This window comes from Mus musculus, chromosome 18, assembly GCF_000001635.26.
Source record: "Mus musculus strain C57BL/6J chromosome 18, GRCm38.p6 C57BL/6J".
NCBI classification, from domain to species: Eukaryota; Metazoa; Chordata; class Mammalia; order Rodentia; family Muridae; genus Mus; species Mus musculus.
In genome coordinates, this window is record NC_000084.6 from 21048937 (window position 1) to 21114426 (window position 65490).

Sequence of the window (65490 nt, forward strand, 5' to 3'; positions counted from 1 at the left end):
TCCTAAAGCTAGCCATAAAAATCTACTTCCCTTATTTGCCCACTTCCTCTTCCTGAGGCTGGCTACCAAGGTCCAGCTATCAAAGTATCGAAGTCCAGCAATCAAAAGCCCCCCTTTAGCTCACTCAATTAACATGCCCAAGTGAAATTAAACACCTCATCTCAACACTCCCCATTTTACCTCTAAAAACTGCCATTTTCTTATGTGCCACGCCTGTCTCGTCTCCTCTCTATCCAGTTCTAGCCGCCAGCGGCAGGCGTTTCTCCAGGGCTGGTTCTACAGTGGCCCAGGGACTATGCTAAAGTGAGCCACCCAGAAAGCTGGCAGTTCTTGTCTCTTAAAGAAAGGGTGTCTCTGTCCCTTGGCCCTGCTGGTCAGCCCTCCCTGGCAGCCACACCTGTTTTGTTCTTCTCCCTGCGGCCAGCCAGATGTCTCTCTCCCAGAGTGTTCTCTATCTCCTGTGTTCCCTTCCACTTCTCCCTAGTCCTCTGTCTCCTGTCTTTGTTTCTTATTCTTGTCCTCTGTCCCTCTAGGGTACACAAATTCCTTTGTGCTGAGAACTTGGTTCTTGGGGCTACTGGGCTGATAATGATCTTTTTACCATCAATATATTTGAAGTGGAAACTTAAAAAAATATTTATTTATTTATTTATTTATTTATTTATTTATTTATTTATTTATTATATGTAAGTATGCTGTAGCTGTCTTCAGATACTCCAGAAGAGGGCATCAGATTTCGTTAGGGATGGTTGTGAGACACCATGTGGTTGCTGGGATTTGAACTCAGGACCTTTGGAAGAGCAGTCGGCACTCTTAACCACTGAGACATCTCACCAGCTCTAAAGATTATATATATATATATGACAAGTACACTGTAGCTGTCTTCAGAGACACCAGAAGAAGGCATCAGATCCCATTACAGATGGTTGTGAGCCACCATGTGGTTGCTGGGAATTGAACTCAGGACCTCTAGAAGAGCAGTCAATGCTCTTAACCACTGAGCCATCTCTCCAGCCCTTGAAGTGGATACTTAAGGTTTCTTTGGGAAGTTGGTTGGATGGTGTTTTGCTGGGGCAAACAGGTGAAGGAACGTTTCGCTGAAGCAGACACGGGAGAGAGGATGCTCTGCTAGAGCATCACGTGAAAGGACACGTGATGGAGTCCTTGCTAAGGACCTGCATGTATTGGTCTGCCTTACATTGTGTAGTTGAGCTGCATTTGTCAGGGTGCCATAGAGAGAAATGAACCAAAAAGCTTCTGCAGGTATGCTGCAGTTTCTTGCTGCGTCCTTGGGCTGATTGGATGTACATGCTGAGACAAGAGCTGTGGAGGACACATGACATTTGGAGGGTATACATAGGATTCCACGGAGTGACAGAGACAGAGCTTTGGCTTGCTGGTATAGCTAGTTGTGCGATGCTTGTGGGTCTGGAGTCTTCACCGATCTTCACTTCCCTGAGGCATAGCTGAGAACTTCTGATGTCCCTCTGGGCCCCTCCTGCTGACTTGAGCTGAGGCTGAGGCCTGACTGTCTGCTAGGTTGTGTCACTGCTGTTGCTAACCTGACTCTACTGAACTGGGTTGGTGATATTTCTAGGAAATGTTTACAGATGGATCAAGCTGTCACTGCTAACCTGTGAACTGAACTGCTGATTTCCAGACAACATACATGGAAGTTGCTCCAAAAAACCTTTCTAAACAGGTCCACCCCTCCATCCTTTCTTTTCCACTACCTCTGGTGGGTAGTGGGCTACAAGTGAGGTTAAAGTGCTTAAGAGCCATCATTAAACATAAGGCGTGAAAAAATTAAAGTTACACATATTTTTAAGGCACCTTGACTTATGACTGTCTTTGTTCCTTTACTTTAAGAATTTCATGACACTGTTACCAGGATGAAACCTATGTTCCTGGGCCATAGCCATTCCTACTTGGCTCCAAAGAAATTCTTTTTTATCCCCTCCCAGTTGCATCAAAGGCCCCACCCTGCCCCCCTTATATATCCCTGCCTACCCACCTTGCTGACTTCAAGCACCAGAAGAAACCGTAAGGAAAGAGCCTTGTGTGTACTGCTTTATTTATGAAGTCTCTAGAACTTCATAAATTCCTGGTGTGTGTGTGTGTGTGTGTGTGTGTGTGTGTGTGTGTGTGTGTGTGTGTGTGTATTGTGTGTAAGATGCAGTCTTAGGATGGGGAAGAGCCCTGGTTGATAATCTTTGTTAGTTTCCTGGTACAGATGTTCTAATTGTAAAACCCAACCAACCCCATTTTTTGAAGAAACTACATTTTGTGTATGACCAGGGGCTAAACTCCAATTCCAGGAAGAAAATCACACTCAGGCAAACACCCTATGATACCCCCTCCCCTTTAGCAGCAGCCAGGATACAGTAGCAGGACCAAGGTACATGGAGATAACCTAAGACACTCTGCAGAGAATAGATAACTTGACCATCTTGTTTGCCAGGTGATTCTGCCCTCCAGTTTCTGCAGATTACAACAGAAATACAGTTTTTAAAAATATTAACTAGCTGACCTGTATGTGATTTCCCCATTTGCTGTAACCACAATAAAAACCTTGAACCCCTAAGACTCAAGCTCTCACCCTGACCCCCTGCAACAGTAAGAGTCTGAGAGACCTTGCTCGAAAAACTCATAATAAAGACCCTTATGTGTTTTGCATCAGAATTGGCTCCTCAGTGGTCTTTGGGTACCTGCAACTTGGGCATAACACCATCACAGTCAATTTCAAACCATTTATATGATACCGCTGAAGAGGTAGTGGAGAGAAAAGTTAAATAAGCCTCAGCCACTGTAAGCTGGCACCAGCACAGCTCTGTGCACACCAATGGGCTTGTTTTAAATGCACTCCATGTTTTAGTTACCCCATCTCTTGCCCTTAGAATGGCACTTGAGAGCTGACCCAACAGAATTAATGAACCAGAGTTAAGTGGAGAGCAACTGCACCCGGCTGAGGAGGAGGAGGAAGAACTTGGTCACCTGGTTTTGTTGAACAAGTACTTGTAGAATACCTCTCACAGGCTAGGGATTCTGTTAGCAGCTAAGGCGCATGAAAAGAACAAGGCTTGTTTTCCAGTCTGGCAGAATGCAGCAAGATATTAGAAAAACCAGTTTCAGGAAAAACAGGGGTAACAAAGATTTTTCAAGATTAGGAAAACATCCCATGGTTTGTACTAAAGCCAGTGTAAGAGTCCATGATTCCCCAAAGAATAATACCCTGGACTCAACAGTATATAAATGCAAAGAGTGATTAATTCTGCAGTAGTCCAGCATGCGGAGGTCTCCCGTTACCAGAATAGAAAGACCAAGTGATCTTGCAAGCCTCATCCAAAGCACATTAGGGAATTCGGGAGTAGGTGACCTCTTTGTTAATTTGTTAGGTCCATCTATATGGACATTCCATTACTGAGATGTAGGGGCTGGAAACTTGCTGGGGAAATCTGGAAACTTGCTGAGGAAGTAGCTGAGGAGGTCGGGAAACTGCCGATGACCCATTGTCCTTGCCTCAGGCCAGGTGGCAGTGCAGGTTCTGAGGCCTGAACTTTCCTGGAATCTCCCAGTCCTTGGAAATAGATTTAGGCCTGGTTTTGTTTTGTTTTGTTTTGTTTTTGTTTTTCGAGACAGGGTTTCTCTGTGTAGCCCTGGCTGTCCTGGAACTCACTCTGTAGACCAGGCTGGTCTCGAACTCAGAAATCTGCCTGCTTCTGCCTCCCAAGTGCTGGGATTAAAGGCGTGCGCCACCACTGCCCAGCAGATTTAGGCCTGGTCTTATCTGTCAATTTGAAGCCTCTCATAGAATCAGCCTAGCCTTCGCTTCAGCAATAATGTATGTCTCCAAGAGGACTGAAAAGAGTCCTCTTTACCAAACAGATAGATTTTATATACATGTATATATATGTATACACACACACACACACACACACACACACACATGTATATATATTTGTCTGAACACTTTGCTGTGCTGGTTGTTACACTGCCAAAGCATGATGACCATTGAGCATTGAACATGCTCTTCTGGGGCCATGTAATGCAATTCATTTGTTTTCATCACACCGACCCCATCCCACTACCCTTTTGAGTCAGATATCTCTATGTCCAGTCTGCCTTTAACATCACCATCTTCCTGCCTCAGCCTCCTCTTGCTGGGATTTCACGTATGTGCCACCATGACTGGCAACAGTCATTCTTCTGTTGGTAAAAATAGAGAAGACAGGGCTGTTGTTGATACCCCTGTTCCTTTTGGAAAATATTTGTGTATCATATACATGAAATGGGCTAATGTAAAAATATATATGGTCCCTGAACAGCTCAGTAGCAAGAAAATAGTCAAAGGATAAGCAAAGTCTCTGGTAGACATTGTTTGAAAGAAGCTATCTGGGACTGGAGAGATGGCTCAGTGGTTAAGAGCACTGACTGCTCTTCTGAAGGTCCTGAGTTCAAATCCCAGCAGCCACATGGTGGCTCACAACCAATGCTTTTTGGAAGCATTTCCAGAAGCCCAGTGTGGTGGCTCACACTTGTATAATCCTGCGTTTGGGAGGCTGAGGCCAGAAGATCACTGCAAGTTTAGGGCCATCTTGGGATACATAATGAGTTCTGTCTGAACTACAGAGTAAGCCTCTGTCTCAATATCCCACTGCACTTTTAAAAGAAAGAAAATGAAGAAAGGGGAAGGTTGCAAAAACTGATAAAGACAAAAATACAAGAGCTAAGGCTGAGGACTGTAAGGCAGAGTGTTGCAGGACTTTCCCTGTCCAATTACATTAAAATATTAGTGCAGCAGGAGGCCTGTCATCGGACAGGGAAAGGGAGCTAGGGGTTGCAGGAACAGTGAAGGACAGAGGAAAGGGGAAAAAGCAAGATGGAGGACAGACAGGAAGAAGATCCTGAACCAGTGTGGCTTTAAATAGCCACAGGTAGATATGAGACCATAAAGGATAGAATAATTGGGATAACTTGTCTAATCTAGGTGGTCAGCTTGTACCCATTATCAATTGGCCCTGAAATTATTGTGTGGGCATCTTGTGAATTGAGAATTTACTGATATATAATTCTGAATTGTTAATTATAGGCTTCCAGAGTTTTGTTTCTACCGGGTTGCTGGGTGTTGTGGTGGCTGACCATGGGGGTGGACAGTCGCTGAGTGGGGCCATGTGGCAGTGAAGGGAACTTGGGAGCACCAGCCCCACCAGGAAGTTGGTGGGCTGAGAGTAGCTGGATGGAGCATAGGAACTTGGTGGTTCTATTTAAATTTTCCTGAAACAGCAGAGAGAGCATCTACTGTCCTCCAGTGACCAGATTATACCATTTCTATACATAGAGGTGAATGTTGGCACTGAAGAGATGGCTTATTGGTTAAGAGCCCTTATACTATATTGTGAAGACTGAAGTCTGATTTCAGCTTCCCATGCCAGGAAGCTAATAAATGCTTGTAACTCCAGCTCCAAGAGTCTGACACCCTATCCTGGCCTCTGTGGGTACCTTCACACACATATGCACAAATTCACACATAGATACACAGACAAAAAAAAATTACAAAAGAGGGGCTGGAGAGATAATTCAGAAGTTAAGAGCACTGGCTGCTCTTCCAGAGGTCCTGAGTTCAATTCCCAGCAACCACATGGTGGCTCATAACCATCAATAATGTAATTGGTGTGCTTTCCTGGTGTGCAGACATATATGCATACAGAACATTGTACATTAAATAAATACAATTTTAAAAATATTACAAAAGAAAGAAATTGCTGTTAGAGTATTATCTGAGCTTTCCCTTCTCCACTTTTCTACATTCTTCCCAGGCCTTCTCTTTTCCCCTCTCCATCATACAGTTCTAGTAATATCTATCTACCAACAGTCCTCCAACCAGGCCCCACTTGTTAATAGCCAGTGGAGCTATGCACTCACTATAGCAGACTTATCCGTCCTCTTGGTGAGCACTTGTGATGCAATGAACTCTCAATAGCGCCAACAGCTGGGAGCCAAGCCTTCATCACACTACTGGGGGCATCCATATTCTAGCTCACCCTTGGCAGGAACATTTTATTAATGCTACACAGAGAGATGTGAGAGCAGGCAGGGAGACAGCTGGGAACAAGCAAGTGGAGGAGAGACAGGCACAGCCATTTGTCCCTTCAGTGGAACTTGTCACTGTGGGAGGTGACTGACTGTGATGGATTTGTTTGGAGTTGTTAGGGAACAAACAAACAGCATTTCTGATAGAAAAAGCCCAAAAGGGAGGACACAGAAGAATCCCAACTTGCAGAGGGCAGGGTGCTCTCCACAGAAGGGTCAGCAGTCTGAGCAGTGAGTTCTTACTGTTGTGGGGTGTCTACCAAAGAAGACTCCTGAGACATGGGCTTAAGCCAATAGAAAGTCTTAATTAGGCCCCCCCCCCCAAATATCCTGTGTTGACATACTTCAGTTATCAAGAACAGTTAGCCAGAAGCAGAACTACAGAAGCCAAAAGGCAAGGTTAGCACATTTAGAGACTTTCCCAGGTCTGTGGACTTTGATGGGTTAGGTCTTTGTTTTTATTTTGGCTGGTGGTGCTGTGAAAATGCTAAGTTTATTTATTGGCTTACATCTAGGTTTAACCCGTCTTCTCTGGTGGACAACCCATAACAGCTCTGGAGGTCCTACTAAGATCCCCAGAGACTAGACCTAGAGACACTGGGAGTCTCAGAGCCCCTTGAAGCGAGGAAGAATCTGGTGGCCAGGGGATTTCTAGGGGGTGCGCAACCTGAGATGTTCCAGGTTCCCAGGACTCCCTTTGATCAACCGCTGTCTAACAAAAGAAAACATTAAAAAGACACCTTAAGGGCATCTCTAGGACATGACAGAGACCTGGGAATGGGGAGGCTCCCAAGGAATTAATGGGAGTGACTAGCTGAGACTCACAGCAGTGGGGATATGGAACCTAAAAAGTCCACCTTCTGTAGGCAGGCAGAAACCTCATCGGAATGATAGAAACACCAACCCACCCACAAAACTTTCAACCCAAAATTTATCCTGTCTACAAGAAATGCAGGGATAAGGATGAAGCAAAGATTGACATAACAGCCAGCCAGTGACTGGCCTAGCTTGAGATCCATTCCACGGGTAAGCACCAATCTCCAACACTATTAATGATACTCTGTCATGCTTTCAGGCAGGAGCCTAAAACAGATGCAGGTACCCATAGCCAAACATTGGATGGAGGTCAGGAACTTTTATGGAAGAGTTGGGGGACGAATTGAGGACCTCAAAGGGGATAGGAACTCTACAGGAAGACCAGCAGAGTCTGGTCAACCTGGACCCTTGGGGGCTCTCGGAGACAGAACCACCAACCAAATAGCATACACAGGGGGGCTGGACCTAGGCACCCCTGCATGTATGTAGAAGATGTGCAGTTTGGTCTTCATGTGGCTCCCCCAACAACTGAAGTGGGGTGGGGGTTATCCCTAAAGCTGTTGTGTGTGGAATATGCTCCTCTAATTGCTCTGACTCGTCTGGCCTCAGTGGGAGATGTGCCTAGCCCTGCAGAGACTTGATATGCCATGGTGGGGGGACACCCAGGGGGGAGTTTCCACCCTCTCAGAGGAGAAGGAGATGGAAGATGGGGAAGAACTATATGATGAGTGGACCAGGAGAGGGGACAGCAATCAGGATGTAAAGTGAATTTTAAAAAAAAGTCACCTGGTCTGTCACCTCTGGATAGGTCTGGTTCAGCTATCTTCTGTTTGGGCAGGTAAGAAAGGTCAGACATGGCGTGAAATGTCACCGGATTCCACCTGCCTGTTTCAGGTGTATGAATGTGTGGTGGCCACCCCTGGTTGTCTTTACTATGTGTTTCTGGCAGTTCTGTTTTTCTGTGTTGACAGTGGCTTTCTCTGATGAGAGCCCCCACCCCCACCCTAGCTTATGAACTGTGACTCTTGGGGTGGACTTAAATCTTTTTGGCTCTCCCAGGTCACCCAGAGAAGCCTACAAACCCTCTGCCTGTCCCATTCTAGAGCACTTGCATGTATTTGTTGCTTGACTTCTGCTCATGATCCTGGTAGGTCTGGGTCCCTGTGTGGTGGGGGCGGGGCTGGGGGGGGGAACTAATATGTTAATTCTGGTCAAGATCTTATACTCATAGTACCCCATTCCATTGAGGCCCTCCTCTAAGGAACACCAGAATGCTGGCTGGCTAAGGCCTGTGTGATCCAGTATCTGTCTCTACTCTTTGACTACCCTTGAGTCCAGCTTAAGAAACCTACCACCATTAATCTTGCTACACTCTTGCCTTAAGAGGACCTATAGATGCTCATCTATGACTGTCATAAGATGAAACCAGTTATGTGGGAGATACAGTAGTTACTTTAACCAAAAAGATTAGGACCCAAGCCAGGTACCTCAGTCCAGAGAGCAGAACTGACTCTCAGATGGGAAAGAGCCAAGTCCACCACCATATACACAGACCATCAGTTGGTATGATTTTACTACTGCGCATGTCTATGGTATGAGCAAAAAGGGTGTTTCCTCACTGGGGAACAAACATTAAAAACAAAGAGAACGGCATTTAACTATTATAAATTTTTTGATGACTTAAAAAAATGTCAATACTGAGTTGTATATTTTAAAATAAAATTTTTTAGTTTGATTTAAAAAAAAACCCTGAAAACAAAAGCGAACAAAACAAAAAACAAACAAACAAACAAATCCCCAAAACAAGGAGAACATTTTGCTCTTCCTCTCAATAGGCTTCCCCTGTGAATTGTTATCCTCTACTGCTCCACTTTGAGGACATAAAAATGATAACTTCACTGAGGGAAGAGATAGCTGGAGTGCTGATCTGGCTGCCCAACTGATAGCCCGAAGACCAATGAGGACATACCCTGACCCGGAATTGCCTGAGACTCCATGTTATAAGAAGAAATAGGGGATGACAAAAGAAAATGTGGACAGTTCAAATTCCAGGTTGGTGGAGATTCCAGAGGGAAAGGTCATTCTCCCAGAAACAGCAGTCAGGACTCTGGTAATGAACATTTACCGGGTTGCTCATCTGGGGTCCACAGAACTTTCTTAGTTGCTCAGACCAAGGTATGCTATACCTAGATTAGACAGCCTAAAGTGGGATATCTCAGCCAGATGCCAGGTTTGTGCTCAAGTGAATCTAAAACAGAGAGCCCTTATCTAGGAAGGGATTTGAATGAGACACCAACACCCCAGTGATCTCTGGGAAACTGACTTCATTGAGATTGGCCTGCTAGGGGAGGATACAGTACTTGCTAGTTTTTATTGATACCATTTCTAAAAGGATATTCTTCATCTATTTCAAACAGTAGCTAAAAACCTCCTCTGTGGACTGATCCCCTGATTTGGCCTCCCCCTAGCAATGAAGTCTGACAGTGGCCTTCATGGATAAGACCTCCTCAATTAATAGCTAAAGTTTTAGACACAAATAGAAAACTTCATTGTGCAGACACACCTCCGAGTCCTGGACAGGTTAAACAACAACAACAACAACCACCACCACCTAATGAAACTCTTAGTAGAGTCCAATGAAGGGTGCATAGGCCTCCTTCCTTTGTTTTGCTTTGGCCTGCTGTACCTCATGTAAGGAGGGATTAACCCCTCTATGAAATTATGTTTGGATCCTCTACTGTTATCTGCCTCAGAGGCCTAAAGTTGACAAAAAGCTAACCGTTTTTTTCTCAAGTCACTACAGAACCTTCAGTCCTCTATACAGGCTATTAATTTAATTGAGAGACCCAGCCATCCTCTGAGTCCACCGCATGTTTCCCCTTATTTGAGTATGGTGATACTGCCTGGGTCAAGCAGGTAGCCAAAGGAGCACTAGAACCAACTTGAAAAGGAGTCAGCATGGTGAGTCTCTCCATCCCTACAACCATGAAGGTAGCTGGCACTGCACCATGCATCCACCACAACTAGGTCAAGAAAGTGGAAGCCACAGATGTTGCTGCCAAATTGACTGCTTCTAGACTATGAGTCCATTAAAATTAAAGTTCCTTTGGTCTCCTAGGGTCTTCCAGGCCTTGCCCTTCTGCTTCCTCTTGAGTCTTGTTTTTGCACTATGGGTATGAATAGAGGGTTATGGTCCAATCCCCACTGTCCTCAGGCTGGGAAGATATTAGCTAGTGCGACTACAGACTAGCAAGCTACACTCCATCCTGACCTTTGCTTATGGATGCTCACTTTAAGTGTCTGGATGCATTGAAATAAGGAAAAATATTAGAGTTTATCTTTTGAGATAGGGATACAGAGTTTACAATTCTATGTGTGCCCTGTGGCTGGGCCTTCAGGTTACCAGAAACAAGTGAGTTTCCATTGTAAAAATTGGGGTTGTGAAACTGATGCTTCCTGGAAAACTCCTTAAGAAAGATTCTAGCCTTTGAGAAACAGGGAGAAACATGGGAATCAGGCTTTATGTCACAGCAAGGGATAGATTTAAACCATCTTTCAAGGTCTCCAGACCTTTAGGTCCTAACAAAGATCTCCTAATTATGCCAAGGCCCTGACAAATTCTCTCCTCCAAGTCACCTAACACACCCAGGGCCAGAGTCCTATCTTTCACCGTCCAGGAAACAGAGGTGTCCCCATCCCTATTTTTCATTCCTGACATGGTCCACCACGTAGTTAATCATCCCCAGTCAGAAACCAGCTAGGACTGCTCTAAATGCTTAGACCTGAATCCCCATACTACACAGGGATAGGAACTAACCAGACAGTTAGCCATTGACAGACCAATCTTATTGTAACTGGGGGTTGGGGGACAGCCTCAAATAACAAGGGGTTGAAAATTGTATAATATCCAAAATCTTTTACTTAGGAATCTCCCCTTATTCTCTTGCCTGCTATTGTGCCTTATAGGTTAACTCATCTGGGCAATAGCAATATTCCTGGGCCTCTGAAACTACTTGATGGGCATATATTAGTAGATTAACGACAAAGTGTCTCTACTAATGCTTTCCAAACTGAGAAACTTCTTTACTGAGAAACTTCTTTTGTGCTTCTTAGTACACATTCTGCCCCAGGTATACCTATATAACATGGACTCTGAGATATATATATATATATATATATATATATATATATATATATATATAAATATATATATATGAGAGAGAGAGAGGGAGAGAGCTGTTTATCTTCATCCCATTCATGCTTGGAGCTGGCAACAACCATAGACACACTAGCCTTTATCATGGGAGTTAAAAACCTTTTATTTAATCACTAAAGCTTTAGACTGAGATTAAAAACGTTGTTGTGTACATAGACCTCAGAATTCTGGTCAGGTTTAAAAAAGAAGCCACTAAACTCTTCATTAGATTCTACAAAAGGATGGATAGGTCTCCTTTCTTTGCTTTGCTTTAGCCTGCTGCACCTCATGTAGGGAGGGATTTACCTCCATAAGATTATGTTTCAAACACCTGCTGTCTTAGTTAGGGTTTAACTGCTGTGAAGAGGTACCATGACCAAGGCAAGTCTTATAAATTTAATTGGGGTTGGCTTACAGGTCAGAGGTTCAGTTCATTATCATCAAGGCAGGAATATGGCAACATCCAGGCAGGCATGGTGCAGGAGAAGCTAAGAGTTCTACATCTTCATCTGAAGGCTTCTATTAGAATACTGGCTTCCAGGCAGTTAGGATGAGGGTCTTAAAGCCCACACCCACAGTGACACACCTAATCCAACAGAGCCACATCTTCTAATAGTGCCACTCCCTGGGCAGACCATATACAAACTATCATACCTGCCCTTCTGCTTACCTGCCTCAGAAACCTGGAGTTGGCAAAAATCTCTAACCTTTCCTTTCTCATGTTACTATGGACCCTCCAGTTCTCTATTCAGGCTATTTCATTGGACTATCTGAGAGACTCAGCTAACATATGAGTTCATCACGTTTCCCCTTGTTCAAGTCTAGTGATACCATCTGGGTCAAGTGAATATCCGAAGGGATGCTGAAATTAGCCTGGAACAGACCCTACACAGTGATTTTCTCTTTAATCCCGTGACTATGAAAGTAGCTGGCATTGCACAATTCTCTGGTGAATCCACAGATGCTGCCGCCAAGTGAACCGTCTCTAGACTACGAATCCATTGAAATTAAGTTTTCATTGGCCCTGGCCCTTCCACTCTCTGCCCGTCTATGTCCTCCTGACTCTTGTGTTTACACTATAGGTATGAATATAGGGTCATGGTTCAAACCCCACTGTCCTCAGGGCTGAACTGGGAATGGGGAAAGATAGATACAGGGAAAGGTATTAACTATTACTCTGACTATAGACCAGAAACCTTTATTCCATCTTGACCTTTGCTGATGCCCACTTTAAGTGTCTGGTTGTATGGAGAGTAAAAAGACATAGAAATCTATCTTTTGAGATAAAATTGCAAAGTTTAAAATTCTATGTATGCCCTGCATCTGGGCCCCCTAGTTGCCAGAAACAAGGGAATTTCCATTGCAAAAATTGGGGTTGTAAAACTAAGGCCTTTCTGAAAAAAGATTCTGGTGGGCTGGAGCGATGGCTCAGTGGTTAAGAGCACTTAACTATAGTCTCCCATAAGCCTGAAGCAGGCTAAGCCAGAACTTGACCTTGCTGCCACTAAGAAGATTATATAGGGTGGAGCCTTCCTCCCTAGATCACTCTATTGTTCTGCCACTGCCTCTGTTCCTCTTCAAGATACTGCTACCTGCTGTGAGGCCCCAGAGCTATTCTGGAAACTATGCCCTATCCTGCACATCATCACCTGCAGCTGGTTCCAGGCTCCAAGGATGAATCGGTGGGAATGGACCTTCTCCCCTTTTCTTTATAAGGTGTGTTCCCCAACATTAAAGTTGAACCTTGAACAGACTAGCATGTCTTGGTTCCATTATTTCTCAACCCGCCTAGGCTCCCTCTTTTCTTCCAGATTCCAAGATGCCTTCCAGGCTCGAATCCGGACATGTGAGACGCTGGCTGGTCTCAACAATTTGGCGAACCAACGCCTGGGAAAGGCAGAGGACATTTGGAAGAAGCACTGCTGGTTTGGAGCTCCATGGAAGAAGAAAAGAATTAAAGAAAATTCGTACCGGAGAAGGTTGGTACGGGCTAAGCTGGAGCAGCGCTAAACCCGCGGTCTGGATTCACTTAGGTTCAGCAGTGAGTTATCGGGAGCTAGGAACTCAACAGGCAGGCAGTCGGCTTCAGCTTCTAGAAGCTGCTTTTTTAGGAGAGAGAAATAATAGGCTTTAATAAAAGATATTTTATAATCAGGCGGATGGCCGCAGTTGGAAACTGCATCAGGTTGGAGGAAAGTGGATTTTGAAACTCTCCCAGGGACAGAGAGAAAATCGGGGAATCCCCTCTTGTGTGTGTGCCAGCTGGTGTCTTCGTTCTGAGCGTCTGTCTTATGTTTCTGGAAACGAACATGTGCTCATTGTGTTGGTTTGTTGTCTGTGTTTCATCCCGTGTCTCTGAAAAATGGCACAGTCTGAGTTTAGATCCGCCTGAGTTTGGTTTCTCTGGTGTTTAAAGATGATGGGGTTTTCTGAAACTCGAGCTTGGTAATTGCAGCTGTCCCTTTGAGCTGTAAGGACCAGAGCACTGTGGTCAGCAGATGTGCTAGGAAGACTGTCACCTCACCAGGGGACGCCCTGGGAAATGGGGAGAGTCAGGGACGCCTGGTAGTCTCCAGAGATCAGTCAGAGGGACCAAGTTTTGTTTATGAAATGGAAGCTTACCCTTCTAATTCTTTTGCCTGCTTATGGAGGACGAGTAAGAGTTGCATGTGTCTAGATCTGTTGGTTTCTGCTTTGTGTGTTTTGTGTATGTGTTTAGAGCTATGTGAAAATTTAGAAAAGTGCTAGTGTAGCTGCTTCATTTGTTTTTTTTTGTTTGTTTGTTTTTTTGTTTGTTTGTTTGTTTGTTTTTTGAGACAGGGTTTCTCTGTATAGTCCTGGCTGTCCTGGAACTCACTCTGTAGACCAGGCTGGCCTCGAACTCAGAAATCCGCCTGCCTCTGCCTCCCAAGTGCTGGGATTAAAGGCGTGCGCCACCACGCCCGGCTTTGTTTGTTTGTTTGTTTTTTTTTTTTTACTGGTAATGTGCTCTGTGTGTCTTCCCAATCAGCTCATAAGTAATTGGTTAGGATTAAATAATTGTTACATTGGTAACAGAGGGTTAGCCTTAAATTGGCAACTCAGGAGTCTTTTCAAACACGTGGCATAGCAGGTCAAAAAACTGGGCCTCCTAAGATACTTTTAGCTGAGATAATATTTAATGTGATTCTTATCCTAGAAAGTAAGATTAAGATTAGATTTAAAGCAATGTCTGTTTAATGAAGCATTAAAGCTTACACTGTCATGCATTCATAGGTACAAATTGGCAGCCAAATCTCGCAATGCAGTAGTGAAGTTTTAATGTTGATTCTTAAAGTGATAAATTGTTTTGAAATTGGGTTTTGCTTTCCCAAGGTTGTAGTTACAATCTAATATTACAAAAGAAACTTAGTAGTTCTAAAATTCTGTCGTCATTACAGGAGGGCCAAAATGCTTGAGTTGGAAAATTTTTTCTTATGTTCGAGTTAATGCAAGTTCAGAGCAACCTCAGGGAAGCTGACACGAAATCTCTTTTGTTTCACAAACCATGACTGGGGAACTTCCTGTGACCTCACCTCTCCCTGCCTTCAGGGAAGATTCCTTAAGATTCAGAGGCAATATCTTTTAATACTTAGGTTTTAGCTATACTAGAAAATCGTGGTCCAAAAAATTCTAAGAAGGAAAAATTGATTTGCTTCAAAATTTTATTTTCAAAAGATTCCAGGAGATGTTAATTGGCTAAGACCTCACCTTAAACTCACCACAGGAGAACTTAAGCTTTTGTCAGGTGCTATTAAATGAGACACAAATTAACTGGCAAAGAACACAAATTAACTTGCAAAAATTAAAGAAAGCTTTTATAGTTGTTACCAATTATAATCAATGGTAATTAAATATTAGCTGCCTATTTTAGTTATTGGTTATTAAATGTGCCCACAATTCCTTGGCTAGAGAAAACATTGTTTTAAAATCATCCTTCTTCACCTCAAAGTAAAGTTTCAGCATCCTATTAAGTCGCTGTGGTGCTAACAAAGAATTGTAAGATAAATTCATATATTTTAGAAAAACTATGACAAAAATGGTATCTTAAAAACCTGACTAAGTGTCTGTTCCTTGTTCCAAACAGTAATTAATTTGGTTATTACAGGATATTAATATTTGATCTATTGCATACCATCATTTTAAATAATAAAAGATAAGTTAAAAATTGTTATTATGCATGCTTTTGTATCTTCTATAAATTCATGCATGCATACATCCCAATTATTGTGTTTAAAAACAGCCTTTCTATGGGAGAAAAGTATATGTGAATTGGATCACACACCTATTCTTTTGAGTTTTCCCCTGCTTCAACACAGATAGATAATTAATTTGTGTGCTGTAGATGGTGTTCTAAAATGTTGAATAATAAAGCTTAATTTGTATCTTTATTAATATATATATCTCAGAGCTTACAATTGTTTAAAATTGTTCATCCCTCAAATGCTATTAATTCTCAAGCTTGCAATTGCTTATGTTACTCACAAGAAAAAAAATACTGTACCTTTAAAAGGACTGTTTTTGGACAGTTAAGAAAATGTCCTGGGTTGCCTGGAAAAGGCCCCCAGGACTTGCTTTTGTGTTATAGAGATTTACAAAAAACTTCAGCTGATAAGGATTACAGATAGCTCCTGAAAAGATACATACTCAAGATCCTTATAATTATTTGGGCTTTAGACTTACTGATCTAGCTATTTCTCCCCAGAAGATAGTTATTCGCAGAGACAACTTAAGGACTTTAAATGATTTTCAAAAATTGTTAGGTGATATTAATTGGCTTCGCCCCTATTTAAAGCTCACTACAGGGGAGTTGAAACCTTTATTTGATATTCTTAAAGGGAGTTCTGATCCTACCTCCCCTAGATCCCTAACCTCAAAAGGATTTCTGGCCTTACAACAAGTAGAAAAAGCTATTAAAGAGCAATTTGTCACTTATATGGATTACTCTTTGCCATTACATTTGTTAATTTTTTAATACGATTCATGTGCCTACAAGATTGTTATGACAAAAGTCTCCTCTAATGTAGATACATTTGAGGATTTCTCCTAAACGCAATATCTTGCCATATTATGAAGCAGTAACCCAGATGATTATCATTGGAAGGAAGCAGGCACTAACTTATTTTGGCAAAGAGCCAGATATTATTGTTCAGTCTTACAGCGTAAGTCAAGACACTTGGCTGAAACAACATAGTACAGATTGGTTGCTTGCTCAAATAGGATTTAAAAGAACTATAGACAGCCACTACCCTCAAGATAGGTTGATAAAATTTTTAAATGTACATGAGGTGATATTTCCTATAATGACTTCTTTACAGCCTTTATATGATGCTCTATTGATTTTTACTGATGGCTCCTCTAAAGGGCAAGCTGGATATCTTAAGTAATCAACAGGTAATCATAAAGACTCCTGGCCTTTCAGCTCAATTAGCAGAATTAACAGCAGTACTGAATGTCTTTCAGTCTGTGCATGAGGCTTTTAATATTTTTACTGATAGTTTGTATGTTGCACAATCGGTACCCTTATTGGAGACCTGTGGTACTTTTAACTTTAATATGCCAGCAGGATCCTTGTTTTCACAATTGCAAAACATCATTCTTGCCCAAAAACACCCGTTCTATATTGGCCACATATGAGCTCATTCTGGTCTTCCTGGACCTTTAGCTGAAGGCAATGATTGCATCGACAGAGCTCTAATAGGAGAAGCCTTAATTTCAGATCCTGTTGCTTTGGCCAAGCGTGATCATGAAAATTTTCATCTCTCTAGCCAGACCTTAAGGCTCTGACTTAAGGTCAGTAAGGAGCAGGCAAGAATGATTGTAAAACAATATCCTAAATGTATTACATTATCTCCAGTGCCACATGCCTAATCATATTTGGCAAACGGATGTAACTCATTATGCAGAATTTGGAAAATTAAAATATATACATGTTTGTATTGATACTTGTTAGGTGATATTAATTGGCTTCACCCCTATTTAAAGCTCACTACAGGATTTCTTTTTGCTTCTCTGCATACAGGAGAGGTTTCTAAAAATGTAATTGATAATTGCCTACAAGCCTTTAATGCCATGGGATTGCCTAAACTTATTAAGACAGGTAATGGGCCATCCTATTCTAGCAAAAATTTTACTTCATTTTGTAAAGAATTTGGCATCAAACATAAAACTGGAATTCCTTATAACCCCATGGGACAAGGAATAGTTGAATGTGCTCATCACACTTTAAAAAAATGGCTTTTAAAAAACAAAACAGGGGCAGTTATATCCCCCAAGGTCACCAAAGGCACATCTTGCTTTTGCTTTATTTGTCCTAAAATTTTTGCAAACTGATGTTAAAGGTCAGTCTGCAGCGGATCGCCACTGGCATCCATTTACTTCTAGTTCTTATGCCATGGTAAAGTGGTGGCGGGACCCATTAACTAACGAATGGAGGGGTCCAGACCCAGTCCTAATCTGGGGAAGGGGCTCGGTCTGTGTTTTTCCAAAGAAGATGGAGAGTAATGGCTGCCTGAGAGATTAGTTCCTCAACTGGGCACAGATCCTGAATCTTCTAGTAAGTATGACTCTAACCTTGATTATGGCTAAAAATCCTCTTTAGCCAAAAAGTTAAATAGGAGCACGGGCTCCACTCCCAGAGAAGCTGCAGTCTTCCTGCAATTCTCAAAGCCAGCTCCCCCACACCGGGAGGCCAGAGCCTGAGCTTGATCTTTGCTAATTTGCAATTGAACGGAGTACCTGGACTTCCCCAAAAGAAGCTTTTGTACTGTGCCTTTCACTGTCTAGACTTTGTTTTCAAGCAGGTCAGTCAATGCCCTTCAGCCTGACTGCAGCAGGCATGCATCCCTGCCTCCAACAGCGTGCAGGTGGCAGTTATTAATTTTCACCAAGAATTCTAAGTACATATTGTGGTTTTGGTCTGATTTGGGAATAAGGTACGCTATGAGGGCCGGTTAGTCAGTGACAGGCAACCAGATTCTGGATCATACCAATCTAAGACAGGGGTACATGCCAAAAGGCAGTGGTTGTTGATATTACACCACAGAGCCATGTTTGTGTGAATTATAACACAAACTAGCTAAATGTAACTTCCGATGACAGAATTGGATGGTTCGAGAGGATCTGAGATCCTAAGGCAGGCATGGCCGCCAGCCACCATAATTCCAAGGCAGGACTATGGAGCATAAATAAAGTTTATGCCTCAGTCCAGCTTTTTATTAATATTAATAACAGGGAGGAGATGCAGTCTCCCATAAGCCTGAAGCAGGCTAAGCCAGAACTTGACCTTGCTGCCACTAAAAAGATTACATAGGGTAGAGCCTTCCTCCCTAGATCACTCTATTGTTCTGCCACTGCCTCTGTTCCTCTTCAAGATACTGCTACCTGCTGAGAGGCCTGTCCTGCACGTCATCACCTGCAGCTGGTTCCAGGCTCCAAGGATGAATCGGTGGGAATGGACCTTCTCCCCTTTTCTTTATAAGGTGTGTTCCCCAACATTAAAGTTGAACCTTGAACAGACTAGCATGTCTTGGTTCCATTATTTCTCAACCCGCCTAGGCTCCCTCTTTTCTTCCAGATTCCAAGATGCCTTCCAGGCTCGAACCCGGACATGTGAGCCGCTGGCCGGTCTCAACACTTAACTGTTCTTTCAGAAGTCCTGAGTTCAGTTTCCAGAAACCACATGGTGGCTGACAACCATCTGTATCCAATGCCCTCTTCTGGATTCTGGCTTTTGAAAAACAGAAAACAAAACTAAACCCAGAGAATCAGACTTTATGCCACAAGAAGGTACCCTGAGGAAATAGTTAATCATTCCCAGCCAAAATTCAGCCAGGATTGCTAGTTATGCTTGGAGACCTAACTCCTGTACTACATAGGAATAGGGACTAACCAGATTTTTAACCCCTTGTTAGCCCCTTAGTCCAGCTGGCTAATACAGACTTTATGTTTAAACATGTTTAAACTCATGTTTGAACAGTCTTCTCTGAAGAATACCACACAACGCCTGTCTCAAAGAAATAGACCAAAAGTGATGAAGAGGTCACCTGTTGCCCTCCTGGGCTCCCGTGAACAGAGGCACTCACCCCCCAGCCCCCGTGTGCATAGATAGACATACAAACAAACAAACAAACAAGCAAACATTTTACTAAAAAACAGGAATGGGGTGAAAAGATGGCTCAGTGGTTAGGAGTATTGGTTGCTTTTCCAGAAGACATGGGTTCACTCCCAGCACCTAACATGGTGGCTAATTACTAACTGTAACCTCTGTCCCAGGAGACCTAGCACCTTCTTCTTGCTTCTTCGAGGGACACATGTAGTGCAGAGACATAGATGTAGGAAAATACTCATACATGTAAAATGAAGAGTGATGCTTCTTCCAGATGCTTGCAAGCCTGAACTGCAAGGGGCGCTCAGTTGGACTTGTCTCTGAGAGAGTAGACTTGTATCTAAAAACAAACTATTTACTACTTAACAAAATTATACATATTTGTAGTTTCTCTGTGGTATTTGCTCACCCGAGTGCAAGTGCCCATGGAGTTCACAATATGACATCAGACCCTTTGGAGCTGAAGTTGTAGGCAGTGCTAAGCTGGGAACTAAATTCTGGTCACCTGCAAGAACAGTGAGTGCTTTTAACCACTGAACAAGCTTTCCTGTCTACAGATCACTCTAGTGGTCCCCTGAAGTTATATGAAGACATATAACCAATTAAGAAGCAAGTTCCATTGTTACTCTCTCCCCCGCCCCCCAGTGTTACCAATCCCACTCTAGATTATGGAAGTTCAGAGTAGCAGGACACAAGCTGAGCCAGACTAGAGTCCCCTGGGAATCCTGTTGTGGTGGCCTCAGGGAGCTGTTGCCTGGTTTGATGGAGACACAAATCCTTTGTGCCACACTGTCCCCTGTGGGCTGGCTGCTAGTAGAAGGGCCCCCTATGAAGCACCAGCACAGGCATCAGAACTGGGCTAGTCTGTGTAGGGATAGACTTTTCCCCTTTCAGTTTTAGTCTACTGACTTATTGATGAGCTACTCCTGGTCCTTGGATGCTTTCTGAGCATCAGAGATAGAGGCCCTTATAGGAAGAACTTCTCTAGTCACTAGAGAAGTAGTTCACTAGTTCAGTGGCTGCAACTCCAGTTCCTCCTGCTGAGGCCACTGTCTGTAAATTTTGGATGATCTAGCATCTACAATCACATGGTGCCAACTCCTCAAAGTAAATTCGTCTTTGTGGTGGTTTGAATAGGTTTGGCTCCCATAGATTCATGTGTTTGAATGCACGTCCCATAGGGAGTGGCATTATTAGGAGATGTGGCCTTGTTTCAGTAGGTGTGGCCTTGTTGGAGGAAGTATGTCACTGTGGGGATGGGCTTTGAGGTCTCTTATGCTCAAGCTCTGCCCAGCGTGGTATTTCAGCCCTTTTTGGCTGCCTGCAGAATACAGTCTCCTTATGGCTGCCTTCGTTTCAAGATGTAGAACTCTGAGCTCCTTCTCCAGCACCATGTCTACTTGCACACTGCCGTGCTTCCCAATATGATGATAATGGACTAAACCTCTGAAATTGTAAGCCAGTCCCAACTAAAATTGTTTTTATAAGCCATGATGACTCTTCATAGCAATGAAACCCTCTCTAAGGCAGTCTTCCTGTGGGTATTTACACATCCTGGTGATTTTCCCTTTTTGAAGCACCCTAGCTAACTAGTAATAAGTCATAATTCTGAGAAATGTTGTAAGAAATGGTAATCTAAGGGAGGGACTTGGAAAAAAAAATCTCTCTGAATAACGTGACAGCCTGATTAGCATCAAACAGTGTAGCCACCCTGGGCCTGTGTCTCATGAGTGCTTTTTTTAAAAAATTTATTTATTTATTATGTATACAACATTCTGTCTGCATGCATGCCTGTATGCCAGAAGAGGACATCAGGTCTCATTATAGCTGGTTGTGAGCCACCATGTGGCTGCTGGGAATTGAACTCAGGATCTTTGAAAGAGCAGTCAGTGCTCTTAACCTCTGAGCCGTCTTTCCAGCCCTTATGAGTGCTTTTATTGTTTAGTTGGTTGTGCATTGTGTTCTCAATGCAGAGATATCTATCTTCACCTATAATTATTATTTTTCCTTTTCTCTACATTATGTAGTTTAAGTATATGTATGTATTTATGCACACACAAATGTATATAGAGAGAAGGATGGAGGGATCTTCTCACAATATGTTTATAATATTTCATGAAGAGCTGGTATTAAGAAACTTAGGTCATAACTTGTTGTTTTGGGTTTTAATTGAGATAGGATCATGTAGCCCAGGTTGACCTTAAGTTCTCTATGTGGTAGAGCATGATCTTGAACTTCTGTTCGTTCTGCTTCTGAGTTCAGGGATTACAGATTTATACAACAGCTCATTTTCCGTAGTGCTTGGGATTGAACCCAGGGCTTCACAAATGCTAAGCAAATATTCTACCATCTGAGCTAGATACCTAACCCCACAATTTATACATTTTAGAGGGAGACTCAGGTAAAGAAAATCATATTGTGAGATACTTTGGACCCTCTTGTTGTACCTCTGCACTAGCTCTTGCAGAATCCTTTTTGCCCTCATGGTTTGCAAAACTCAGGTCTAGAATGCTGTCCTATTCCGTGGATGCCTTGTCAACCACATGACTGAGAGAAACAGCGATCTATAAATTTTGTGATCCTGACACCAGGTTTCCAGTTGATGATGTTGCCTAGGGAGACATGAATAGCACAGCTGGACCAGCAAGCAGAAGCAGACACAGCTTCAAATGCAGGATGAAGCTCCTGAAGGCTCCCAGGGACGGGATGTACATGATGACATTTGGAGGTAAGCTAAACCCCTCCCCTCAGGTTGTGTTCCTGTAGGAGGATTTCACTGAAACCCAGGACAGAAGAGGATACAGACGTCATCCATCCAGCCCAGGCAGAATGCAGCTTTTGCAGTTGGATTCAGCTGTGCTTTGTGAACTTTCTATGAGACTCCTACTCATACTTGGGTCATACCCTATAATTAGAGTGGAAAATAGACTCTCCTGTCCCAGGAACTGCTGCTTCCTGCTCTTTCTGCTTCTCTTTTCCTACTTTCAAATGATAGCTGTCTGTCCTAATAGATAGAGTGCAGTTAGGTGTTTTAGGCACACATTGCAGCTTGGAAAGCCAGATGTTCATAATTTGATCTTCCTCACTAAAAGATCTAACTTTATCTTCCTTTATTTCTAAAAGAAGGTTTGTTTGTTTGTATTTGACTGTTTGCCTGTATATATGGCTATATATCACATATGTACCTGGTGCCTGCAGAGGCCAGAAGAGGGCATCAGAGTCTCTGGAATTCGAATCACAGACACCTATGATCTTCTGTGTGGGTATTAAGGATGGCGCCTGGGTCCTTTAAAGATGGGCCACTGCTCTTGATGGCCGTGTCTTCTTTCCAGCCTCCCTTTATTTTTCTTTAAGAGTCATTATTAGTTCCATGGAGGTAGTAGAAATTTCACTGCAGCCAATGAGGGGCAAGCTATTTTTGTGTATGTGTTGCTGGAGATCAAATGCGGGGCCTTGTAAATGTAAGGCAAGGACTCTGCTGCTGAAGTTTATCTCCAACACCGAATAAATGATTCTGTGCCCAAGTTTAAAGTCCAGAGGTGTTGGCAGGGCCACATATGATCCCTGATGTTGTCTCTCCTCAGGCATCCTTGGAAAATTATTCCTTTAGTTACCATCCTAGGTAGTCTCATTATGGAAATATTCTTATTTCCACGTGTGTGACCCTTCAGGGTGGGTTCATTCTCTGGCATGTATGGATTACTTTTGGCCTCACAGGAGTTATTCTCTTCCTTCCTAATACCCTCTTGACTCTGTATTGTAGCTTCTCATGGCCCTAGTCAGGAAACAGCTATTTGATTCCGGATTTAATAAACTATTATTAGAGTCTGAGGAAGACAGTGAGAGGTTGGTTGATCCACATACTCTGTGCTTGTGTGTGTGTGTGTGTGTGTGTGTGTACACATACATGTATGTTTCTTTTTGCTGAAACAATGTTAGTAATGTTGGGAAGCAATATGTATACATCAGAGAATATGCCTCAGTGACAAGTTTTAGTTGTTCAATGTTGGCACAGTAAAGAGGGGGAAAAAGAGGTGTGTCAGCAACCCTGGACTTTAGCTTCTTGATTGGAAGTTACTATAGCAGCAAGATTACTTGACAGATAGATCATTAACATTAAGATCAAAGGCCGGAAGTTATGATGTTTAACTTTTAAAAGTCAGCTCTGCCATGACTGCCATAGCTTGCAGCTTTCATCTGGAAGCCACAGTATGGATGCCCGGCATCAGCCTTGGTTTCTGGTTTTTGCCACATTTCTCCTGGTTTCTGGTTTGGTAAGAAAATTGTCAGAAAAACTGGGGGTCTATCAATATCAACCATTGAGTGATAATTGTTTGTTTGTCTTTTGCTTTACATAATTTAAAACGTTGGTATTAAATAAGCATCCCTTCCTGGGAGGCAGGGGCTGGAAGATATTGATTATAAAACGTCATTCTGCTAGAGACGTTCAGAGATTGTGACAGAAAATTATATTTTCCTTTCTGTTTCAGTGTTGTGTGACAGGTTTTCTTTTGACAAGACAGTGAACACAAGTTTTGTAAGCCATTTTTATTGCTGAGTGACATATTGACTGCTACTGAGAATAACTTGACACAGGTGAAAACTGACAAATGTCAGAGGCAAGCAATGTCCACATCAACAAAGTTTCACAATATGGAGTTTCTCTTCTGCATCTTTGCCAGTCTAAAACTAATCTCCCAGCAGGACTAGGTAGTTTGTACCCTAAGCTAACTCAAGGTCTTAGATGAACTTTCTAATGGCCAAGGTTAAATTTCTAACACTTTAGTTGGAACCTAACTACATTATATTGAGCTGACGGTGTACAGATGAATAGAGACTTACGGATTTGAAGTGGGCATGTCCCACACATTTAACTGGGGTTCAGAGAAGTTACTTGTAAATCTCTTTCTGCAGGTAACGGGGTCACCTGTGAATGTGTGCTGTGTGGTTACCATAGGAGAAAACTAGGATGCTTGCTGCCAAAACAGTGGTAGCCATCTGACCAGTTAGTTCATACCCACATCTTGTTAAACAGTTTACTTTTCTTTATCTCCACTGTTACCTTGTTTTAAAAAAATTTTTAAAGTGCAATTGTACTTTACACCCGTGTGAAACAGCATTACATTTTTACAGTATGTTTTGGCGTGGTGTTCTATAACTCATGATGGTCACCCAAATCAGGTGGTGACCTCATCACACCTGAGATGATTTGAGATTCAGGACCATGAAGTAAAATGCCTTAAGTGTAGAGAACCCAGGTGTAACTCACACGGATTTTCTACGAGTTCTGCTGACTTCTCCCTAGATCACATTGATTAGAACCTTCTCAGAGAACCTGGGGGAGGTTGCCTTTAGTAAGTGCTTGCCATCGTAGGCATAAGGACTCTGTTTGATTTCTAGAACACATATAAAAAGCCAGGTATGATGGTATGTGCTTGTATGCAGTGCTGGGGAGGCAGAGATGCAGGGCACCTTGAGGCTGGCTGCTCAACCATCCTAGCTTAACTGGTGAGCCCTGGGGCCCAGTGACAGACTTTGTGTGAAAAAGAATGACACTTGTTGTTGATTTCTGAAACAACAGAACAAATATATGCCCATGTACATACCCCCACCCCCAAAATAAATTTCCGATGTTGATTCCATTTTTTTCCCTTATTGGGCAACTCAGTCATTTGTTTACAATCGATTTTTTTTTAAATGTGTATTTTAGCCAGTTGGTAGTGGTGCATACCTTTAGTTTCAGCACTACGGAGACAGAGGCAGGCAGATTTCTGAGATCCAGGACAGCCTGGTCTACAGGGTAGCTAGAGATACACAGAAAGAGCTTGTCTCAAAAACAAACAAACAAACAAACAAAAAGCAAATCAGCAACAAAAAGTTGTATGCCTTTTTAAAAATCTCACAAGATCTACTAATTGGTATTTTGCTTAGACATTTGGTATTGTGTTTAGATGTAGAGTCCTGGTTGAGGCACGATGGTAGACATGATTGTTGTAAGGTGCTAGGTAAAGTTCCTGCTGTTAACTGGGAATAAGGTTGCAGCTTTTCCAAGCACTGTGTCTTCCAGGAGAGCACGAGTAAACTCAGTGCTTTCCTGAGGGCTGCAGTTGTATTGCCTTCTTCTCAAACTTTGAAGTTGATTTTTTTTTTGTTGTTGTTGTTTCTATCTTTAAATTCATTTAACAGGAAGCTTCAGGAAAGTTCAGTTTCTATACAACAGGAGAATAATCTGTCTGGTCAAACTGTTAGATAAACTCCAGCTGATTTGTCTGGGATATATGAAAGAAAGTGCTATATCTTAGTAATAAAAAGAACTTTCTGGGTGTGACTTAGAACCACTGTGGCTCATGCTTGTCACCCCAGCACTTGGGAGGCTGCAGGAGGAGGATTGTAGCAAGTTCAAGGTTCGCCTAGACGAGACTACAAAGTGAGTTCCAGCTTGAACTACAGAGAGCCCTGGTATTAAAAAATACATACAAAATTGGGGCCACGGTGCTGGCTCAGCAGGTGACTCAGCACCAGCCATTGAGCATCATGATCTGAGTTCTATCCCAAGACTCACATGGTACAGAGAGAAAACTGACTAGAGCGAACTACTGCAAGTTTTCCTCTGTCCACCACATACAGACACCACATAAACAAACAAACAAACAAATAAGTAAATAAATAATAATAAGGGATCCAAATTTGGAGCAAAAGATGTCACTTATACTATGAGCTTTGTAATGATACCTTTTTTTTCCGGTGTTTGTTTCCCAGCCAGCTCCGGAAAAGTTTGGTAAGTCTATTTTGAGTTTTGCTCTAGACAGTGTAAGAAAGTTACATGCTGAATCAAATGAGCAGATGCCATAAAGGTATACTTCTGTTGAGTGGAAGGCTTGACAGCAGATGCAGAACTCAGGCAACAGTGTGATGAACTTTGATCAAATGCTGGCTTTTTAAAAAATGATTTATTCATCTTTACTTATTTCTGTATGAGGGTGTTGGGGCCCCTGGAGCTATTGTGAGCTGCCATATGGATGCTTCAAATTGAACTCGGGGCTTCTGGAAGAATAGCCAGTGCTCTTAACCGCTAAGCCATCACTCCAGCACCAACACTGGCTGATCAGGACCCATCTGCCCATCAGAAAAACAGAAGTACAAGAAAGGCCACTACAGTGGCTTTCTGGGTGAACAGCTTTAAACTTTCATTTTCTAGTTAGTCCTGCCTTCCAAGCTATGTTTACTGACATGCAGAGTGAGCAATGCCTTCTTCCTAAAGTCATCTGACACTCAAGGAAGTGGAAAGGACGAGCACACACTCAAAAGTCCCCCGTTCAGTCCCCAATCTGGCTATCAGAAGGGTCAATCAAGTAGAGTCCCCATCAATCAATTAATGCAAGCTAAATGAGAATCTGAGGCAAAAACTTATTTCCTTCTGATTGTGTGATTAATGAGATTCTTTTTTCTTTCATGAACATAATCTTCACATGTTTTTTGTAATTTCAGTCAAAGACATAGATGGAGGAATTGACCAAGACATATTTGATATTAACCAAGGTTTGTGGCTCTTCATTCTTTTTTATTATAATATTTTAAACATTTTCATTATGTGTGTGTGTGTGTGTGTGTGTATACAACTTGTGGGAGTGAGTTCTCTTTCCCCCACCATATAGGTTCCCAGGGATCAAACTCAGGTTGTCAAAACTTGGTGGCAGGCACCTCTTCCTGATTGAGCTATCTTTCAGGTCCCCCTTTAACTTTTTTATTATCATGTTTTAGTTACATATAATGATGACTTTCATTACGGTATTTTCATGCCTGTATATAACGTGTTTGATCATATCCACCCATTGCTCTCTCTGTCCTCTCCAGTTTCCCCAAGCTCCCACCGAGCTCCACCCTCTCATCACCCCCTCCCATCTCTGCTTCTCTGCTCTGTTTTGCTGTTCCTCTTGTGAACCGAAGAGCTTCATCAGGGTTACAAAGATAGGTGAGGGGTCATTCACAAGAGCATGTACTGCTTACCAGTGGCTACACCTCTGAAGACAATGTTTCTCCCACCCCCAAGAAACCATTAAACTGCCTACAGATCTTAGGGATGGGGCCTTGTCAGCCCCTCTCTTAGAAAATTTCAAAACATCGTCTATTGTGTGGCACAGGAAGTCAATGTAATAACATGGCTTATCTCAATTCTTCTCTTAGGTTTGGGTCTGGACCTTTTTGAGGGAGACATCAAACTCGAGGTGAGTTGCAATGATGTTTTGCGACTGGGTCCTGAGCGAGGACTTGAGTATTGAGCACGATGGGCATTGGCTGCTGGCTCAGGCGTTCTTTCAGAAGGTGTAGCAGCCTGGTGGCATGGATTCGGAGCGTACGCTGTCTTGGAAGGACTCAAGTATAGCTACGTCTTCCTCCTCCAGTGCTTAGGTTTCTGTGTAGTGAAATTCACTATCTCTTAACATGTATGTGGTGCTTTGAATGATTTTGAAAATGTTAGCATTAATTAACCTCCGGCGTGGCTTTTAAGCCACCAGAACACAGGCACCTCCAACACCCTTAATCTGCTCTTCAGCTCTTCTGCTGAAGAGTTTGACCTTCACGATGACAGGTTGCTTAGGGAGCTTTCCCTTGCCCAGAACTTTGTAGTAGCCTGATCGAACAACATCAATGATGGGAGCAGCTCCAGTCTTGTTTTTTGCTGCATTGACCCGCGTCTGCTCGCTGACCAACGTCCACAGTTTATCCAGGTTGACAGTTGGGCAGAAGCTCTGGTTCCTCTTCAAGTGGTAATGCCGCATACCAACTTTCCCAAAGTAACCTGGGTGATATTTGTCATTGACCCTGTGGTGATGCCTGCCTGCAGCATTCCCGCGGCCGCCTGGGTGCTTGCGGTTCTTACTGATGCGGCCATGGCCGTGGTTCACGTGGCCCCGGAGTTTCCGGGTCTTCCCCAGTCTGGGTGGCATGGCGGTGGCAGAAAGGGAAAAGGGCGCTTTGAATGATTCTTATTATTGCAGCAATAAGGAGAATTTTTGTTCAAAAACAAGAGTTGCACTGACTTTGTCTAGTTGAGTAAACTAAAACTGAATTTGTAACTATATCCAATGACTTAGGCTCTTATTATTAATAATAATTATTCATTATAATAATATATCATATTATACTTGATATATTGAATAAATTATATATTGAATGTATTCTATAATATAAAATATATTATGTATAAATATATAATTATTATGGTACTTTATAATCACTATATTATTATATTATTACATATAACATAAAATATATTTATATATACATATACTGTATAATATATAATCACCAGTTATTGTTATTATTATTATTGTTATTTTACTTTCCCCCTGAAATCAGCTATAAATAATGATCCAAAGAAAGGGTACTCACAAACAAGTCTTTGAGTGTTGATTCAGATCTAGTCACATGACACACAGAAGAACACATGTGCAGATGTATATGTGGATTAAGAGGACTTAAAAGTTCAGTATCTTATTGGACATGGTGTCCTGTCACACACCTTTAATCCCAGCACTTGGGAGGCAGATGCAGATGGATCTCTGAGTTTAAGGGCAGTTTGGTCTGCATGGTGAGTTTCAGAACAGCCAGGGCTACACAGAGAAACCCTGTCTAAAACAAAAAACAAAAACAAAACAAAACACAACAACCCCAGAACAACAGAACAACCCAACCAACCAAACAAGAATTCAGTGTCTTAAGCACTTTCTAAAAAGAAAAGTAAGGTATATTTTTTGGTTTTCCAGATATTTTTTTAAAGATTTATTTATATGAGTACATTGTAGCTGTATTCAGACACACCAGAAGAGCGCATCAGATCCCATTACAGATGGTTGTGAGCCACCATGTGGTTGCTGGGATTTGAACTCAGGATCTTTGGAAGAGCAGTCAGTGCTCTTAACCGCTGAGCCATCTCTCTAGCCCCAGTTTTCCAGATTTTTAAAACTTTAAGAACTTACTTTTCTTTTGTAGGTGATGGAGTCAAAGATGCTTAACAATTCCTTTATAATTGCTATGTTGTAGAAGTTTGTGTAAACTTAAAAATAGAGAAATTAACAAGATTGTTCATAATTTAAAATATACACACCCATGGACATAGACATCAAGTGGAACTTTCTACTCTTCAGATTTCTCCTGCTTTCCCCAACACACTCTGTGATCCCTCCTTGCCCTCTACACATCAGAGGCTAACCTCTCAAATCCTCCTTGAAGAGATAGAACTATGACCTACACCTGTTGCTCAGACCTGTAATCCCACCTGCTCTGGTGGTCAAGGGAGGAGAACCATAGGTTCAAAGCCAGCCAGGGGTACACAGTAAGACCCAAACTCAAGTTAAAATGTCAAAGAGAAGCTAGGGATACAGTGTGACACTGAGGCTCTTGCTTGGGTTTGATTCCAATAGTACAAAAAGAAGGAGAGGGGGAGGGGAGGAAAGTGAAGGGGGGAGAAAAGAGAAAGAAGGGAAGAGGAAGAGAGAGGGAGAGAAAAGGAAAGACTCCAGAGGGATGAAGGAAGCAGAGGAGAGGGTGGAGGAGGGAAGGGAAGGGACGATGGGAAGAGACAGGGGGAGAGAGGATAAGAGGTAGGAAAGGAGAGAAGGAAGGGAAATAGGGAGGAAGCTGCCATCTGAAGGCTTCCTCCTGGTCCTGGCCACTTTCTGCTTCTCCATCTCACCTGAGCTATGGCTTAACTGTGCCACCTCTGAAGTAGGTCTGACTGGGTAACGGTAGTCCTGCCTTGTCCCCAAGCCCCTGTCTCCATTTGCACATTGTCTGTGAATGTCTACAGGATACAGCAAATCTAGATGTGCACTGACCCTCCCCTAGAGCCTTCCTCTCCAGCTGCCTGTCATTGCTTCAGAAATTTCATCGCAAGGAAATCCTTAACACTTTCAGGAGTCTACCTTGCTCCTGGCCTATCCCCACTCTCTCCCAGTCCATCAGCGCCCCTGCCAGCCTCTCCCAGCAGTCTTGGCTCAGTCACTTTTCCCCAGCATCCAAGCCCTGTCATTGGTTCCCTGTATGTTTGCTATAGCCCTCTAATTCGCCCTTCAGTTTCAAATATTGCATTTCCTTCTCCATAATATTTTCCACCCTGAAACTCATTTCCCTGAGTGAAGTCATTCTTTAAATAGATGACTGTGGGCTGATGTGGTGACCCGGATAAAGCACTGGCTGAGCCAGTGTGAGGGCCTTGCTGCATTTACCACCCAGGAGTTCTGCTCTCCAGAATGATATTTCTTCTGTTGCCAGGGCAGATGCATTAAAAAAATATATTATTCATTTTCTATTATAAAATTAGGATGCCTTTAAAAGTATATTTATTTGTCTATTTTTAACCTTACATGTATGGGTGCTTTGCTTTCACGTGTCTCTGTGTGCCATGTGTGTTTCTGGGGCCATTGGAGCCATAAGAGGTCATTGGATCCCTTGGAACTGGAGTTACTGGGGATTCTGAGGCACCAGGTGGGTGCTGGGAACCAAACTGTGTCCTCTGCCAGGGCAGCAAGTGCTCTTAACAGCTGAGTCATTTCTCCAGGCTTCTCCTCCAGAAACATTTTCATCCATCTTATGTCTGATTGTTTTTTTCCTCTGAGATTTAGATTTTTAAGGTTTGGTTTAATTATCACTCCCCTTCTGTGTATGTATGTATGTATGTATGTATTTATTTATTTATATGAGTATGTGCCTGCATGAGTTTATGTGCACTACATGCATCCTGTGTTCCTGTGTATATGTGTGAGAACCTGCATGTGTTTATGTATAACACATGTATGTATGTGTTTGTGCCTACATGAGTTTATGTGTGTAAGCCTGCATGAGTTTATCTGTATCATGTGCATTGTTGTGTGTGTGTGTGTGAACTTGCATGCTGTGTGAGAGTTGCTGATGTGGGGGGTGAGAACTGGATTTAGATCCTGTTCAAGAACAAGAAATAGTCTTGACTGTGGAGGTGTTGAGAGCCCATTCTTATGTATTTTTAATATCTAAACATCTACAGTCTTATAGTGTATTTTCCAACAATCTTTTTTTTTGAGTTATCATTTCTTCTTTAACCCTATGTTAATTACAGTAATTAGTTATTTCCATCTGCAAATTTTATTAAATTATGGTAGAAATTTAGACACATGCCCCATTGGTTTGAGTTACCGGGAAGAACTGGAAACTTCACGTATTTCCAGACTGATAATTGATTAGCTTTGTCTATCTCATTTAACTGATCCCTTTCACACTTATTTTTGACAGGCAAATGGGAAGAATTCCATCATTGGAGACCACAAGAGATGGCCACATACCATTCCATATGTTCTAGAGGACAGCTTGGGTTAGTACACACTTTGGAGTTTCTGCAGCTACTGTGTTCCTGAGATGACAGGGCCCACATTGACCAGAATGACCTGTGTGGTGTTAAGGCTTTTTATTGTTGCTGTTGTTCCTCTGTGTGGCTATATACAATTACTTTAAAAAATAAGCAAAATGCAGAATTAAAAGATCTTAAACATTTTTGACTGAATATATGTTGGTTTTGACCAATATAAAATCAATTCAGTCAACTTTGATGGAGAACTTATTTTGTGTTGAATGCTAAGGACATAAAGATTAGGGAAGCACTCTTGGTTTTAATAAGGTTTGTTCTAGATTTTATTGCGATTTTAATATATATATTTGATCTCCCTCCCTGTACTTTTCCCTCACTTGGGGTATGTGTGTGAGTGTGCATGTATGTGTGAGTATGTGTATGTATGAGCGTGCATGAGTGTATATGTATGTATGAGTGTGTGAGAGAGTGTGTGTATGTATGGGCATGTATATATGTGTGTGTTCACATGCATCAGTCTCTGTGTACTCAGAGAAGAGGATGAGTCCCCTGGAGCCAGAGTTACAGTCTGTCTGCCACCTGACATGGCACAGGGAACCCAAGTTTGGTCTTCTAGAAGAGTAATGAACACTCTTAACCGCTAAGCCATCCCTCCATTGCTGACTCCCAGACTGGAAAGAATTTTTTAAAATATTAATTTTTATTGCTTTTAGTTATGTATATTTGTGCATGTCTAGCGAGTGAATAACACGTGTGCAGTGCCTGCCAAGGTCAGAAGAGACACCGAATCCCCTGGAGACATTGTTATGAGACATTGCTGTAGGTCCTAGGAACTAAATTCCAGTCCTCTAGAAGAGCAGCACAAGAACCACGCCCCCCTCATCCCTAGCCCCAGTGCGGGATGTAAATAGGAGTAAGAAACACAGAATAACCTTTTGTAGAAAATGGCAGTTTGCCAGGATTTTATTTTGCCAAATCCAGATGTTAACAAGAGTTCACTATCTTTTATTTTTCTGGAAATAAATAATTATTAATTTAGCATTAAATTATTAAAAAGTCAGAAGAGGGTTGAGGAGATGGCAAGCATGAGGATGCAAATTCAGATCTTCAGAGCCCACATAAATGCTGTGTGTGTTGGGGAGCCAGCTGTAATTCCATCCTCCTTGGAGATGAGGAAGCCCAGGACAAGCTGGCTAAGGAGCCTAGCCATTCGGGAAAGCTCTGAGTTTGCTAGAGAGACCTTCCCTTAATGACTAAGGTAGAAAAGCAATGGAGGATAAATTCTGATATCACAGACATGTGCACTCACAAACATATCACACATGTGCACACACACACACACACACACCACATATACACATGTGCATGCATACACATACAGAGAGAGAGAGAAAAGGTGGGGGAAGTAAAAAGAGTATAATAATAACAAAGAAAAATTTTTTGTACAGAAGAAATCAGTCATGAGCTAGGAGTAGGGGAGCACACTTGTAACTCTGGTAGTCCTGCAGAAGGAAAGGCAGGGTGATCCTGAACCTGAGGCGGGAGCCCATACAGGAGAGAGAGACAGAGACAGAGATAGAGACAGAGACAGAGACAGACAGAGACAAAGACAGAGAGACAGAGAAAGAGAGTCAAAGAGAGACAGAGACAGAGAGACAGACAGTAGCATATACAGAGAGACACAGAGGGTGACAGAGAGAGGCAGACACCGGCAGAGAGACAGATATATAGAGATGACAGAAAGACACAAAGAACACAAAGCAGCCCAGGCTACCTGTAGCGAGCTCATCTTCTCTGTGGACTGGGAAAGCAATTCTTGCCTCTGACAAATGTCAATCCGAAAGATACCTTTGGGGGTGGGGTGGGGGGAATAAAAAATAATGTCTCCTTAAGAATCAGTCATTTCCTGGGCTGGGCATGTAGCTCATGTTGGAGAGTGCTCACTTGGCATGTGTGTAGCCATTGTACCTCACATGCATCACTTCATAGTCATGGCTCTTAGTGACTAAGAGGAAGGTAGTGAGTGAGTGGATGGCCAAAATGCAGCCCAGTCTTGGGGAACAATTGTTTAGAAACCATGATAGCTTAAGAATTCAGCATAGGGGCTGGAGAGATGGCTCAGTGGTTAAGAGCACTGGACTGCTCTTCCAGAGGTCCTGAGTTCAATTCCCAGCAACCACATGGTAGCTTACAACCATCTGTAATAAGATCTGATGCCCTCTTCTGATGTGTCTGAAGACAGCTACAGGGTACTCATGTAAATAAAATAAATAAATCTTAAAAAAAGAGGGAGAATTCAGCATAGATCCTCCCATTTAGATAAAGAGACTCTTATATTCACTGTATCTATGGTGATACAGTTTTTCCTGTTTCTTTCACTCAGTGTACTGCACTTTTTTTTAATTTGGTGTTATTGTACGTTATATTTTGTTTTTAATTTCATATCTCAGAGATCCAATTCTACTACGTAAATAGATACATAGTGCAGTTATGACACTTAGGTTGACAATACTCCCTAAAAGTCATGAATTACTTAACAAAATACTCCAATACCTTACATGAGAAACTATTGCACAAGTTTAGGTAGATAAAGTGGCTCACATAACAGTATAGACCATTATTGTTGCTCTTGGTTGTCTCTCAAGAGTTTGAAGGTACATCCCTATCTTTTTTTTTTTTTTTTTTTTTTTAGGTATTTTCTTCATTTACATTTCAAATGCTATCCCAAAAGTCTTCCAGACACCCCCCTCCCCTCCCCACCCACTCCCACTTCTTGGCCCTGATGTTCCCCTGTACTGAGGCATATAAAGTTTGCAAGACCAAGGGGCCTCTCTTCCCAGTGATGGCTGACTAGGCCATCTTCTGATACATATGCAGCTAGAGACAGGAGCTCCACGGGTACTGGTTAGTTCATATTGTTGTTCCACCTATAGGGTTGCAGACCCCTACAGCTCCTTGGGTATTTTCTCTAGCTCCTCCACTGGGGGCCCTGTGATCCATCCAATAGCTGACTGTGAGCATCCACTTCTGTGTTTGCCAGGCCCCGACATAGCCTTCTCATGTTGTCTTTTAACTCATATTATTCCTGTACGGTGTGTATGCACATGTGTCACACTGTGTGTGGGAGTCAGAGGCCCTCTCCACCATATGGGTCCCAGAAATTGCATCACTGTTTGCTGAGATCCTGGGATGCTCTGGAATGTTCTTTATCCTTGAGATGCCACGTGACCCAGGCCAAGCTTTCTACAACTGACCCAAAGTCAGACAAAACCTGTGGTGGTAAAGGCACGAGATAAATGGACAGATTAACTTGGTAGAGGCCTCTACCGTTTATACTTTTACACATGTTCTGCTTGGTTCTCAGAATGGTTCAATTCAGGACAGAAACTCTCCTCTCAAAACTTGACTAGCAGGTCCCAATATCCTACTCTAAGATAGCCTCTGGTGGCCATGACATTCTATCTTATTTTAAGGACGTGTAAGGCTGTCTTTAAAAATCAAAAATAAGTAAATAAATATTTTTTTAAAAAAATAAAAGAAACATAGATCTCACTGCCCACTTTTGTCTTCTGTCAGAAATGAATGCTAAAGGAGTTATCCTCAATGCTTTTGAGCGCTATCGCCTTAAAACATGCATTGACTTCAAGCCTTGGTCCGGAGAAGCTAACTATATCTCAGTGTTCAAGGGCAGTGGGTAAGTTCGAAGGTTGGCCTGTGAAGGTTCTGAGAAGACTATTGTTCCGCCAAGGTCCAAGGTCTTACTTGACTTTTGGGTGGGGTGACAAATTCCTTTGCTATTTATGCAGAGTCTGACCTTTAAGCCCAGTTCCTCTGGCCATAAAATAATGTTTTCACAGTAGTGGATGGTTTGCCCAGTATTTGTAGGCCCCTGGGGTAGGTTCAGAGTACTATAAAAAAAAAGGAAAGAGTTTGGGAGAACCAAAGAGGAGAAAAAGGAGGAGGGGGAAGGGGGAAAAGGAAGAAAAGGAAGGAAGGGAGGGGAGAAAGAAAAGGAAGGGATGGAGGGTGGGAGGGAGGAAGAGGTGGCCAACCTGGTGCTAGGGAGATGGCTTAGTTGCTAAAATTCTTGCTGCATAAACATGAAGACTGCCAAGAGTTCAGATCCCCAGCTCTATGTGAAACAAACAAACTACTATGTGAGACAGCTTTTCACTTTGGGGAGATAGAGACAGGTTCCTGGACTTCACTGGCTACCCAGCCTAACCTTATTGCTGAGCTTCAGTCTCTGTGAAAGATTCTGTCTCAAAAGGGAAGGTGGAAGGCAACTAAGGAAGGCACTCGATCTGGCTACCACATGCGTGCACATCTGCATAAATGTGTATACACAGATATACACACACTAAAATAAATAAGAAAATAGAAGTGTTTTCATCCACACAACCAGACTACCAGTGCCAACATTTAGTAAGCATGAACTGATGACATTCATTCTATAGACTTGTAAATTTCATCTCATTTACTCTTAATAGTCTTTATTCTCTCAAGTAAAATGTGTTGTAGATTGTGTGTGAATTCATTTTAATTGAGCAAGTTTTATTACTTGAAGGTAGCAGTGTCATGGACCCGAAACACAATGACTCTGAATAATTGCTCTCCCTATAAAACTTTTGTTTGGTAATTGAGGAGACTAGTGAACTGTTGTTTTTGCAGAGCAACCACACTCTGTTCTCTGCAACACACTGGGTGGCTCACAACCACCTCAATTCTGATTCCAGGGGATCTCACTCCTTCATCCGACTTCTGAGGGCATTCAAACACATGCCTGTCTCCAGATACACCGCCACAGAGATAAACAATAAAATTGCACAAAACAGCCATTTGGGATGAAAGACATACCAATGCCCATCTAAAGAGAGGTTGCTATTCCCAGGGTTGGGCATGGATAGCTTGTCCTTGTACAATGCATGGTCCTGAGGGAAATTCTCTAAAAATTATTTGTCTTACAAGGTTTGTAATGAAGAGTGCTGTAACAGTAATTGCCACCTCAGAGACTTACTGGTGAACAAGTTCACCATTTCTTGTTCTTTCTGAACTGGCTGCCTGGCTCAACTCAGATGTGCTGGCTCAAACGCCTCTCCAAGCTGACTGATTCAGTATGGCTGCTCTCAGCTTCTCATTGAATTGCTCTGCTTGGCCTAAGACTAACTCTGGTCATTGGTTCTAATATGGCTCCTTCTTATTCTCTGGATTCAACTGCCTGTGCTACCTGCACTGAACACAAACTCTTGAACAAACTCAACTCCATTGCACTCACAGCACTGACTCCCAACTGCCTGACTCTCTCTCCCTGCACTACTCTTGAGTAGCCACTCTCTCTTGTGTTGTTCTTCCCTATCTCTGACTTGTTCTGTCAAATCTTTCTCTGATTCCTCACTTGTTCTGCCCCTTAATTAGATGTCAATTCTAAACATGGCTGCTTCCTTCTACAAACTAATTTTACCTTAAAGGTGTGTACTAAGGGCATGTTTGCATTCTAGCCAGATTTCCAGAGCAGCCATGTTGCTGGGTTGAAATTCCTTTACAGAGCGCAATTCAATGTTGTTGTGCAGTGTGTCCCCCCACTGAAAAGGGAAGGACATATAAGGTAAGGAAGTGAGCTCCACAGTGAGGCAAACACCCTGTTCCTGGTCTGTATCAGGTGCTGGTCTTCAGTGGGAAACATTCATGCTGGGAAGCAGGAGTTGTCCATTGGGACAAACTGTGACAGAATAGCAACAGTTCAGCATGAGTTCCTCCACGCCCTGGGATTCTGGCATGAGCAGTCACGTGCTGACCGGGATGATTACGTCATTATAGTTTGGGACAGGATTCAGCCAGGTATGTTTCTCTTACATGCTTAATTACAGGTCAAGTTTCTGAGCAGGTAAGCATCAGTAGCAGCCTGGTAATGGGTGTTTGGAGACCAGATACACTTCATCATGTCTACAAATTCATCTGATATCAAGGTGCAATCAGTTGTCCAATAACAGGGAGCTAAGTAGCCTGGTATCTTCTCTAAATACTCTCAACTTAATGTTTTAAAATGATTATCTTTGGAGCTCATGATAACTCAAAAATATCATATTTTAAATCTATAATTATAATTTTATATATTTATGGGTAACAAGGTGATATTTTGTTATATGCACATTAATAAAATAATTTGCACAGTTATTGCTTCATTTAAAATAAACTCAATCAGCAAGCCTGTCACTTACTCAGCATTTTTTTGTGAGAAGGGACTTTGTTGATGAGACATTAACTTATTTACAATCTTAAAGTATATAATACTCTATCATGTATTGAATTAAATAATTATTAAATAAATAAACCCTGGTGGCAGGCAGTTTTATTACCTGCCCCAATGGTTTACGTTCCCGAATGAAAGACACACACAGCCTTTGTATTTTTTTTTAATTAAAAAAAAAACGATTTATTTAATGTATGTATATGAATACACTGTAGCTGTACAGATGGTTGTGAGCCTTCATTTGGTTGTTGGGAATTGAATTATTTTGACTTCTGCTCTATCTGGTCAGCCTGCTCCCTTCGGTCAACTGTGCTCACTCAGGCCCAAAGATTTATTTATTACTTTACATAAGAGCACTGTAGCTGTCTTCAGATGCTCCAGAAGAGGGCGTCAGATCTCATTATGGGTGGTTGTGAGCCACCATGTAGTGGCTGGGATTTGAACTCAAGACCTTTGGAAGAGAAGTCAGTACTCCTACCCGCTGAGCCATCTTGCCAGCCCAACCTTTGTGTTTTAATATGCCTTAGACAGCACAAATGCTGGGCTATTTCCTAACCTCCTGTCAATATTCACAAGTTATTATTTACTAAATTCTATATATTCTACCTTGGCTGCCCTGGGCCCAGCTGGGCAGCCCTCTTGGGCCACACTCTCTCCGCTCCTTTACATGGCAGCTATGTCTCTTTACCCGACATTATTCTCAGGCATGGTGTCTTTGCTCTCCTCCACACTCTCCCTTCATAGCAGATCTACTTCTCCTTCCTCCTCCCAGTCGCAAGCCTGGGAAATCCTAAAAGTCCCACCTCTGCCTGTTTTGCCCAGCTATTGGCTGCAGGCATCAGTACTCATCAGTCAGAACCAACTGGGGGCAGGTTCCCAGAAGCTATGTGTTGGCACTCTTGTACAAACAGTTTTGGGGGGAACATAATTAGCATTCATATTACAAGCATTACATACTACAATCATGAGCTATAGCCTCTGTGATTTAAATGAATATACAAGTGTAGAATAGCCTTGGGAGTCTTCAACAATGCCTATCTCTTCTTCCTTCCTTCCTTCCTTCCTTCCTTCCTTCCTTCCTTCCTCCCTTCCTTCCTCCCTCCCTCCTTCTCTCTCTCTCTCTCTCTCTCTCTCTCTCTCTTTCTTTCTTTCTTTCTTTCTTGTTTTTTTAGTTTTTGGTTTTGCTTTTTGTTTTTGTTTTTTCAATACAGGGTCTCTTTGTGTAGTCCTGGCTATCCTGGAACTTAACTTGTAGACCAGGCTGGCCTCAAACTCACAGGCCTCCTGCCTTTGCCTCTGAAATGCTGGGATTAAAGGTGTGTGCCTCCACCAATCAGTTTATAGCCATCATTTCTAATGACTCATATCCATGTTATCAGAGTAGAGTCCTATCTTGGCATACTCTCTAAAGTCCTTCTTCTCACATGAGTAGTCTGCTGTGAGCACTGTAAGCCTCCATCAGTGCTCGGTGGTGACTGACCTCCATCAATGCTGGGTGGTGACTGACCTCCATCAGTGCTGGGTGGTGACCAGCCTTTCTAGTAGCAGTTGGTAGAGTCTTAGGCTTTTGACTGCCTGGAAGTGAAGGTATATATGTTAGTTCAACTGTTACTACCATAACTGTGTGTGATATCAGGTTCAAAGACAAGAGTATCTGGAACCCTTGATATTCAGTAGATAATGTGTACAAAGTTCTCTCTATTACATTTTGTATTTCTCAGTTAACAGTATTTCGTAAAAGCACCTTAGTTTTATGAGCATAAAATAATGAAAGTTTTGAAAATATATTCAGGCAAGGAACACAACTTCAACATCTACAATGACAGTGTGTCTGATTCCCTGAATGTCCCATATGACTACACCTCAGTAATGCACTACAGTAAAACCGCTTTCCAGAACGGGACAGAGTCTACCATCGTCACGAGAATCTCAGAGTTCGAGGACGTGATTGGCCAACGAATGGACTTCAGTGACTATGACCTTCTGAAGCTAAATCAGCTGTATAACTGCAGTATGTGATGGGTACCTTGAATTACTCATTTCTTCTGCCTTGCAGGGAAAAAAAAAAGATGCTCTGTATACATTTGGGTTTCCAAGATTATGAAAGCTAGATTAGAAGAATAGCTCTTGGATCCCAATCTAACAAACATTTTCAATACTTTTCTTCTTACAAAGTTTACCCTTGCAAAACAGCCTGAATCCTCATAAGAATGTACCCCATGCAGATTTTTGAGGTTCTACTAATTCAAATACAGATGGTTTCTATATTCAAACCTCTTTTAAGCCAGAATGAAACATGCAGTGTCCCATAAATGAAACAAAAAACCTTTGTTGTGGCATAAAGATTTGACTAACAGGAGGAACGCTGACTCAGGTTTCTACAAGTAGATGAGGACTGGCTATTTACACACACAAGACTCTGTGGATGGACACATGTCTACTGGTTGGCAGGCCCTGCAGTCAGCCAGACGCTCCCTTCAAGTGATGCTCCTTGTAGTTCTGTGATTCCTGGGCTCACACACGTCATCCTGTGTGTGAGCAATCACATCTCTCTCCTTTCTTGCTTTTGTAGCTTCTTCCTTGAGTTTTATGGACTCCTGTGATTTTGAATTGGAAAATATCTGTGGCATGATCCAAAGTTCGGGGGATAGTGCTGACTGGCAGCGGGTTTCACAGGTTCTCAGTGGCCCAGAGAGCGACCACTCCAAGATGGGCCAGTGCAAAGGTAACAGGTTTTATGATCAGTGACTCCAGCCTTCTTGTTCAGATCAAAAGACTGGTGTTTCATTTTTCATTTCTATCAGAATTATTATGTTTTAAAATAATCTGTTTTTAATTATCTTAAATTATGTGTTAGAGTGTGGGGTCGGTGGTATGCACATGTGAGTGCAGATACCCTTATCAGCCAGTGGCATTAGATTCTCTGGGGTTACAAGCAGTTGTGAGCTGCCAGGCATGGGTTCTTGGAATAGAATTCTAGTTCTTTGTAAGCACATTAGATGCTCTTAACCCCTGAGCCATCCCTTTATTGCCTCTATCAGAATTACTAATGAAAACACATCCAGTTTTTCCAACGGAATGGGCCATCTGCCCTGTACAGGAGTGCCTGCTGTCTCTGCTTTTGCTCACCCAGAGTGATTTTCTTTCTACAAATCAAGGGCTTGGTTCTGTGAGGACCAAGAGTAGGACAGGAAGGACTCTCTTGGAAGGACTGTGATTGGAGGGGTTGCCATGCCTTTCCTGTCATTTTCCAGACTGTAGGAGTCTAGTGAGCATTGCTGGGCTGTGAGTTACGCTGTTCTAGACCATACGTGGGTACAATTGTGAGTTCGAGGTACCTACAATGAAGACAGGATGCTCCAACCTAGGTGCTTTCACATTCCTCTTTTCTTGGAAGCTAATTTCTGTAGTAAGAGAAAGGATGCCTCACTATGTCTCATTCATGAATTCCCCGACTGTAGAACGGTATTTTAATGACCAACACCGTGCTTGGTTTGGTCTTTTTGGTTGCTATAACTGATGACCCGAGACTGGATACTTAATTTCTTTAAATATCACTTTCTCATGGGGTCTGAACACTGACACTTGGAAGTTGATAAGTTATTTCTCCATTGGTGAAACAAGTCAGTTCAAGCCAGATTAAAATATATAGAGGCAGGTTTATTGCCATGAATAAGGAGAAAGAGGAGGGAGGGAGGGAGGGAGGGAGGGAGGGAGAGAGAGAGAGAGATATTAGAAGAGAGGAAAGGAGAGAAGAGGAGACCAACATGTCTGGATTACATAGGGAGGAGCCTCTGGGGAAAAGGCTGCCCAACTACTGGGCTGGAAAGCTCAGGGTTGGGGGCAGGGCAGGCCATGTAGGGACTGAGGGATGCTGAGAGAACCAGAAGGCCAGGTCTTTTGTGTTATGTAAAATATGCACCCCAGCTTCTTGTCCTGGGGTCTGAAACCAAACAAAAGTTTAGGATTAGGGTGCCTAGTGTCTGCTTGTCATCTGTTGAGGGACATTCTGATACATCCTAGGGCAAGGGCCATCACCTGATCACAGGAAATAGTCTGCTGGCTCAAGTCACTTCTACTCACAAAGCCACAAATACTTAGGTGAGGGCTCCACTCATGCCTTCATGGTGTCCTCATCTCCTCCAAATACTGTCAGCACATCAATTTGAAAGTTATTTCAACTGCATGAACTTTGGCGGCCACAGCCAGACTATAGCGTTTGTGTATGGTGGGTATTTAGCAAACACTAAAGGAAGACGTGCTCAAAGATAGCCATCCTAACATCTTATTTTTATTCATTCTGCTTGTGTGCTCTGAGCAGACTCTGGCTTCTTCATGCATTTCAACACTAGCATTTTGAATGAGGGGGCCACGGCGATGTTGGAGAGCAGACTGTTGTACCCCAAGAGAGGGTTTCAGTGCTTGGAGTTTTATCTGTACAACAGTGGAAGTGGAAATGACCAACTGAACATTTACACCCGGGAGTACACTACAGGCCAGCAGGGTGGTGTTTTAACCCTTCAGAGACAAATAAAAGGTACAGTACCCACATTTCTATTCTTTTGATTTAGGGTGAGGTGTTCTCGGAGCTTGTAGCAGAGCAGGGGCTGGTGACACGTGAGTTTCAAATAGAACTTGATCTGTTTTGAAAGGAAGTTAAAATGAGGGTCCTTTATGTGGTGCTTAGAAAACATAGCCATAGGGGGAGGGCAGATGTGATGGCGAGACTCAGCAGGTAAGAGCACTGACTGCTCTTCCCAAGGTCCTGAATTCAAATCCCAGCAACCACATGGTGGCTTACAATCACCCGTAATGAGATCTGACGCCTTCTTCTGGTGTGTCTGAAGTCAGCTACAGTGTACTTATGCATAATAATAAATAGATCTTCAAAAAAAAAAAAAGAAAAAAAAAAGAAAAGAAAACAAAACATAGCAGGTCTCTGGAACTGTGGACATGAGTTCTCCAGAAGTAACGAGAACACACTGAATTCTGGGCAACATAGAGGAGGTTGATGGCTAAAAGAAACCAAAGTATGGAGTATGATGGAAGGATCAGCCTCAGGGAGGCTTGCTCTGTCCCTAAACAAACACTCTTGGCACCTCTCATTTTCCCTCACTGTGGCTCAGTTTTACCAAAGTGACATTCAAAAGGAAAAAAGATTCTATCTAATTTCCTGCTTAAAAATAAATCCCATAAAGGCCTCTGCTGTGATATGAAATAAATGTCATAGTGGGAGCTCTGTCTGTGGGAAGGGAGAGTCCACATTTTACATCAACCATGTGTGGGAGAGGTGGGCCAACTGCCCACATACTAAAGCAGATGGGGAAGGAATGGTTGAAGACTGCATTACTCTCCTCTTTGTTATGATGAAGGAAGGGCTTATTGTGGACCACAGTTTGACAGCACAGTCCTTCACGGCAGGGAAGGTCACACTCCATCTGTGTCAGGAAGCAAAGACACCAATGGCAGCGGTGGCTGACTCTTTTCTCCTTTGGATGCAGTCCAGGATCCTAGCCCGGGCATTGGTGCTGCCCGCATTTAGGATGGGTTTTTCCATTTCAATTGACCTCTTTCTAGAAAATCTCTCACAGATGTGCACAGGGCTGGTCCCCATGGTGATTCTAAATCTCATCAAATTGACACTCATAACTAATCACCATTACAGCACCCTGACGACTTTTCTCTTTCACACTGACCCCTTAATTTAATGACAAAGCCGAACGCATTAGGAAGTGAATCCATACTGTCCTATATGTCACGGCACCTCTGATTCAGGAAAGCATCTGAGATACAGGTGCTGCTTATGTTCATGAAGACCTATGAAGAGTGAGGGTTGCAGTCTCATGAAGAATATGCATGCATTGTGCATCTATCAACAGGATATGGTATTCCTGGGTTTGTAGAGTCCTGTTTAATACTGCTAAAATTCAGCAGACATTTAAGTATTTCAGCTAAGTTATACAAGTATATTAAAGAAGTCTTTATCTGAGTATCAGCAATCACAGGTGTTATATTGGGCTCAGCTGTTGATCAGCACAGAGCACGGGGCAACCGGTAAGCAGCCGTGTAGCACTCAGCACTTGGGTGATTGGCCCTCTGAGAAAGGGTGTGCTATCTGAGGAGCAGGTATGTAAAGATTAAATATCCCAGGGAACAGTCTAAGCTCAGCGGCACCCTTAAGTCAATGATCTCGGTAAAAAGACATGAGAAAACCTTTCTTCAAATCCATGGGAGGGTACAGGGGACCTCCTCCCACTCAGAGGAGAAAGGGACAGAGGATCGGGAGGACCTGTGTGAAGCGGGGCCAGGAGGAAAGGCAGCGATGAAGATGTAAATTGAATAAATAAATTAATTAATGAAAAAAAAAGAATCAGAGGCACTGGGACTGTCATTTGCTTTTGAAGATTAGAACTTTAACACTGAGCATGTCAGCACAGGGTTCACAGTCTTTCATTGCTCTTTCTGCAGAGGTACCCATTGGGAGCTGGCAACTTCACTATGTAACACTGCAAGTGACTAAAAAGTTTCGAGTGGTGTTTGAAGGACTCAGAGGCCCTGGCACGTCATCAGGTGGTCTGTCTATCGATGACATCAATCTCTCAGAAACAAGGTGTCCTCACCATATCTGGCACATACAGAATTTCACACAGATTCTAGGCGGCCAGGACACATCTGTATACAGTCCTCCATTTTATTCTTCTAAAGGTTACGCTTTTCAGATCTACATGGATCTAAGATCCTCAACAAATGTAGGAATTTATTTCCACCTGATCTCCGGTGCCAATGATGATCAATTACAGTGGCCATGTCCTTGGCAACAAGCTACAATGACACTCTTGGATCAAAATCCTGACATCCGACAGCGTATGTTCAACCAGCGGAGTATAACCACAGACCCAACGATGACCAGTGGTTCGTGGCTTATGTTCCTTATGGCTAGGGCCATGATGATTGTTCAAGGAGGGATGGGTGACTTGGGAGTGAGAGATAGCACTGTTGGTTACTTGGAAAGTATTCAGCTTCAGAGAAAGGGCTTACTAGTGGAAAACGCAGTCCCCACGTAGAAGACTATTAGGAATGTCAGCAAGGCCTGGACCTTGGGAACTAACCATCCCGGATTTCTAAGTATTGGCTTAGGAGTGCTGACTTTAGAGGCTGACATGCTTGGGTTCAAGCCCAACATGGGCTTCTCATTAGTTTTGTGATCTTGGGAAAAAAAAAGTTCTTGACACCCCACTGTTCTTGGCTGTTAAACCAAGGCAGGAACAATAATCCCACAAATCTACTAAGAGAATTGGGAAAGGTTAAGATAGAAGTCTGTTGAGAGGGAGAGTCTCTCTGATGTTGAGTGTCTCACCCATGCTGACTTAGTCACACAGTAGCATGGTGAAAAACAACTCAGTTCTTAAGCTGAGAGCTTATAGTCAGAACGGAGATGTGGGACATTGGTGGCAGCAGTGTGGAAGTGGATGCTTTTGACATCAATGCTTTTGACAAACTTTAGTGATAGTGACAGCATTCCAAGTCTCAAAAAGCCATTGCCCAGAGAAACATGACCACAATTAGAATTACAATAATCTGTTGTTCCTAGAAACTGGATAGAGGGGAAAATAGAATTATGGGAAGCAGAATGTCACCAAATATATTTTATAAATGACAAGGATGAATCAAAATGACATAGGAAAAATAGCAACTGAATCTGATAGAGAGGAAAAAAAATAACAGAAATGGAAGTTTTCATTCTTTTCCATCACGCTCCTCTGGATGAAGTGGCACTTAGTTCAGTTTATGAGGTAAATTGCTCTTTGCTAATATTAAAAAATCTCAGCAACTTACTGCTTTGACTCAGTTAAACAAGGCCCAACTGCAACTCAGAAGGCTGTTGAGGCTCCATCCCACCAGACAGAAGGGTTTTTGTGACAGGCAATTTGCATATGTGTGATGTCCTCCACTTGTTGTCTAGAGGTAGGGCCCCACGGGCAAGCAGTCTTATTTCCGTTGGGCAGTGTGAATGAGCAAGGCCCAGCGACTTGCCTGGGACTACACCATAGCTCAATAGCATCAGTTGATTCTCTTCAGCATCCTCATTATGTCTCGATGCCTGTTGATGATTCCTGCCGAAAGCTGTGATGATGCTCAATCCAGCCCATTAATATAAATTGCTTTTTCAGATAATGGAAGCTACTTTTGGGACAGGCCTTCCAAGGTGGGAGTGACGGATGTTTTCCCTAACGGAACTCAGTTTAGCAGAGGTATAGGCTATGGAACGACTGTCTTCATAACCCGAGAGAGGCTGAAGAGCAGAGAGTTCATAAAAGGAGATGACATTTACATCTTACTGACTGTTGAAGGTATCGAAATAATAGTTTTATGTGAGTTTTTTTCTTGTTGTAGCGGTTGTCTGTTTGCTGTATTCTTTTGGCTTTTGTGTTTAGCTATGTTATAGGTTGTGGTAGGAAATGGGCAAGAGTGGGATTTTTTATATGAATAATTAGAAATATGAAACAATTTCATTTGCTATACCAAAAGTTCCAGAGTTAATCATTTATTTACTACATTGTGGAATAATAGTGAAAATCTTTAGATTGAAATCCTCTGGTATCTTACTTCCTAACACAGGAAGCATGTGGTCTTGCTCAGGAGGTTGACAGGGGTGCCTTCAGAGCTCCTTCTGCCAGAGAAGCAGGGTGCTTGTCACTACAGCTCTCTCCTCTGTGTGTGTGTGTGTGTGTGTGTGTGTAAGCCATTGGACAACTCTGCTTGCCTTAGGCACCATTGGCTCATTTTTTAAATTAATTAATTAATTTTAGAAATTTTTTTTTATTGGTCATTTTTAAAATTTACATTTCCAATGTTATCCCCTTTCCCGGAATTTATTTATTTTTATTTTTTAAATGTACATTGGTTTTTACTGTGTGTGTGTCTGTGTGAGGGTGTCAGAATTCCCTGGAACTAGAGTCATTGTGAGCCACCATGTGGGTGTTGCAAATTGAACCCAGGTCCTCTGGAAGAGCAGCCAATGTTCGTTATTACTGAGCCATCTTTCTAGCCCCCTTTGAGAGGATGCGAGGTGGGTTGGCCTCTCAACTGTTATCTACCTGTCTCTACCTTTTCATACTGTAAATATATACCACCTCCGATGGCTTTTAAAAAACAAACATCAAACAAACAAGCCACAGGTTCTGGAGAGCAAAGCCAAGTCCTCAGCTAACAGCTGTCTCTCCACCTTTGTTTGATTCCTTTTTGACCGCCCATGAGTGTTGCTGGATCATGAATCAAGATTACATACCTTTTCACAGGCCTTAACTCTTGAGTAGTATCTGTGTCCGACGGCAATGAATGCAAAAGCTGATCTCCACCGTTCTTCCCTCTGCAGACATATCTCACCTCAATTCTACATCAGCTGTCCCCGACCCAGTCCCCACCTTGGCTGTCCATAATGCCTGCTCTGAGGTTGTATGTCAGAACGGTGGCATCTGTGTTGTCCAAGATGGCAGAGCTGAGTGCAAGTGAGGACTCACGTGGGGGCGGGGGGGGGGGGCACCACTACCTCACTCTCTCATGAGATCAGCCTTTGCCCTTCTGGGAATTAGATGCTGACAATTTACATGCATAATATTGATCGAGTGTCCAAGTCAGGCTTCTATCGCTGCGAGGAAACACCATGGCCGAAAGCAACTTGCAGAGGAAAGGGTCTATGTGGTTTATGCTTCTACATCATAGCCCAACACTGAAGGAAGTCAGGACAGGAACTCAAACAGGGCAGGCACTTTGAGGCAGGAGCTGATGCAGAGGCCGTGGAGGAGTGCTGCTTCCTGGCTTGCTCCCTGAGGTTGGCTCAGCCTGCTTTCTTATAGAACCCAGGACCATCAGCCCAAGGATGGCCACGCCCACAAAGGGCGGGGCACTCCCCCATCAATAACTAATTAAGAAGATGCCCTACAGGCTTGCCTGCAGCTCAGTCTTATGAAGGCATTTTTTTCTTAATTGAGGTTTCTTTCCTCTCCAATGACTCCAGCTTATGTCAAGCTGACATAAAACTATCCAGCAGTTACTCTTTTAAACTCCATTTGGGACTCTGGCTAGCTACCATAATAATGATTCATGAAGAAACAGTGCACTATAGTCTAATTGCCTGAATTATATATCTTATTACATTACTTATCACTAAATTCTCACAGCAGTCTTGTCCCTTGACTCTGCTGTTCCCTATCTTCTAGTCAAATGTGTTGAAGTGCTGAGTCCTTAGCCCAGGTGTGGAGCTCACAGTGGTGACCCTGATCCCCTCAGCTGGTTTTCTCCCTGTTCCCCCAGCTGCTGTTCGGGTGTCAGATTAATTGTAGTACACCCCTCCTCTCTTTCCTGCCTCACCCGATGCTAGTCTCATCTCTTCAGGTGGTTGTGGGTCAAATAGTTACGTATGGCAGTGACCATCAGTGTTCACATATACTAGAAGTGACCGGGCCCCTTAAGATGATGTTCACAGATGTCACCCATAAAGGACACCCTAAATGGCAGCCTGTCTCTTCCTGTAGGTGTCCTGCAGGAGAAGACTGGTGGTACATGGGCAAAAGGTGTGAGAAGAGAGGGTCCACCCGAGACACTGTTATCATCGCTGTTTCTTCCACGGTCACCGTGTTTGCTGTGATGCTAATCATCACTCTCGTCAGTGTCTACTGCACCAGGAGGAAATATCGTAAGAAGGCTAGAGCAAATACGGCAGCCATGACTCTAGAAAACGTAAGTTGAGTGTACCATCTGGTTATGGAACCACACGAAGAGGAGCTAGCCATTTTTACACCTTTTTTTTTTTTCTTGGTTTTTCGAGACAGGGTTTCTCTGTATAGCCCTGGCTGTCCTGGAACTCACTTTGTAGACCAGGCTGGCCTCGAACTCAGAAATCCACCTGCCTCTGCCTCCCGAGTGCTGGGATTAAAGATGTGCGCCACCACCGCCCGGCTACACTTCTTCATTTTTAACTTTGTTTTTGGTCTTAAGCTAAGTAGACTGGGTTGAGTCTCTTGACATGCCCATTCTCACCACTGTAAATCGGTGAGTCTTGGCTCAGCATCTGTAGAAGCTTCTTAGAGGGGCAGTCATTATACTCTGGGATTTGTATCTGGTTGTTCATGCTTCTTTGGGGTGACAACACAGCTGACACTTCCTGCAAGTCTCCATCGTCCTAGCAAAGGGGCCATGGCTTATAGATGTCTTCGTTCTGAGGGTCTTGGGGTGGCTGGGCTCAGGAGGTGAGAAGTATGTCTGGGGAAGTGCCTCCCTTAAAAAAAGGTCCCAGTGATTTCTGGCTTCTGGAGTAACAATCACCAAGGCATTTTTTTTTTCATGTGAAAGGTTTAAAGTTTTGCCTCAGATGAAATTCTAAATGACAACATGGTCCTAGACAATAGGTTCAGAGGGGCGTGTTTGGGAACAGGGCAGCTAGACCGGAAATAGGTGAGTCTGGGCTTTGGTGTAGGTGCACCTGGGTTCCAGCTGTCCCCCAAATAGCGTAGGAGCCAGGACGGACCCCCACCCACTTTTTACCTTGAAGGAAGGGGCAGGCCTTTGTACTCAGTGTTTGACTGGCCAGTGCAGGAGGGTAGACCCTGAGGAGTTGCACAAAACTGCCTAGACAGCAGTCTTTGAGGGAGGACATTGCTTGAATGAAAGTTTTCATGTAGAATGGCAGGGTTGAACATGTCTGGGATTTGCTAGTGACCCCAGAGCTACAGAGCACAGGCCAATGTGCAGTCTTACACAAAAGCTCAAACAAAGGGTGTCACAGGAACATTCCAGTGAGGACCAAAGTACCTGGAAGATGGCTAGTGAGATGCATGGAAAAAGAGCTAACATCAAAACATTTCAGTGAGCTAAAGCAACAGTGTAGTTTCTTAAGAAGAGCTACTACCATGCTTTAAGCATTTAAGTGGACTGTCTGGAATCTAGACACTATGACTCCATGTTTTACTTAAGACTTTTATTTTTGTAAAATCAGCTGTAAGATGGACAGCAATGCTGAAAGCAAATGGTTCTATTCTCTTTTAGCATTAATTCAACCTCAGGACGATTTCTAATGCCATCACCTAGCTATAGATCCCATCATAGTTTTTATATATACAATTTATTTTTAGCTCATGTACATTGGTATTTTGCCTGAATGTATGTCTGTGTGAGTGTCAGAAACCCTGGAACTGGAGTTATAAATGTGAGCTGCCACGAGAGTGCTGGGTACTAAACTTGGGTCCTCTGGAAGAGCAGCCAGTGCTCTTATCTGCTGAGCCATCTCTCCAGCCCCACATCACATGTTTTAAAAGTATCTAAGCTGGGCACTGTGTTGCACACCTTTAATCTCAGCACTTGGAAGGCACCACATAGCAGTTACATAGATAATACAAGGCAATTATATGGCAGTGCCAGGACTATATAAAGATCCTGTCTCAAAAAAAAAAAAAAAAAAAAAACAATAATGAAAAAGTAAATGAAATGTATACAAGTTGCTTTTCATTTGAAAACTTTTTTCTCAGCTTATTTTTTGAGTAAATAACAGTGATAGAGCAATCACCGTGGGACCCTGCTGCACTGCCTGTCTGAACCTGTGTCCATGGACCAGGTCCCCATAGTCGGGAAGGATGCACCAGAGCAGGAACAGCAGAGCGTGGTGGGGTGGGGGTGGGGGGGAGAACCAGCAATGTGAGTTTACGTGACTGTCAAGAGCCCTTCCCTAGAAACTGAGCAGTGTGGGAGAGGTTGTAAGGGCTCAGTGCATGTCAAAGTAATGAAAGAAGCATGAGAAAAACAAAGAGATGTGCCTAAGTTCCTAGAGGGGAACACTACCATTATAGCAAGAACAAGGCAGGGACTCTGAGTGGACACATATGCCACCATGATATCACAGGGGACATGGCAAGGATACTGAGTGGATGAACACACCACTATGATGTCCTAATGACAATCCAAGTTCGTAAATATATTGTCAGGTGTGAGAAGTCCGCTACATTTTCCTTCATCTTTGCATTTCTTCAGTGTGTTCAGCAAGAATGGATCTTGCAGATCCAGTGTAGATCTTGAATTGAGATGCTCACCCTTCTGAACCCTCATCATGTTTTGCATGTGAGAATCTCAAGTCACAAGTCCCAGGATATCTTCCCTAGGACAGAGCAGGTGCTGCATGTCAGCTGGGAGGGATGTCAGGAATCTGTTTTGGCGACTTCATTTGAAAACCAGACTGTTGCATTGTGACCCATCTTTTATATTTAGGAATTATGTCATCAATTGTCCTTTCTCCTTTCAGCAACATGCGTTTTGAATATTAACTCACGCCAGCAGGTGAAATGAAAAGAGACCTTCCATCATAGAAGAATATTTTACCCAAGCCATGTGACATTTCCAACCAGATCATCTTTGTAAATAGCTGAAGGCGTAATAAATCATTATTTTGGTAAAAGTCAAATTGGTGATCTTTCTCCCTCCCCTGCTTCTCTCCACAGTTCAGGATTCTCCATACTATTTGCATAAAACTGTCAAGGAAAGGGAGAAAAGAGAGACAGCTTTCCAAATTATTGTTTCTTCCGTTTAGGGACAAAATATTCAACCTCAGAGCAATTAACCAGAGTCACCACAGAAAACACACTGTGGGAGGGAGCCTGGGCTAGAATCGCAGCCATTTCAGTGCTGTCCTGTCCCAAGGTAGGGGAGGAGAGCAGGACGCCCTTCCGGGGCACCCTCACATGGTCTTCCAAATGTCTCCTTTCTTACTTTCTCCTGTGGTCTTTGGGGCACTTGAACCTGCCTTAATGTAAAACTGCAGCCCTCAGGAAAAGTTTTAACTCAGCATGTGAGCCAGAGGGATCTTAGGAGCTTTGACATTTTTAAGCATTACCAAGGGCTCCAAAGAACTTTTGTTTACAAGTGTTCCACTGGTCAATATTGTCATTTAGAGGAACTCAGAGTAAGACCATTTTAAACTATGCTTTTTGTTTGTTTGTTTGTTTTTGTCTTTTGAGACAGGGTTTCTCTGTGTAGCCCTGGCTGGTTGTTGCCAGGTAATTATGGGGTGATGCCTAGAAGGAATGCTAACAACTGGTGCACAGAGAGACCACTGACTTCTGTATGTTGAGCTTGTATGCAGTGACCTCACTCTACAATCATGCCATCTGCAATAAGGCTGCTACATTGTCCTGTCTGTGGACCTTTGGCCTTCTTTTCCTCCCTGATTGGACTCACACATTCATAAGATGGCATCCATGTATGTCACACAGCTTCAATTGAGTCCACATTTTCAGTATCCGTTGGACTGTTAGATTTTTAGTAGTCTGGGCATTTTTGCTTTCTAGTTGTTTCCAATGATTTGTGCACAGTTCTATTATATGACATCTCCTATTCCACATTGATTGTCATGAAAATGAGGGGGAGATGGAGCTATCTCAGCTTGTGACCCAGTACTGCTTGCCACAGTGGAACACTTTCCTCTGCCTATTTTCCCGAAGGTCCCTGGGATTACTCACAGCACACACCTAGGTGATGGGTGTCTGACTGCTTCCCTGGTTGTTAGAATTCAAGAATTTCAGAGCATCAACCAGGTCTTTTCAGTGGGATGTTTTGACCTTGTTAAGGGTAGGCAGTGGTCTAAGAAAGCAACTGATCATAATTTCAGCAAGTACCAAGCAACTCAGAAGAGAGAATGGACATGTGTGTTATCCAAGTATCTCATTATAACAGAATTCTGGCAACCTCTGACTGTGATATCTGCCTATGCTTGTACAATTGTGGGACCATTCATTTCTTTCAGTTTTGACTCACAAGAGGATATTTGACAGAGGTTAGTTCTCAATACTAGTTGTGGTTTAAATTATGAAATGTCTCTCTCTTAGTGTGACTATTGCTGTGATGACACACCACAACCAGAAGCAAGGTGAGGAGGAAAGGGTTTATTTGGCTTGTGCTTCCACATTACTTTCCATTATTGAAGGAAGTTGGAACAAGAACTTAAACAGGGCAGGAACCTGGAGGCTGGAGCTGATGCAGAGACCATGGTGGGGTGCTGCTTACTAGCTTGCTCCTTATGGCTTGCTCAGCCTGCTTTCTGATAGAACCCTGGAATACCAGCCTAGGGTGGTCCCTCCCACAGTGGGTTGGGCCCTCCAATGGCAATCACTAATTAAGAAACTGGCCCTACAGACTTTCCTACAGCCTGATCTTAGGGAGATGTTTTCTCAGTTGAGGTTCCCTCCTCTCCAATGACTCTAGCTTATGCCAAGCTGACATAAAAGTAGCCAGCACATCCTTCCCTAGGTTCATGTATTTAAACACTTGGTCCCCAGCTGGTGGGACTGGTTTGGAAGGTATGCAAACTTTAGGAGATGGATCACTGATGGTGGGAATTGGGCGATTGTAGCCTCCCCCAGCCTTGAGCAGGCTGACTCAGACCTATTCTGCTACAGTGATGAGACCACCTAAAGTGGAGTCTTGCATCTATTGTTCTGTCACCTGCGCTGCTCTTTTTTTTTTTTTTTTTTCTTGAGACAGGGTTTCTCTGTGTAGCCCTGGCTGTCCTGGAACTCACTCTGTAGACCAGGCCGGCCTCGAACTCAGAAATCCACCTGCCTCTGCCTCCCGAGTGCTGGGATTAAAGGCCTGTGCTGCTCTTCTCCAAGACTCAGCTACCCACTGAGAGGCTGAACCTGTCTTCCTGAGATGTTCCTGAAATAGCTGACAACCTGTCAAATTGGCGACCTAATGCTAACAGCTCTAGCAGACTAAGTGCTAACAACTTGGCAACAAAGCATCAAGAAGCCTGGCGTGGCAGGGGGATATGCTTTCCCTCTTTATAAGCACAGACTCTTAGTAAACATTGGGCCTTGATCAGAAATCTGTCTTGGTCTCTTTTCTTCTCTCGCTGTTTCCTCCCTTACAGCTCCAGCCTCCCACTGAGGAACCCATTTCGTGTGGCTGCGGGCAGCTACAGGGATGGTCTACAGTCTTGGCCCATTTCCTGTTCCCTTTCTGCTCCTGACAGCAGATGCAGTGTGACCTGCCACCTCATGCCCCCCTTGCCATGCTTTTCCTACCCCGAGGACCAGTATCCCTTCAAAGTTCACATGGGGAAAAACAATCCTTCACCCTGCATGTTGCTTCTCAACAGATATTTGGTCATAGCAACAAAAAAAAATATAGCTAACATTTAGGAAAAGTGACACTGGCCTGTGAATACAATCTTGGTTTTCAACTGGTATGGACGACTAGCTTTAAAATGTTGAGATTCTTGAAGGATTTTAAATGTCATATATTTCACATTATTTAAAGCTTTGCCCATAGACAATTCATGAATACACTCAGTAGTAAGCTATTTCAAGTTAAAATGGTCACATTTTGCATAGGATTTAGCCACACCATATTTCCCAGCCCCACCCCCCAATCCTTCTGTTACAGTAAGATATTCATGAGACTTACACACACTTCCACTCGTCTTCTGAGGCTCTCTGTGTCTGCACAGTTAATAAGCTTTTGTAAGTATGGGAAGGAGGTTGAAAATTATTTAATCCAAGGCTTAAGGTGATCTTAAAATTGTTGTGTCTGATCTGATAATATTGCCACCCGTGGGCCCTGCAAAGCATGGGGTTCCACCCAGATGACTTGCTTTTAAAGCCATGTTCAAGTAGGAATGTGGAGTGGAGTGTGTGTGTGGAGTGTGGTCTGAGGAGAAGTAGGTGTTGAATCTTGAATTTTAACAGAACACTAAATTTTACTGTCTAAAGTTGGATTGCCAGGGCCAAAGGCTAATACTATATGTGTGTGTGTGTGTATTCCAGGGACATAAACTCAAGTGGAGATGTATCAGATATGAAACAGGCAGGGCTTGCTGTCAGGAGAGCTACAGATTACAGGAATTGTCCTGAGAATTCTCAAATTCTAAATTGGCAAAACCTGTTTTAAAGCTCCATCTAAACAGTCACGAGACTTATTCCGCGGTATCCTGAGAGGTGGAAGCAGAATACACAAGATGGATAACACATTAATTGTGGAGGTCTAGGGGACCATCCTTAGGGAGCGAATGGCTTTGTTGGGAAGAGGAGGCAGTGTGCTCTCCTAGGCTCCTAGGAGGAATTCTACAGTCTTTGATCTTATTGTGGTGGGTCAGACCGTGTCTTACCTTTCACCTATCCTCTCTCTTTCTCTCTCTCTCCCCTCTCCCTCTCTCTCTCTCTCTCTGTGTATGTCTCTCTCTCTCTCTCTCCCTCTCTCTCTCTCTCTCTCTCTCTCTCTCTCTCTCTCTCTCTCTCTCTCTGTGTGTGTGTATGTGTGTGTGTGTAAACTGTCCCAGGCAGGGCAGGCCACCCCACTGAGCACCAGCCTTACCTGAGGGGTTGTTCCAGTACAACTTTTGTGGAACTTACACAAAGGTCCTTGTGACGGTCAATTGTGAAGCAGAGCCAAGCCATGATAACGGGAAGTGATGGCATGATCTGCGTACAGGAAGAGAGGTGAGGTGAAGTGCCTGCCTGGCTATCTGGTGGAGACAGCAAGGATGGCTCCGAAAGGCATTTGCTTTGCTAAGGGGCTTATGGGAACTGCTAATTGAAGGACTAGGCCTTGGATTTTCTTTGTTTCTGTTTTTAACTGCTGTTGTAGAATGTCATTCTAGGAGCACAGTAGCCGTCACCTTCATCATAATAGCAGCGCCTACTAGACACTCCCTCAAAGAAGCAGTGGGTGGACAGGGGCAGTGACCTTTACTCACAAGCTCCCTCCTGCACCTGCCAGACATTTGCATATAATCTTTCCCTATTTCTATATGGCCTTGTGGCATCAGGAAGTTCTGGGGTTCACTGATTGAGGAAGGTTAGCAGAAGTGGGGACTCCAGCTATGGGGATGAGACCAGTGGTGTGGACTCTGTAGGGTCCCCCACAGTCTGTAGAGAACCCCTGTTCATGCTCTGTAAGTAAGCCTACTAAGCTCACTGGTTTTCCAGGCAGGACTTTGGTCTGTCATTAGTGCCCTATAAAGAAGGGATAGAAATTTGCTTTGTCCCCTCCTCTCCCCCAGGGAAAGAAACAATCCTTGTCTTCCCTTAAGACCTAAACTGAACACTAATGCTATAAAATCAGCAAGCCTCTGTCCCCACTCTGATGACACTTCCCACAGGACATCTTGAGGCCCTTCCAGTGACCTGCCCACTCATACATTGGTGCAGACAGTACTCTGAGGGAGTAGGATTTCCAGATTCCACAAGAGTGAGAAGGGGGCAGGCAGTATTTTGCTCACTAGTTATTTCTTAGTAGATGTTTTACATGACTAAATTTGTTACATATTTCCAATAACTACACTTAGGACACATAATCTGGGAAGATGAGTTATTTTAAAGAAATCATGTTTTTATGTCTTTTACCAAATCTATATTTCAAGTGTGTACATGTGGAGAGCCGTGCAGCGAGCAATCGCGAGCCGCAAGCAATCGCCATTATAAGATGGCGCTGGCCTACTCTGTGCCTAACTAGTAAACAAGCCTTGTATGCAGGTGCGAGAGTGAACTCACTCCTAGTCACTGCCCATCTCGGGGCATAGTAATGGGGTGATGGGCAAGCAACGAATCAGGAGCTGTCACGCCACATCAGGTGCTGAAACGTCACGCTGCGGGTTATATAAGCGACTCCATTTTCTGGGGTTGGGGTCTTCCTGAGAAGTAAGCAATAAAGCTTTGCCGCAGAAGATTCTGGTTGTCCTGAGTGTGTTCTTGCCGGGGGGGGGGGGGGGGACGGGACAAAAGCTCGGGCAATATGTACAGATCACATAAAGTGCAGAACTAGCTAGCTAGCTACCTGTTTGTTTAAAAATAGGTCTTGCTACATAACCCAGGTTGGTCTCAAAGTCACCATCTTCCTGTCTCTGACTCCCAAGTGCTGGAATTACAAGCTCTTCTACCATTGCTAGCTTCTGCCTTAAAAACAAGTACTTTCTTTTTCTGGTATTTCTAATATGTCACACTAAAAGACTGGAAGCCCAGGCAGCAGGAATGCTTTCATGAACTAAACCTCTTCAAATCCCATGACTGGTGATGTTTATAAACTGTGATCCATGCCATCCTACTTGCAGCCCACAAGAGAAAGGAACACAGCTCTGTAGGATCCATCTGCACAGGCCACATTCCCCAGGTGTTACAGGACACTTTTATCTCCCAGCTAGTGACAGCTGGCCCTGGGATTTGACAGGGACTTTTAGTGTCAGTCTATTCATTTAGCTATTGCTGCCTGGCAGAGCCATGAGAAATGAGAGAGAAATTGGAGCTGACTTTAAGAAAAGTGCCATCGCTGCTGGTTAGTCACCCGTGTTTTGGCGGAACCCAGATAAGGGAGAAGAGAATGAGGAACAACGCAGTTAAAGGTGGACTCTTGCTTGTAAAAGTCAGAAGCCTTTGGACCACAGGTGAAGAATTTACGAGTTTCCGTAAGGAGGAGGACACTTTATCGATTGCAGATCTGAACTTTGGGAAGGCTGGGATCCACAGGGGAAGACAGGTAGCAGAATTAGCCATGGCACCAGGTCTTCTTGAGTCCTGTCCTCCGCTCTCCCATTTTGCCCCTCTCTGTCAAACCAGCTCCATTTCCGAGGCAGGCTGTGGTGGGACCGGTGAGACTGCACTGAGGTTCCAACAGCTCTGCCACAAATAGGACCTTGTTCTTCTTCCCAGTTCCTGTTTGAAAGATTTGGTTGTCCTGGCTTTGGTTGAGTGTGCTTGTGGAAAAGGATGTGGTGTTGTGATTGGTACATTTTGACTCACACACAAACCCCAGTGGCCAAGAAGGGGAATGGAGACCATGTCCTTGGAAAATCACCGTGGACATACTGTTTTGTGTGTTGCAAAAACTGATCTTGGGATGACTTTTAAATGATATTTTAGGGGCCAGCTCAGCCCCACGATAAATGCTTATCGTGCATGTGTGAGGACCCAGGTTTGATCCCTAGCTCATTCATTAAAAAGGGACAGAGGTGGCTAACGACTCTTGCAGCTCTTCCAGAGGACCTGGGTTCGGTTCCCAACACTCAAATCCAGCAGCTTATAATTGCCTCCAGCTCCAGCTGGCCTCCAAGGACAGCAATTATCAGCTAACCATACGATGTGGATTCTCACATTGCTGATGAGTTATATACACGTAGAGCTTGACTGACGGTCACCAGATATGAAATCATAAATCGTATGTATTTACACCGAACTTTTCTCTGTTGTAGCTGAGCTATTTTAGAAAGCAAAGAAACGGATCTGAGTTAAAGGAGGATGGCTTGGCTGGGGAATTAGTTCCTGGCTCACACATTAAGGATGAAGAGGGGACAAAGCAGAAGTGTTCTGTCACTTGGGGAAGGAGGTGATGGGTGTTGCTGACTCTGCTCTGGTGGTCTCTGCTGCTGACCTGAACTTCTCCACATGCTTGGGTGCCAGGTGACCAGGCTCTTCAGGTGTCGTTTTCTGTCTGTACACACATCCAAGGCATAGATTATTGTTTCGTAATACATTGGGCTAAAAAACGGCATTAGCTCAGGATTTGGGTATAGATTTCGGTCATATGGGGGCTGAAGGGACTGTACCCCCATTCTCTCCTGAAGGTCTGGAACTTTAAAAAGTCACCCCCCTCATACATATATGCATATACCACAGAGTGTGTGAGGTGACCAGAGGATATCCTCAGGTGTTGGTCCTTGCTTTGCACCTTGTGTGAGACAGGCTTTTTGTTTTCAGCCGTATACACCAGGCTAGCTGGGTGTATCCCAACTGTTCCCTAGCTAGTTCCTGGGAATCCCATTGTCTCTGCCTCCCACTTCACCCTAAATGCTGAGTGATTACCGTGCACATTGCTGCTCTACGGGTTCTACTTGGGATGCAAATTCATGCTTGCAAGCCCTTTACCTACTGAGCCATCTCCTTAGCCCAAGGTTTAGGCCCAAGTTGTATGCTCTAGCCCAGTGACTTTGAACTTTCAATCCTCTACCTGCTAAATGCTACTCGATTTATGTGGTACTGGGATTGGACTGGACACACACCAGGCAAGCACATTACCCACCGAGCCACATCCTTTCCTACAAGAGGTATTTTCTTATCTTCTATTTGTTTTAAATTTCTTGTGAGTTTCAGCCAGATGGAATGGAATGTGGCCACAGGCCCTGTTGATTTTTTTTTAAATGTAGTATTTGACAATTTCACACATGTATAATTAATTTGCTCACCTCATTATCCTCTTGCCCTAGTGTTTTCTGATCCTCTTCTTTGCCAGTCTTCCTGCTACTTTCATATCTTTTTTAAATGTGCTTTAGTCTAGTTAGGGTTGCCTGTATGAGTGTGGATGGTAGATTTCTTACCATCTTATGGGCAATTTATCAGTGGCTACACCACTGAAGAAAGTGAGCTCACCCTATTGTAGGGTTAATGGGGTTCTACACCACAGGGCTTGGCCGCTGAGGAGGCAGGACTCGGGAGTTTTGACTGTGCTTATCCCACGATGTCGCCGGGCAGTTGAGGGACACTGTTCCAGGGGTGGGAAGGTACAGTCTGAGGTCCTGGGAGCAGCCGGAGTGGCTCGGGGGTCTCCGGGTCTTCGATGAGGCTGGGGCCATCTGGTTCTCAGGCTCTTGGGCACTCAGGGGCTGCTGGGAGCCGAGGAATTGCTGAGAATGGAGAGGGGGCCCGAGGGCTGGATCTGGCCGAAGGGGAAAGGGAAGCTCCGGCTGGTCCCTCAGGGGATAGAGTCCTTGGCTTGTCCTCCAGCTGACTTGGGTTGAGCTTGGCTTGGTGGTTCAGAGCCTGGGAGTGCAGAGAGGCCTTCTATGGGAGACTAGACGGCTCTATAGGCAAAGGCCTCTGTGGCTCCCCAGGGCAGATCCCAACGAAAAGAGGCAGTCCTTGGTGTTAAGGCATTTATTGTCAAGGCAGCGGGGCTGAAGTTAGATACCTTTTGCAGGGAGGAGTGTCTGGGAAGGAGAACTTAATTGGCTAAGCCCTCCAGACCTTTAGGTACCTCATTAAGATGGAGACCTGTCTTGAGCCTACATGACCTGTGGTCACATCCTCTACCTGTGGAGGGGCTTGGGGCGTTGCCCTTACGTGACTGGGCCACAAATCAATGGAGGGCTGCCTTGTGTCAGGAGCCTTAGTGTTCGGGAACCAGGCAAAGTGCCTGCCACCTCTTTAGGGTTACCGGGGCTTCTAGCCTTAGCTCAACCAGGAACCATGTTGCCTTTCAGGGTCCTACACCCCACCAGCAGCCATAGCTGTCTATAGCCCCCTAGGGAATGAATGGCATACGCTCATTACCCTTCTCCTCCCGACGATGAATTGTAGGGAGGGTATCTTGTGCAGCTCACTGTGTTCACTGAGACAATTTCACACTGGGATCCAGATTAGGCTAGGCTGGCTGAGCAGCAAATCCCAGGAATCCTGTCTCTGCCTCCTCAGCATTTGGATCAGAAACAGAGGCTGTCATGCCTGGTTTTGTTTTCAGTGTTGGTGTGTTGGACTGAACTTTGTGCTTTATGGTCTTTGTGACTGCATGGCATGCACTTTACCAACTGAGTCAGCTCCCCAGCCCTTCCTTCACCTGGGCATTTCTTATCTCTATCAGAAGCCTAATCTCCTTTGTTAGAGCCTTGAACTCAAGGGAAGTGACAAGGCTCAGTGGGTAAAAGCACACACTACCAGGACTTACCCAGAACTCATAAGGTGAGAAGAGAGAACTGACTCCTGAAAGTTGCCCTCTGATTTCTACATATGTTCATAGACACACACACACACACACACACACACACACACACACACACACACACACACATATGGACACATATACATAGACATACACACACAGACTCACACAGGCACACACAGACACACAGAAATTCACACAGGCACACACAGAAACACAGACACATACACAGACACATACACAGACACATACACAGACATACATACACATAAATGAATAAATGTAAAAACAACAACAGAAAGAAGGACTTTGATATTCTTTAAGAAGTCTGCAAAAAAAAAAAAAAAAAAAAAACCAAAAAACAAGTTATTGATGTTCTTAAAAATGAAACTCTGCCTAAAGCATCCACTTTTCCCTCTGTTCCACCTGAGGGTCCACCAGCTTTGCATTGCCTGCTTCTGGGGATCACTTTACACTTCTCCTGCCTTATGAGTCCTTGCCATTCACTCTTCTGCTCTTCCAGTCAGCTCCACAGAAGTCTAGTCAATAGTGAAATGTCTGGCCATTCCTCTGGCTTCTGTGCAGTCCAATGTGAGCATCTGCAGCCTTCTGGCTCTTTCATTTCCAACTTTCTATGGATTTATCTCCAGCAATAACAGAGGACATTCTTGTTTGGGGGCTCAGAGCAACAGATGATCATCTAGTTTTTCCCATAAAGAAGGAAGCAGGGATCAACCCAGCTGGGGGCAACCTAGGAGATTAGATAAGGTTCCATGGGCAGCAACTGGGGCCAGGGCTCTTGAACGCAAATGCAGTTTCTCTGATCTCACTTCCACTTGGACTAATGGAAAACACTCAGCAAAGAGAGACACGCTGCCTTTACCATATCCCGGGGATATGGCTCAGTGGTTGTGCACTTGCCTACCATGTACTAGGCCCTGGCTCCCATCCTCAGCACCTCAGTAAAAATGTCTGAAGCCCAGCATGATAGTGCATGCCTGAAATACCAGCACCTGGGAAAGATCAGGCAGGAGGATTGCTGAAAGTCTTAGGCTAGACTGGGTTCTAAAAAAGTGTTTTGGTCAGTGTTCTATTGCTGTGAAGAGACACCATGACCACAGCAACTCTTTTAAAAGAAAGCATTTAGGTGGACAGTGGTGGCATACACCTTTAATACCAACACTTGGGTAGCAGAGGCAGGCAAATCTCTTAGTTCGAGGCCAGCCTGGTCTATAGATCGAGTTGTAGGACAGCTAGAGCTTCACAGAGAAACCCTGTCTCAAATGAACAAACAAATAGAAATAAGTGAATGAAAAAAGAAAGGAAGGACGGAAGGGAGGGAGGGAGGGAGGGAGGGAGGAAGGATGGATGGAAAGAAACAAGGGAGGGAGAAAGAAAAGCAAGCATTGAATTGGGTCTTGCTTACAGTTGCAGAGGTTTAGTCCATTAGCATCATGGCAGGGAGCATGGAGGCGCTCAGACAGTCAGTTGTACGTGGTCTGGAGAAGTAGCTGAGAGTCCTACATCCAGACCCACAGGAATTGGGAAGAGGAAGGGACAGTGGGCTTGGCTTGGCATCTGGAATCTCAAAGCCCACATCTAGTGACGTGCTTCTTCCAACAGGACTGTGTTTCCTTCTTCTTTCAAACAGTGCTACTTCCTGGTGACCAAGGATTCACATACCTATGAGCCCATGGTGACCATGCTTATTCAGATCACTACAAAAGACCCAGTCAGTCAGGGACACATAGAAAGACTGTGATTCACAAAGCCAAGAAGCCAAAACAAACTGTTCAAGAACACACAGAAGGTGCTAGGCTTTAGTTTTTTGTTTTTTTTTTTAAATTTTTTATTTATTTTTATTTTTTTAAATTCACGTTTCTGTTCCTGATATCCACAGCACCGTCACCCCTCTTCCTCTCTTCCCACCACTGCCCAGGTTCTCCATGTGCCCGGTCTGTGTTGACAGAACTGAACTGGATGATACACAACAGAAGGCATGGCAAAAAAAAAAAAAGTGTGTGGCAAGGAAAGACTTTGTAGAAAGAAGATTCAAAGCAGAGACAGCATCTCATCTGAATTCCTAATTATGACTAGCAGGTTGTTGACCTAAATAATATTCAAGGAAGAGCCAGCAAGATGGCCCAGTGGGTAGTACTCCAGTGTATTGAGCTGCCAGTACCATGGGATGATCACCAAGAACAGCAGTGGCAGTGCAGTGGATCAACCTGAACTTAAGAGTGCTACAGAGCTAAATCAGATAGGGGACTAATATCCAATATATATAAAGAACTCAAGAAGGTGGACTCCAGAAAATCAAATAGCCCCCTTAAAAGATGGGGCTCAGAGTTGAACAAAGAATTCTCACCCGAGGAATACTGAAAGGCTGAGAAACTCCTGAAAAAATGTTCAACATCCTTAATCATCAGAGAAATGCAAATCAAAACAACCCTGAGATTCCATCTCACACCAGTCAGAATGCCTAAGATCAAAAATTCAGGTGACAGCAGATGCTGGCGAGGATGTGGAGAAAGAGGAACACTCCTCCATTGTTGGTGGGATTGCAAGCTTGTACAACCACTCTGGAAATCAGTCTGGTGGTTCCTCAGAAAATTGGACATGGACTACCGAAGGATCCAGCAATACCTCTCCTGGGCATATATCCAGAAGATGTTCCAACTAGTAAGAAAGAAACGTACTCCACTATGTTCATAGCAGCCTTATTTATAATAGCCAGAAGCTGGAAAGAACCCATATGTCCCTCAACAGAGGAATGGATTAAAAAAAAATGTGGTACATTTACACAATGGAGTACTACTCAGCTATTGAAAAGAATGAATTTATGAAATTCCTAGGCAAATGGTTGGACCTGGAGGGCATTATCCTGAGTGAGGTAACCCAATCACAAAAGAATTCAAATGATTTGTACTCGCTGATAAGTGGATATTAGCCCAGAAACTTAGGATACTCAAGATATAAGATACAATTTGCAAAACACATGAAACTCAAGAAGAACGAAGACCAAAGTGTGGACACTTTGCCCCTTCTTAGTATTGGGAACAAAACACCCATGGAAGGAGTTACAGAGACAAAGTTTGGAGCTGAGACAAAAGGATGGACCATCTAGAGACTGCCATATCCAGGGACCCATCCCATAATCAGCCTCCAAATGCTGACACCATTGCATACACTAGCAAGATTTTGCTGAAAGGACCCTGATATAGCTGTCTCTTGTGAGACTATGCCGGGGCCTAGCAAACACAGAAGTGGATGATCACAGTCAGCTATTGGATGGATCACAGGGCTCCCAATGGAGGAGCTAGAGAAAGTACCCAAGGAGTTAAAGGGATCTGCAACCCTATAGGTGGAACAACAATATGAACTAACCAGTACCCCGGAGCTCTTGACTCTAGCTGCATATGTATCAAAAGATGGCCTAGTCGGCTATCACTGGAAAGAGAGGTCCATTGGACTTGCAAACTTTATATGCCCCAGTACAGGGGAACACCAGGGCCAAAAAGTGGGAGTGGGTAGGTAGGGGAGTGTGTGGGGGGGAGGATATGAGGGACTTTTGGGATAGCATTGGAAATGTAAATGAGGAAAATACCTAATTTTAAAAAAAGTGCTACAGAGGCAGAGCTGGAGAAGTGACACCATCCCTTTGGAGGAGCCCAGAAGATCAAGTGGAATCCCAGACACTGAAAGAAGAAGCTGTGACATTGAAGTTGCCTTGGGGACTCTAAGATGTTCCGTAGCTCAGTGGCTCAGGTCTGCTGACAAACCTGGTGGCCTGAGTTCAATCCTTGGGACCCACGTGATGGAGGGGATGAACCAGCTTCTCCACGTCGTTCTCTATACCCAGGCTGTGGAAGCCTGGCACCTGCAGCTCCATCCATGTTCATAACCACCACATGACTCTATTCACACAAAGAATGTGTTTATAATGTTAAAAAAAACCTTAAAAATAAAAGAACCACTTCCTTTCTGGTACGTTCTGTTCTGCCTTCTGTTTTGAGTCATTCTGGTGCACTGACTTCTGTACCTGTCTATCTCTCCTTTCTCTTCTGAGAGCCCCTTGAGGTCAAGCTGGAGGTCAATACAAAAAAAAAAATGACACCTCAAAGAGAAGAGAGTTTATTTCAGAGTGACCTTGGCCCAGAGCACAGATATAGACCCCAGATTCCACACTCCAAGCTGATAACAGATTAGGGAAGTGTTTGTAACAACAGAACTCGGGGAGCCATAAACTGAAACATCCTTCAAGGAAGCTGGGAAAAAAATATCAGGCAGGTGAGTGGGTCATAGCAAGTCTGGGCGGGCTCTGCTCTGGGTCTCAGGTGGCCTCAGGTGACATTCCTTAGCCTTGGGTTGGTGGAAGCTAGGGGTGTGTTTGTGTAGTCCGAGAGGATTTATCTAATAGTCACAAGAATGTTGGGTGGCACACAGAGAGTAAGGAATGGCTGTTTAGGGGGCAGCAGAAAGCTGGGAAAAAAATTGGCTCTTAACGTGTAACAATCCAGATGTCTAGTCACAGGTTTTAGTCTGTCAATCAGCTTGTAGACTGCATAGTGCAGATGTGGCCCCTTCCCCAGGCAACTTCAGTCCTAGTACCTCTCACTTCTCCTGTCAGTGTGGGTGTGTGCAGTATGGATTTCATTCTTACATGTCCAGCCGATATATTTGATTTGTTTCTACAATTAAGCAGAGTTAACCACATGAGTTTTTGTATCCTTCTCCCAGTCCACCAGAGGGCCCATCACTGAGGGCTGACTTAAAGGCAGGTAGAGATTCGATTCTATAGTTACCAGTTCTTAGATGAAAGGCTTTGCTGAAGCTCTGCTTGGCTTTGGAAACCATGCTCAAGGGCAAGTAGGAAGACTGGCAACAACCCAGTGAGAAAAACATTCTGACCATAGTTCAGGCTCTTAAGAGTTTTCAGTAGATCAATAGTTGGGTTTGCTGCGAGATAATTATGGGAGCAAGGAGCCAAG

The 65490-nt window shown here is 43.6% G+C and overlaps 1 protein-coding gene and 1 pseudogene across 1 annotated transcript; one reads left to right on the forward strand and one right to left on the reverse strand.

Annotated features, from left to right (window-relative positions):
- Positions 1–23407: 23407 nt before the first annotated feature.
- On the forward strand, positions 23408–51263 carry Mep1b (meprin 1 beta). Its single transcript, NM_008586.2, has 15 exons — positions 23408–23500; positions 25986–26004; positions 26715–26765; positions 27411–27451; positions 31494–31572; positions 35143–35260; positions 37226–37404; positions 39609–39827; positions 40389–40541; positions 42138–42353; positions 44285–44728; positions 45988–46167; positions 47193–47325; positions 48352–48556; positions 51108–51263. Exons 1-15 carry the CDS (start codon positions 23438–23440, stop codon positions 51120–51122), a joined length of 2115 nt encoding a protein of 704 aa, NP_032612.2. The 5' UTR covers positions 23408–23437; the 3' UTR covers positions 51123–51263.
- Positions 27689–28192, reverse strand: Gm6378 (predicted pseudogene 6378; annotated as a pseudogene).
- Positions 51264–65490: the final 14227 nt, after the last annotated feature.

What these genes read in the sequence shown, in the direction of transcription:
- Mep1b (NM_008586.2), top strand. Translation starts at nt 23,438, where the DNA reads ATGGATGCCCGGCATCAGCCTTGGTTTCTGGTTTTTGCCACATTTCTC. An exon ending in TGTTCTAGAGGACAGCTTGG is followed by an intron (nt 31,573 to 35,142) that starts GTTAGTACACAC and finishes GTCTTCTGTCAG; the next exon opens with AAATGAATGCTAAAGGAGTT. An exon ending in GATGGCAGAGCTGAGTGCAA is followed by an intron (nt 47,326 to 48,351) that starts GTGAGGACTCAC and finishes CTCTTCCTGTAG; the next exon opens with GTGTCCTGCAGGAGAAGACT.